We start from the raw sequence: 63,763 nt of genomic DNA on the forward strand, positions 1-63,763 counted from the left end.
GACTTTAAGGCTACGCGTTCGCGACCAGGCCATCGCATTGGCATAGAGTCTATGGTCTTTGGGAGCTTCAGGTAGATAAGCCTACACGTTCGCGAGGGTTGTTACGCGTTCCGGTAGGGTCATCCAGCGTAGGCTTCACGTTCGCGAGTGGGTCCTCGCATTAACAAAGAAGGATTTCTAGGTCAGAGGCAGTTTGTGCTGCGCGAATGCGAGGGAACTACCGCGTTCGTGAAGAGTAAAATCTGGGTAGCAGCGTAAAATATCAAAATCGAGGGTTTGAACCCATTATTCATATTTTGAGTTAGAGACCACGAAATTGGGCGATTTTTGAAGGCAATTTCAGAGAGGTAATTGGGATAAGTGTTCTTCACTTGATTTTGGTTAAATTCCATGACTGTATCTTGATTTTCATCACCTAAATTGGGAATTGGGGTGTAAAATTAGGGGGGGGAATGGAAGAGAACTGGAGAGATGATTTTGGGGATTTGAACGGCTATTTGATGTCGGATTTTGATGAATTTGGTATGAGTAGACTCGTGAGTGAATGGGTATTCTAGTTTTGTAATTTTTGTCGGATTTTGAGACATGGGCCCGGGGGCCGGGTTTGAGTAGATTTTGGGATTTTGGTCTAAATTGATAGTTTTTCGTGTGGAATTCATTCCATTAGCGTATATTGATGGTGTTGTACTGATTGTGAATAGATTCGGAGCATTTGGAGGCCGAGTCGAGGGGAAAGAGCATCGCGGAGTAGGGATTTGAATTGTTTGAGGTAAGTAATGATTATAAATTTAGTCCTGAGAGTATGAAACCCCGAATTTCACATTGTTTTACTACTTTGAGGTGATGCACATGCTAGGTGATGTGCGTGTGGGGGTTCACCATTGGGTATTGTGACTTGGTCCGTCCCATAGCGACTATTAAGTTGCATATTTGATTGAAATTATATGATACTTATGTGTTTTAGAAATAATTTCTATAAATTGGGTTGAATGCCACATTAGGCCTTGTGCCAGAGCTATTTGGACCTTTAGGGGCCTTTTCTTATTATCCTCTCACTGTTTTGGTTGAAAATCTATACTCAGTAACGCTATATTTACTGATTTATAACCCAGTCTTTATCACTCCATTTTTGATGCATATAAAATGTTATTTGGGGCTCAACACCCTGTTTTTACTAATAGCCCGAGTGGATTGAGAGCTTTATGACTGAGTGAGGCCAAGGGCCTGTGTTGTGAGGATATTATGGGATCGGGCTGCATGCCGCAACATGTGATTACTGATTTATGATTTTGTAAGACCAAGGACCTGATTGATTTATGCCACGAGGTGGCTTGATATTGTTATTGATTCATGATTATGTGAGGCTGAGGGCCTAATTGATTATGCCACGAGGTGGCTTGTTATAGCGCTTGGGCTGTAGGAGCCCCTCCGGAGTCTGTACACCCCCAGTGAGAGCGGGTACCCTGAGTGAGTGATATGATGTTTTGCCCGAGGGGCTGTTTACGAGTAATTATGAGATATGCCTGAGGGGCTGTATATGAGTGACAGTGATGGTTGCCCGAGGGGCTGTTTATGATTTATGTTGCCCGAGGGGCTGTTTATGATTTATGTTGCCCGAGGGGCTGTATACGAGTGAGTTTGCCCGAAGGGCCGACTATGTTTTCATCATTTTTACTCACTATTTCATCACTTTGTTTGAAAGCTGCTGAAAGATGTTTTAAATGGTTTTTACACATTTTCAAATGATTTTTACCGAAAACTGGATTTTTAAATGAGATGATTTAATTCATATCCTGATTTAAAAGCATGTTGTATTCTACTGAGATTTCGTGATATAAACTATATATGTTTTATTGCTCGTCACTACTGCTAAGTCTTTATTTACTTTTATTACTTACTGAGTTGGCGTACTCATATTACTCTTTGCACCTTGTGTGTAGATCTAGGGATTGCTAGACGTGTTAATGAGTGTTGTTTTCATCCGTCGCAGATCTACTGGAGTTAGTAAGGTAGCTACACTGCGATCGCAGCCCTGCTCTTCTCCCTCCTGTCTTCATATAGATTGTTATTAGTTATTTTTCAGTCTGTATATGTCTTAGTGTTATCAGACAGTCCTTTGTAGATGCTCATGACTAGTGACACCCCGATGTCGGGCTTTCTTTCCGCACTGTTGTTTTGGTTTGATCACTCTATGAAGGTTTATTGTTAAATAACTTTGATTTTATCTTAAGAATGAAAATATTGATTAGTTTTGTTAGTGTGTTGGCTTGCCTAGTACCACGATAGTCGTCATCACAATATGGTAGATTTGGGTCGTGATAGTTGAAGCCTCAAATCACGCCAAACAGTGTCGAAACTACAAATCACACCTCGAATCAAACTTATGAATTTCCAAACTTTCAAATTCTATATATCGTGCCGAAACATATCAAATCAATCCGAAATGACTTCAAATTTTGCACACAAGTCATAATTGACATTATATACCTACTCCCACTTCTGGAATCAAAAACTGAATCCAATATCAAAAAGCCCACTCCTTGTCAAACTTCTCAAAAACCTTCAAATTTCTAACTTCCGCCAAATGACCACGAAATGACCTACGGACCTCCAAATCCATATCCGTACATGCTCCCAGTATTAGAATCACCATACAGAGCTATTCCCTAACTCGGAATCCTAAACGGATATCGATAACATTGAAATGCACTTCAACCCAAATTTATGAAATTCTTCCAAAATGCTAACTTCCACAATAGGCGCTGAAACGCTCCCAGGTCATCCAAAACCCCATCCGAACATACGCCCAAATCCAGAATCATCATACAAACGTGTTGGAACCTTCAAATCCCAATTTTGAGGTCGTTTACTCAAAACTCCAACCTTAGTCGATTCTTCCAACTTAAAGTTTTCGAACTTAGAATTTTTTTGCCAAATCAACTCTGTACTCCTGAAATTCAATTCCGACCATGCGTACAAGTCATAATACCTGAAGTGAAACTACCCGTAGCCTTAAACGGCCGAACGATGCGCTAGAGCTCAAAATGATCGGCCGAGTCGTTACATCTTCAAACCCCAAATCAACTACTTAGAACATTGTTTTTTTATGTGGAACCCTTCAGAATTTTATAGATTATAGTTAAATAATCGACTGTAATTTGATTTGTATATTTTAGAATTAATTTGTTAAAATATTTACATGTCAATTTGTAAAATAAAGTTATATTCAAAGTTATAACTGTGTGTTTTTATGGTTTGATCAAAGATGTAGGATATTGATTATTTGAAAATTTTAAAAATCATTTAGTGAGGAAAAAATATAGTAATGCATGGGATGGAAAAATTTATTATCTCTAATAAATTAATTTTTCATAAAGAAAAATAAAATAAAATTAAAATCTAGTCATCAAATAAAACATAATAAAAATCTAATTATGGATATTTTAATTATTTATATCTATGAAATTATGAGTTCGTAGCTAAATATTTACTATAACAAAAATCTAATGTAACGACCCGACCGATCGTTTTGCTTTCTAGAATCTCGTTCCCCTAAATAAAACTTTTCGTACTTGATTTTATTGTTTATGACTTGCGGGGATGATTAGTTCAAGATTTGGAAGGGTTCGGGTTGAAATCGGAACACTTGGTTCCTTAAGGTTGGCTTAAAATGCTAAGTTTGACTTCGGTCAAAATGTTGAGTAAACGTCCTCAGAATTGGGATTTGATGATTCCAATAGCTTCGTATGATGATTTCGGACTTGAGCGTATGTTCGGATCGAGTTTTGGACAACCCAGGAGCATTTCGGCGTCTAATAGTGAAAGTTGGCATTTTGAGTGAATTTCATAAGTTTGGGTTGAAGTGAATTTTTACATTCTAGACGTCCGTCTGGGATTCCGAGTCTAGGACTAGCTCCGTATGGTTATTCTAGACTTAGGAGCGCATCCGGAAGTTGATTCGGAGGTCTGTAGGTCGTTTCGGGGTCATTTGGCGAAAGTTAGAAATTTGAAGTTTTTGGAAAGTTTGACCGAGGGTGGACTTTTTGATATCGTGTTCGGATTCTAGTTCTTGAAGTTGGAGTAGGTCCGTAATTTTATTTAAGACTTGCACGCAAAATTTGGCATCATTCCGAGTTGATTTGATAGGAACCGGACGCGCGGAAGTGTTTTTAGAAGTTTTTAGGTTTATGAGTTAATCAATGCGTTTTGGCATCTGATTCGTGGTTTTTGATGTTATTTCAGTGTTACGATCGCATGAGCAAGTTCGTAGGATGTTTTTAGACTTGTTTGGGTGTTTGGTGCAGAGCCCTAAGGGCTCAAGTGGGTTTCGGACGTTCAGGAGGATGAGAAAACTTCAGTTTTTCTGGTGTTTCTTGGAAGCTGTTGCAGGTCTCGCAAATGCAAGAAATTGCTCGCATTTGCGATATAGGCTTCACAATTGAGAAGAAGCCTATCATGGGCAATGCTCGCATTTGCGACAATTTGGTCACATTTGCGACCTCAACAGTGCCCGCATTTGCAACCTCAGCCCCGCATTTGCGACTCCTTGGTTGCATTTGCGACCTTGGCAGCATAGGCCCAGGTTCGGTTTTGTGATGGAATTGTCGCATTTGTGAGCAAGGTGTCGCAAATGCGACATCTGAGACCTGTGCACAACTTATTAAATGCGGGACTTAGACCATTTAGCTAATTTTCTTTCATCTCTTGGGTGAGTTTTGGAGCTTTTGGAAGAGGGTTTTTACCTAGCACTTTGAGTTAAGTAATTTCTACACAACATGAGTTAAATACATAGATTACGGGTAGATTAACATGTAAAAATTGGTGAAATCAAGGGTTTTAGATAAAAACCTAGGTTTCTATAAAAATGAGATTTAACCACAAAATTGGTTATGGAATTTAGTGAAAATCATATATTTGAGTTCATGGGGTTATGGGTAACAACTTTCTTCGAAGGTTTTCGGAATCCGGGCATGTGGGCCTGAGGATGAATTTTAGGGATTCTTCAAATAGGCTTGGGAAATCACTTTGATAGTTAGAATATGCACTTTTTAGCATGTATTATTACTTTATATAATATTTGACTAGTTTTAGGTCGTTTGGCACCAAATTTGGGGGTTTGAGCACAACCTTGGACCGGAGAGTGGGTTTTGAGACGAGGTAAGTCTCTTTTCTAACCTTGTAAGAGGGAACTAACCCCATAGGTGAATTAAATAAATATGTGTACCTATTTTTGGGGGTTACATACGTACAAGGTGACGAGAGTCCGTACGTAGCTACTAATTTCCGGGTAGTCTAGGACCCATATCATGTTGTACCTGCAATGTTTGCCCCTACTTGATAACTTAATGACTTAAGTCATATTGAAAGTTGATAAAAGAATTGTAAAAGGTTAAATTTCACATACTTGAAGTTGTAAATGAGACACTTGACTGTTATTGAAAGTTTGTTTTTGTTTGAAGTATTTTCTATTTGTGGAGCAGGACGAATGCCTCGATAGCAGATAGATGCATCTGTGGTTTATTCTATTCGACCCTCGGCAGTGCACAATTTAAATATTATGTTGGATCGGGTCGTACGATCTCGACATAATTTGCGCATGATAAATTTTTGGAACTATTCATAATTGATATTGCTTAAATGCCTTGAGATACAAATTGTTAAATGATGAAAATAAACTTGGGACATAATATTTGTGAAAGGAGTATTTACTATTTCCTATTATTGAGTTTTCAGTATTATTCATGTAATCCATGCTTAGTATATAATTTTGATATATCATTGTTAGCCCATAGCAAGTGTCAAAGTCGACCAATCATCACTACTTCTTCGAGGTTAGACTGGATACTCACTGGGTACATGTTGTTTATGTATTCACGCTACAATTTTGCACTTAAATGTGCAGGATCTAAGGTAAGTGCATCTGGGTATCAGTCCGGCGCACACGCTTGACTCCTGGTACAAGACTACACGGTGAGCTACCCTTCCGAGTTGTTCTGCAGCAACCGAAGCCTTTCTGTTGTTATTGTTCTGTCTATTTTATTTCAGACAGTAGAGTAATAATCTTTTGTATATTCTACTAGTATCCCATACTCTTGTGACACCGATTCTTGGCACACATACTAGTAGACTCGTGGTTTTGGTTTTTATTTCATGATTATGATTTCACTCAGTTGCTTTCATATTATTTATTTCAAATCTACTATTTCTCAAATCTTTTAAATTTAAGGAAAGTATCACTTGGAAGAATTTATTTAAAAAGAGGAAATCACGTGGCTAGTTCATAGTTGGCTTGCCTAGCGGCAACGTTAAGTGCCATCACGACCTATTATAGAATTGGGTCATGACAACATGGTATCAGAGCATTAGGTTCACGTAGTCTCACAAGTTATGGGCAGACCTAATAGAGTCTTACGGATCGGTGCGGAGACGTCTGTACTTATCTTCGAGAGGCTATAGGGTGTTAGGAAACTACTCTTTATTCATCTCCTATTGTGCAGTTGATGGTGTACTAAGTTTCCTCTCTTATTCACTCACAGATGGTGAGAACATGCACGGTAGACGTTCCGGGACTAGGAGGAGCTGCTCTACCTGTTGCGAAAGGCTGAGGCTGAGGCCGGGGGAGGGCACCGGCCCGAGGTAGGGGATGAGGATGTCCCAGAGTTGCCCTGGTTGTACCAGCAGCGGATCCAGTAGAGGATCCCATTGTTGAGGAGCAAGGCAAGGTACCCGCACCAGAGCCAGCCCTAGTAGATTTCATGTCAACACCGGGCTTTCAGGAGGTCATAGGCCGTATGCTGCGGTTCATGGATACTATAACTCACGCTGGTTTATTTCCAGCGGACCCAACCATATCTCAGGCGGGAGAGGAAGCACATACCCCTACCGTCCAGGCTCCGGGGCATGCACCTGCCATATATCAGACCCTGGGTGACTACCCATGGGTAGAGCCCAATTAGTTACAGCAGTTGCACCTGAGCCAAGACTAGTTGCGGCCGGCGAGCCGTAGAAGCTATTGGATAGATATACTAGGCTACACCCTCCTGTCTTCAGGGGTGAGCGACATGAGGATCCCCAGAACTTCATTGATCGGTGCAGGGACAGACTACACAACATAAGGATATTGGAGGTCCATGGGGTGGATTTCACTACTTTCTAGTTGGAGGGCAGGGCCCATAGGTGGTGGCAATCTTATATTCTCGGTAGGCCAGTGGATTCTCCTCCCATGACATAGTACCAGTTTACATGCCTATTCTTGGAAAAGTAGATTCCACCCTCTCAGAGGGAAGAGTTGCGGTTTCAGTTTGAGCACCTCCAGCAGGGTCATCTGTCTGTGACAGATTTTTAGGCGAGATTCTATGAGTTGTCTTGCTATGCACTTATGATACTTCATACTTAGGCAGAGCGAGTGCGGAGGTTTGTTGCCGGGTTGCACTCAGGTATTCAGGCTACTATGGCCCAGGAGGTTGAGATGGGGACTTTTTATCAACTAGTAGTAGAGATAGCTCGGAGGATTGAGGGTTACTATTAGAGAGGTAGAGAGCAGATGCAGAGGGACAAGCGGGTCCGTTATTCTGGGGAGTTTAGGGGTGCCCCGACTGGGGGATGAGGTCAGTTTAGGATGGGTCAGCCTAGTAGGCACACATATCCAGTAGCACCACCTCCTCGGGGTGCTCCAGTGCGACCCTATTTTAGCGCCATGCCAGAGAGTTCTTACCGCACCAGCCATTCAGGGTTATACTAGTGGGTACTCAGGCCATCAAGATTCTTCCAGTGCCTACTTTAGCGCCAGTCAAGAGAGTTCATACCGCTCACCAGCTATTTAGGGTTCTTCTAGTGGATATTCAGGCCATTAGGGTTAGACTTCAGGGCAGCATATCACCGCACCGAGAGGTTGTTTCGAGTGCGGAGATCTCAGTCATGTGCGGAGATTCTACCCAGGCTTTGGGGCAAGGTAGCGCAACATGTCCAGTAGACTATGATTACAGCACTAGCTATCTGACTGCCCAGAGGCGGAGGACATGCGGGTAAGGGCCGTCCTAGAGTGTGGAGGCCAGGCAGGGGGAGGTTAGCTAGCTACTGTTATGTCAGGCGGAGGCCAGCCAGTCAGCGCTCCAACAAGGTTCTATACTTTTTTAGCCAGACTAGATGCAGTGGCCTTAGATGCCGTGATTACAGGTATTATTTCTATCTACAGTAGGGATGCTTCGGTATTATTTGGTTCAGGGTCTATCTATTCATATGTATCATCTCTATTTGCTCATTTCCTGGATATTCCTCGTGAGTCCTTAGGTACTCCTATTTATGTGTCCACTCCTGTGGGCAATTCTATTGTTGTGGATCGGATCTATTAGTCTTGTGTGGTCACTTCTGTGGTTATGAGACTAGAGCGGATCTTCTGTTGCTGGATATGATTGACTTTGAGATCATCCTGGGCATGGATTGGCTATCCCCATATCACGCCATCCTTGATTGCCATGCAAAGACTGTTACCTTAGCAATGCCAGAGTTGCCTAGATTGGAGTGGAAGGGTTAGTCTATCAGTGCATCCAGTCAGTTTATGTCCTTTCTGAAGTCTTGACATATGGTCAATAAGGGTTGTTTGGCTTATCTAGTTTATGTTCGGGATACTATCGTAGAAAATCCGGCGATTGATTTAGTGCCAATAGTCCGGGAGTTCACCGATGTGTTTCCTTCTGACTTTCCAGGCATGCCACTAGATTGTGATATCGATTTCTATATTGACTTGGCTCCAGGTACCCAGCCATATCTATCCCACCATACCGTATGACTCCAAAAGAGTTGAAGGAGTTAAAGGAGCAGCTTGAGAGTTTCTAGCAAAGGGGTTCATCACACTAAGTGTATCGCCTTGTGGTGCACCAGTGTTATTTGTGAAAAAGAAAGATGGGACTATACGGATGTGCATTGATTACCGCCAGTTGAACAAAGTTGACATTAAGAACAAGAGCCTGTTGCCACGTATTGATGATTTTTTGACCAGTTGCAAGGTGTTAGGGTGTTCTCTAAGATCGACTTGAGATTAGGGTACCATGAGTTGAAGATTCGGGACTCGAATGTTCCGAAGACTACTTTCCGTACTAGATATGGGCATTATGAGTTTCTAGTAATGTCCTTCAGCTTGACTAACGCCCCAATGACATTTATGTATTTGATGAACATGGTGTTCAGGCCTTATATTGATTCATTTGTCATTGTCTTCATTGATGACATTTTGATCTACTCGCGTAGTATGGAGGAGCACGCGCAGCATTTGAGAGTGGTGCTTTAGACCTTGCGTGAACATAAGCTATATGCTAAGTTCTCCAAGTGTGAGTTTTAGCTAAATTCTATGGCATTCTTGAGGCATGTTGTATTAGATGAGGGTATTAAGGTAGATCTCAAGAAGATTGATATAGTTTAGAGTTGGCCTCGTCCTACTTCGGTGATTGAGATCAGGAGTTTCTTGGGGTTAGTAGGTTATTATCACTGGTTTGTGGAGGACTTCTCATCCATTGCATCACCTTTGACCAGATTAACCCAGAAGGGTGCTTCATTCCATTCATTCGACGATTGTGAGGTGAGTTTTCAAAAGCTCAAGTCAGTTTTGACTACCGCACCAGTTCTAGTGTTGCCTTCCGGTTTGGGGTTGTATACGGTGTATTGTGATGCTTCATGTGTTGTCTTGGGTTGTGTACTGATGTAGGAGGGGCGGTTTATTGCATATGTTTCACACCAGCTGAAGATCCATGATAAGAATTACCTTGTGCATGATTTAGAGTTAGCCGCGATTGTTCATGCTCTTAAGATCTGTAGGAACTATCTTTATGGGGTGCCATGTGAGGTTTACACTGATCATCATATCTTGCAGCATTTTTTTAAGCAAAGGGATCTCAATTTGAGGCAGTACAGATGGCTTGAGTTACTGAAGAATTATGACATCACCATTCTTTATCATCCGGGCAAGGCAAATGTAGTCGCGGATGCCTTGAGAAGAAAGATAGAGAGTATGGGTAGCTTGGCATTCATTTCAGTAGAGGAGAGGACATTAGCTTTGGACATTCATTCCTTGGCTAACAAACTTGTGAGATTGGACATTTAAAAGCCCAACCGAGTTCTTGCATGCGTCATTGCCCAGTCTTCACTATTTGACCATATCAAGGCTCGACAGTTTGATGATCCGCATTTGATGGTTCTCAAGGAGACGGTACTATAGAGTGGTACCAAGGAGGTTTCTATCGGCGAGGATGGTGTTCTATGACTCTAGGGTCCTCTATGTGTTCCTAATGTCAATGTCTTGAGGGAGAGGATTCTAGAGGAGGCAAACAGTTCTCGGTATTCCATTCATCCAGGTGCTACGAAGATGTATCGTGACCTGAGACAGCATTAGTGGTGGTGGCAGATAAAGAAAGACATAGTTGAGCATGTAGTTAGGTACTTAAATTTCCAACAGGTTAAGTATGAGCACTAAAAGCCAAGTGGCATACTCCAGCAGATGACTATACCGAAGTGGAAATGGGAGTGCATTACTATGGACTTCGTAGTTGGGTTGCCGTGGACCTTGCGGAAGTTTGATGCAGTCATTGTTGATAGGCTGACCAAGTCAGCATACATCATTCCAGTTGTGACTACATATACTTCGGAGAGGTTGGCCCAGATTTATATTCAGGAGATACTCTAGTTGCATGGTGTTCCTGTTTCCATCATATCAGATAGAGGCCTTCAGTTCACTATGCATTTCTGGAGAGCCGTACAGAGTGAGTTGGGGACCCGTGTAGAGCTCAGCACCGCATTTCATCCATAGACTGGCGGGCAATCGGGGCTGATAGTTTAGATCCTGGAGGACATGCTCAGAGCATATGTGATTTAATTTGGAGGGCAATGGGATCGACTCTTGCCTTTGGCTGAGTTTGCTTACAACAACAATTATCAGTCCATCATCGAGATGGCTCCATTTGAGGCTTTATATGGTCGGCGATGTCCTTCTCCTATCGGGTGGTTTGAGCTCGGCAAGGCTAAGTTATGTGGTACTGATTTGGTGAAGGATGCCTTGGAAAAGGTAAAGTTGATTCAAGAGCGACTTCGCATAGCTCAATCTAGACAGAAGAGTTTCATGGAATAGAAGGCGCGTGATTTATCATTTATGGTGGGCGAGAAGGTTCTTTTGAAAGTCTCGCCGATGAAGGGGATCATGAGATTTGGGAAGAAGGGCAAGTTGAGCCCAAGGTTTATAGGTCCATTTGAGGTATTGAAACGAGTTGGGGAGGTTACTTATGAGCTTGATTTACCTCCCAGCCTATCAGAATTTATCCGATTTTTCACATGTCTATGCTCCGAAGGTATCACGCCGACTTGTTAGATGTGTTAGACTTCATAACTGTTCAGTTAGATGAGAGACTGGGTTATGAGGAGGAGCCACTTGCCATTGTTGCTAGACAGGATCGCTAGTTGATATCCAAGAGGTACGGTAAAGGTTCAGTGGAGGGGACAACCAGTCGAGGAGGCGACCTGGGAGTTTGAGGAGGACACGCGGAGCAGATATCGACACTTATTCAGCACTACAGGTATGATTCTAAACCCGTTCGAGGACGAACATTTGTTTAAGAGGTGGAGAACGTAATGACCCAACCGGTCGTTTTGCTTTCTAGAACCATGTTCCCCTAAATAAGACTTCATGTACGTGCTTTTACTGTTTTATAACTTGCGGGGATGGTTAGTTCGGGATTTGGAAGGGTTCGGGTTGAAATCGGAATACTTGGTTCCTTAAGGTTAGCTTAAAAGGCTAAGTTTGACCTCGGTCAACATTTTGAAATGACCTCAGAATCGGGATTTGATAGTTCCAATAGGTTCGTATGATGATTTCAGACTTGGGCGAATATTCAGATCATGTTTTGGACGATCTAGGAGCATTTTGGCACCTAATAGTAAAAGTTGACATTTTGAGTGAATTTCATAAGTTTGGTTTGAAGTGGATTTTAACATTCTAGACGTCCATTTGGGATTCCGAGCCTGGAAATAACTCTGTATGGTGATTCTGGACTTAGGAGCGCATTCGGAGGTCCGTAGGTCGTTTCAGGTCATTTGGGAAAAGTTAGAAATTTGAAGTTTTTCTAAAGTTTGATCGAGGGTGAACTACTTATTAAATGCATGACTTAGACCATTTAGCTCATTTCCTTTCATCTCTTGGGCGATTTTTGGAGCTTTTGGAAGAGGGTTTTCACCTAGCACTTTGAGATAAGTAATTTCTACACAACATGAGTTAAATACATAGATTACGGGTAGATTAACATGTAAAAATTGGTGAAATCAAGGGTTTAGATAAAAACCTAGGTTTTGGATAAAAATGAGATTTAACCACGAAATTGGTTATGGAAATGAGTGAAAATCATATATTTGAGTTCAAGGGGTTAAAGGTTACAACTTTCTTTGAAAATTTTCGGAATCCGGGCACGTGGGCCTGGTGGTGAATTTTAGGGATTCTTCAAATAGGCTTGGAAAATCACTTTGATAGTTATAATATGCACTTTTGAGCATGCATTGATTACTTTATATAATATTTGACTAGTTTCGAGTCGTTTGGCACCAAATTTGGGGGTTTGAGCACAACCTTGGAACGGAAAGTAGGCTTTTAGACGAGGTAAGTTTCTTTTCTAACCTTGTAAGAGGGAATTAACCCCATATGCGAATTAAATAAATATGTGTACCTATTTGTAGGGGCTACGTACGTACGAGGTGACGAGTGTCTGTATGTAGCTACTAATTATGCTATTGTCCGGGTAGTCTAGGACACATATCATGTTGTACCTGCAATGTTTGCCCCTACTTGATAACTAATTAGTAAGTCATATTGAAAGTTGATAAAATAATTGTAAAAGGTTAAATTTCATATACTTGAAGTTGTAAATGAGACACTTGACTATTATTGAAAATTTGTATTTTTTTGAAGTATTTTCTATTTGTGGAGTGGGTCAAACGCCTTGGTAGCAGATAGATGCATCTATGGTTCGTGTCGTTCGACCCTCGATAATGCACAATTTAAATATTATGTTGGATCGGGCCATACGATCTCCGTGTAATTTGCACATGATAAATCTTTGAAACTATTCATAATTGATATTGCTTAAATGCCTTGAGATACAAACTGTTGAATGATGAAAATAAACTTGAGACTTAATATTTGTGAAAGCAACATTTACTATTTCCTGTTATTGAATTTTCAGTATTATTCATGTAATCTATGCTTAGTATACAATTTAAATATATCATTATTAGCCCATAGTAAGTGTCAAAGTCGACCCTCGTCACTACTTCTTTGAGGTTAGACTGGATACTCACTGGGTACATGTTATTTATGTACTCACACTGCACTTATGTACTTAAATATGCAGGATCTGAGGCAGGTGCATCTGAGTATCAGTCCGGCATGCACGCTTGACTCCTGGTACGAGACTACACAGTGAGCTGCTCTTCCGAGCCATTCTGCAGCAACCGAAGTCTTTCTATTATTATTGTTCTGTCTATTTTATTTTAGACAATAGAGTAGTGATCTTTTGTATATTCTACTAGTAGCCCATACTCTTGTAACACCAAGTCTTGGCACACATACTAGTAGACTCGTGGTTTCGATTTTTATCTCATGATTATGATTTCACTCAATTGCTTTCGTGTTATTTATTTCAAATCTACTATTTCTCAAATCTTTTAAAGTTAAGGAAATTTTAATCACTTGGAAGAATTTATTTAAAAAGAGAAAATCACATGGCTAGTTCACAGTTGGCTTGCCTAGCGACACCTTTAGGCGCCATCACGACCTATTATAGAATTGGGTCGTGACATCTTATATGTGAGCACACCTACATATTTGAATTTTGTGGCTAAATAAATAACATCTTTTGCCACAGTTTATCCCTTTGTGGCTAATGTATATAAGATAGCAACAAAATTGATTTATCGTATCAAAAGAATAAATTTATTATCTATAAATATACATTCTTCGTGGCAACTTTTTTAATTAATATAGCCACATCACAAAAATTCTTATAGCAATAAGTACCAATTCTCAGCCAAGAAATATTAAAGTTTGTAGCTAACTTTTAGTTACGCTACTTCTAGCTACGAATGCTACAAAAAAATTATTGTGGCTAAAGTGTTTAGCCACGGAAATTTTTATGTTTAGCTATATATACATAATATTGTAGTGATTGATCAAAAGTCCATACAACTATTTTGGTCTCAAATTTTTGTACTACCCAAGAAGATCATACAAATGATAGAAGTTGTGCATAGAAGGTTCCTTTGGACGGGGGAGGGGGGGATGAAACGTCACATAAAGCTCTCCTAACTTGGGAGAAGGTCTGCCATCCTCACTCAATGGGTGGATTTAATAATATGGATATCTATATATGGAATAAGGCAGCAGTGAGCAAATGTTAATGGAGCTTGAGCAAAAAGGGCATATTAGGGATATAATGGATTTATTGCTACTATGTTAAAGGGAGACAAGTTTGGGATACATATCCAAACCGATCTTCTTGGATGATTAGAAAGATAACAAAGAGTGTGTTTGGTATAACGGAAAAAGTTTTCCGTGGAATAACTTCTCAAGAGTATTCATAAATAATTTAGATACAATAAACATGAAACCATAAACATTCGAACCAACAACCATCCGAACCCACAAATTTCATAAATTTTCGAACCGCTAAACTTTCAAAACCACCCAACTTTCGAACCCGTAAAATTTATAATTTCTAAACTCGTAAACTTCCAAACACATAAAGCTCTGAACTCATAACTTTGGAACTTGTAAAATTTCGATCCTGTAAACCGAAAGATGAAAAAACTTGTCACGACCTCGGTTCGCCCTCCGTGAACTATCGTGATGGCACCTAGTCTCTGCGACTAGGTAAGCCTAAACTTGCGGAAGATAACCAAAACTTGCGGAAGTAAAACAATTTAAAAACAGAAATAAGGCAATAACAGTGTTAAAGCTATCGTTCGGCGTACACCATATTTATATAGATCTCAAAACCAATATCTAAATCCAAGACCCGAAAACCCACGAATCACAAGCTAAGAAAAAGAAGCACTACATAGCTCTAACTTCGGAATTTGTCTAATAAGAACAGAAAGTACAGAAGGGCTAAATACTAAAAGGCAGGAATAGAAAGGGACTCCTCGGTTTGCGGACGCGGCAGATGTACCTCAAAGTCTCTAAGTAGTCGCCTCCCTCAAGGATGGTAAGCCTGAATAGAAGTACCTGGATCTGTACATGAATAACATGTGTAGAAGGGGCATGAGTACACCACAGCGGTACTCAGTAAGTGCCAAGCCTAACCTCGGTTGGGTAGTGACGAGGAAGGTACTGAGGTTAAATACAATATAAGGGTTAATAGTGTGGAATAAAGCAGTATAAATAAGTGCAACAATAAGAAATAACATAGAATTGACAGAACAACAACAACTAGAATAGAGACAAAACAAGCCACGGAAAGAAATACAGCTCAACATAGAGATAACAGCCAGGGCACCTTCTAGGATACCGTCCTGTAGTCCCAATTACAACTGTCCAGTAGATCTCCCGGGATACCATCTCGTAGTCCATCATATATATGTCTGAAAGATCTCTCGGGATCCCGTCCTGTAGTCCAACTATCAATGCGCGGGGATCTACCGGAATCCTGATCCGTAGTCCCAAATGTAAATACCCAGTACTGGGAGAATCTACCGGGTGCATTCCCGTAGTTCCATATAACTATACAGGGGGATCTATCGAGAACCTAACCCGCAGTCCCAAAGTAAATATGCAGGGGGATCTATCGAGAATCTAACCCGCAGTCCAAAGTAAACAGACAAGGGGGAGCTACCAGAATCCCACATCTGTAGTCCCAATGTAAATACACAGCAGCATCAAGAAGATATACAAAAATGGCAAAATTTCATATTAAGGCAATAAGTGATTCTAGCCTAGCATGCTGCACAGAATTCAAGTAAGGCGGGTTGAATCAAATAAAGCAATTAAGTCACTTAGACATGCTTTCCTAAGCTAACAACAGGCTTGATAGTACAAGTAATAGGAACAGGAAAGGAAACATGCTAGTATTTACTTAAAGAAAACCGGATTTCCAATAATCAGCACAAGTACGCACTCGTCACCGCACGTACAAGGCATTTCAATTACCAAACATACCAATCCTAAGGGGAAGGTCCCCACACAAGGTTAGACAAGCCACTTACCTCGAACAAGCGCAAGTCAACCCGAAACAATGCTTTTGCCACGAGTATCCAACTCCAAATGGTCCAAATCTAGTCAATTCAATTGCATATTGTAAATAACACCTCAAGTAACTGATTCCACAATTAAATTCTAAGCTAATACATGAAATTAGGTAAAATGACCAAAATGCCCCTCGGTCCCACATCTCGGAATCAGGTAAAATTTACATTTTCAGAATCCTCATACCCTCACGAGTCTAACCATACCAAAATTATCCAATTCCGATACCATTTGGTCCTTCAAATCATCATTTTACATTTTTGAAAGATTTCACAAGTTTTCTTCCCAAATTCCATCCCAAATCACGAATTAAATGATCGATTCATGTACTCTAGCCAAATCTGAGTTAGAATCACTTACCCCGATGAATTTCTTGAAAAACCCTTCAAAAAATCACCAAAATCTGAGCTCTCTAGGTCAAAATATGAAATAAAACCCAAAACCTCGTATTTATAGAGCATCCCTAGATTTCCACCACTGCGGACCGCACAAAAACGAGTGTTGTCCACACAAAACCAGTGCGGTCCGCACAAAAACGAGTGTTGTCCGCACAAGTTTTGACTACAGTGATAGACTTTAGTTTTTTGGCCATAACATTCTCTACAGATATCCAAATTGTGATTTCTTTACCTTTCTGGAAACTAGACACAAAGGGCTACAACTTTTGTTTTTAAATCATCCCAAAATTCCTTATAGATCAAACGATATGAGCTTCCGAAGTAGGACCAGTGAAATTTTCCTCACCGCGGACCGCACTGCATTTTGTGCGGCCGTACAGCCCCCACCGCAGATGCACTGGATTTTGTGCGGACCGCACTGGTGGGTTCCAAGGCCTACAACTCTTCTGGACCTGCAACAGCTATGATTTTCGGCCTAAAACATCCCAAAACTCACCCGAGTCCCCGGTACTTCAAACCAATTGTACCAACACATACCATGACATCGTTCAAACTTGTTCAAAACTTCGGAATGCTCACAACAACATCAAATCACCAATTTAACATAGGATTCAAGCCTAAGAACTCCAAGAACTCTTCACTTATGCTTTCGATCAAAATGTCTATCATCTCGTCCGAATGACCTGAAATTTTGCAAGCATGTCACATTCAACACTAGAAGCTACTCAAAATTTCGGAATTCCATTCCGACCCTTAGATGAAAATCTCACTATCGGACCGAAAACTTCAAAAATTCGACTTTCATCATTTCAAGCCTAAATTAGCTACGGACCTCCAAAACACAATCCGATCACGCCCCTAAGCCCGAAATCACCCAATGGAGCTAACAGAACTGTCGGATTTCCATTCCGAGACCGTCTTTACACTGTTCCGACTACGGTCAAATTTCCAACACTTAAGCTCTCATTTAGGGACTAAGTGTCACAAAACTCTCCGAAACTTAAAACCAAACATCCCGACAAATCAAAATAGCAGAAAAAAACTTGGGGAAAGCAGTTAATAGGGGATCAGGGCGTTAATTCTTAAGACGACCGGTTGGGTCGTCGCATGCTCCCACACTTAAACATTCGTTTGTCCTCGAACGAGCATAGAGACATACCTGATGTAGTGAAAAGATGAGGGTAACGGCTGCATAAATCCTGCTCGGTCTCCCAGGTCACCTCCTCGACCGGCTGACCCCGCCACTAAACCTTCACTGATGCAATGTTCTTTGACCTCAGCTTTCTAACCTGTATGTCCAATATTGCCACTGGCTCCTCAATATAAGATAGATCCTTGTCAAACTGGACTGAACTGAAAACCAACACGTGCGACAGATCGCTGTGATACCTCCGGAGCATCGAAACATGAAATATTGGATGAACTCCTACCAAGCTGGGAGGTAAGGCAAACTCATAAGCAACCTCCCCCACACGCCTCAATATCTCAAAAGGGCCAATAAACCTCGGACTCAACTTTTCTTTCTTCCTGAATCTCATAATGCCCTTCATAGGCAAAACCCGAAGCAAAACCCGCTCTCCAACCATATAGGAAATATCACGAACCTTCCGGTCTGCGTAACTCTTCTGTCTAGACTGGGCTATACGGAGTCTATCCTAAATCACCTTAACCTTCTCTAAAGTATCCTGTACCAAGTCTGTGCCCAATAGTCTAGCCTCACCCGGCTCAACCCAACCCACCGGAGATCTACACTGCCTCCTATATAAAGCCTCATATAGTGCCATCTGAATGCTGGACTGATAGCTGTTGTTATAAGCAAACACTGCCAATGGCAAGAACTGATCCTAAGACCCTCCAAACTCAATCACACCACATGGAGAATATCCTCAAGAATCTGAATAGTGCGCTCGGATTGTCCGTCCGTCTGAGGGTGAAATGTTGTACTCAACTCTACCCGAGTACCTAACTCATGCTGAACGGCCCTCCAGAACCGTGATGTGAACTGAGTACCTCTATCTGAAATGATGGAAACCGGAATGCCATGCAGACGAATAATCTCCCGGATATAGATCTCCGCCAACCGCTCTGAGGAATAAGTAGTGCACACAGGAATAAAATGAGCAGACCTGGTCAGCGATCCACAATCACCCAAATAGCATCGAACTTTCTCAAAGTCTGTGGGAACCCAACTACAAAGTCCATGGTGATCCGCTCCTACTTCCACTTCGGAATCTCTATCTGCTGAAGCAACCCACCTGGTATCTGGTACTCATACTTCACATGCTGACAGTTGAGGCACCGAGCTACAAATCCAACTATATCTTTCTTCATCCGCCTCAACCATTAGTGCTGCCTCAAATCCTGATACATCTTCGCGGCACCTGGATGAATGGAATACCGCGAGCTATGGGCCTCCTCTAGAATCAACTCCTGAAGCCCATCAACATTGGGTACACAAATCCGACCATGCATCCTCAATACCCCATCATCACCAATAGTTACATCTCTAGCATCACCGTGTAGAACCTTGTCCTTGAGGACAAGTAAGTGAGGGTCATCATACTGCCGCTTCCTGATACGATCAAATAAGGAAGACCGACAAACCACGCAAACTAGAACTCGACTGGCTCTGAAAGATCCAATCTCACAAACTGACTGGCTAAGGCCTGAACATCCATCGCCATAGGCCTCTCTGATGCTAGTAAATAAGCCAAACTCCCCAAACTCTTTGCCCGGCGACTCAAAGCATCAACCACCACATTGGCCTTGCCTGGGTGGTACAAAATAATGATATCATAGTTCTTTAGCAACTCTAACCACCTCATCTGGCGCAAATTTAGATCCTTTCCTTGAACAAGTGCTGAAGCTCCGATTGCCAGTATAAATCTCACAAGGCACACCGTATAAGTAATGGCACCAAATCTTCAGGGTGTGAACAATAGCAGCTAACTCAAGGTCATGAACAGGGTAGTTCTTCTCATGTATCTTCAACTGTCTAGACGCGTAGGCAATCACCCTACTGTCCTACATTAGCACCGCTCCGAGGCCATCCCTCAAGACATCACAATAGACCGTATAAGACCCCGAACCTATAGGCAGTATCAAAATTGGGGTTGTGGTTAAAGCTGTCTTGAGCTTCTGAAAGCTTGCCTCACACTCCTCTGTCCACTAAAACGGAGCACCCTTCTGGGTCAACCTGGTCATAGGGGCTGCGATCGATGAAACCCCTCCACAAAATGACAATCAAGAATAGCATAATGGGGCGACAACCACTCCATGCCCAATATAGTATCAAAATCAACCACGCTGAGTAATAATAGATCGGCTCTGGTCTCAAAACCACTAAGAGCAACCAAACATGACCGATAAACGTGGTCCACAACAAGAGAATCTCCCACAGGAGTAAAACATAAACAGGAGAACTCATAGAATCCCGAGGTACACCTAAATGCAGAGCAAAATAAGAAGATACATAAGAGTAAGTAGAGCCTGGATCGAATAGAACCGGTGCATCGCTGTAGAAAACCAATATAATACCTGTGATGACAGAATCGGAGGCAACAACCTCGGTACGGGCAGGGAGGGCATAGTATCTAGCTTGGCCTCCCCCTCTAGGGCAACCTCTACCTCCCCAACCTCCACCTCTAGCTGGCTGAGCAGGTGGGGTAGCAACTGGAGCTGTAACCATAGCCTGAGAACTCTGTGGAGCACGCTATGGCTGAGAAGTCTGTGGAGGTGCACCCCTCCTAAGTCTGGGACAATCCCTTACCATATGGCATGTGTGACCACACTCAAAACAAGCTCTGGGAGGACGTGGTGGCTGTGACCAGCTAGGGACAGGTATGCTGGAATAACCTCTGAAAGCACTCAGCGCAGGAGGCGCGCTAGATACCGGTGGTGCATGATAAGGCTCCTGAGGTCTAGGAAGAGCTAGAATACCACTGGCTATTGGAAGAGCTAAATAAACAGGGTAACTCATATAATCCCTACCATCGCGACCTGTATCTGGGGTACGGGTACCAGAATAATGGCCCGACTCTCGAGACTTCTTGGCCTCCCTCTCCTCTCTTTCCCTAGCATGCATACCCTCGATCCTCCTAGCAATGCTCACCACCTGCTGATAAGAAATATCCATCTCCAACTCATGAGCCATGCTAGATCTGATACTGGGGATAAGGCCCTCAAAAAATCGACGAACCCTCTCGCGGACAGTAGTATCCAAGGCCGGCGCATGCCTAGCCAAACTGGTGTAACGGACAACATACCCTGAGACAATCATAGCGCCCTGGCGCAAATGTTCAAACTCTACACGCCATGCGTCCCTGAGGCTTTGAGGAACATACTCTCTTAGGAACAGATCTGAAAACTGAGTCCAAGTCAGTGAAGCAGCCTCATCTGGACTATCTAACTCATAGGTGCGCCACCACTCATAGACAACTCCTCGAAGCTGGAAGGTAATGAAAGAAACCCCGCTCGATCCTGAGATACCCATGGTATGGAGAATGAGGTAACACTCATCAAGAAATCCCAGAGCATCCTCCTATGCTAGACCACTAAATACAGGGGGCTTGTACTTCTTGAGCCTCTCAAGCCTCAACTGCTCATCCTCGGAAGTAGCTGCCCTGTCCTCGGGCTGAACTAGCACTACAGGCGGCACAAGAATAATCTCAGGGACCTGGTCAACATGCACTCGCTGATCAGGAGTGCGAGCAGCGAGCGTCTGTGCTCCTCCCCAGCCTGAGACGTAGCTGCAGTAAGGGAAAGCAACCCCGCTTGAGCCAAGGTGGTGTACATGCTCATGAACTGTGCCAAAGTCTCCTGAAGAGCTGGAGTGGTAGTAGCAGTAGGCGGGTCAGGTGCCTGGACTCCGGCTGGATCTGCTGGTGGTACCTCGGCGGCAACTCGCGCAGGTGCTCATGCTATACCACGTGCGCGTCCTCGGCCTCTACCCCGGCCCCGGCCTCTAATGGCTGCAATAGGGGGTGCGGGTGCCTGATCATCTCGAGTAGCACGTGTCCTCACCATCTATGAGAGAATAGAAGACAGAAGTTTAGAATTGTGATGTCAAAATATCGCACAACAAGGAAATCAAATGATCTGTAGATAAGTACAGACGTCTCCGTACCGATCAGCGAGACTCTAATAAACTGGCTTGTGATCCATGACTCCTATGAACCTAGAGCTCTAATACCAACTTGTCACGACCCTGGTGCGCCCTCCATGAACCATCGTGATGGAACCTAGTCTCTACGACTAGCTAATCCTAAACTTGCAGAAGATAACCAAAACTTACGGAAGTAAAACAATTCAAAAAAGGAAATAAGGCAATAACAGTGTTAAAGGTGTCGCTTGGCATACACCATATTTATATAGATCTCAAAACCAATATCTAAATCCAAGACCCGGAAACCCACAAATCACAAGCTAAGAAAAAGAAGCACTACGTAGCTCTAACTCCGGAATTTGTCTAATAAGAACAGAAAGTACAGAAGGGCTAAATACTAAAAGGCAGGAATAGAAAGGGACTCCTCGGTCTGCGGACGCGGCAGATATACCTCGAAGTCTCTAAGTAGTCGCTTCCCTCAATGATGGTAGGCCTGAGTAGAAGTACCTGGATATGCACATGAAAAACATGCGCAGAAGGGGCATGAGTACATCACAGCGGTACTCAGTAAGTGCCAAGCCTAACCTCGGTTGGGTAGTGACGAGGAAGGGCAGGGCCCTACTGAGGTTAAATACAATATAAGGGTTAACAATGTGGAATAAAATAGTATAAATAAGTGCAACAGTAAGAAATAACATAGAATTGACAGAACAACAACAACTAGAACAGAGACAAAACAAGCCACGAAAAGAAATACAGCTCAATATAGAGATAACAATCGAGGCACCTACTAGGATACCGTCCTGTAGTCCCAATTACAACTGTCCAGTGGATCTCCCGGGATACCAGCCCGTAGTCCATCATATATATGTCCGAAGGATCTCCCGGGATCCCGTCCCGTAGTCCAACTATCAATGCGCGAGGATCTACCGGAATCCCGATCCGTAGTCCCAAATGTAAATACCCAGTACTGGGGAATCTACCGGATGCATTCCCGTAGTTCCATATAACTGTGCAGGGGGATCTATCGAGAATCTTACCCGTAGTCCCAAAGTAAATGTGCAGGGGGATCTATCGGCAATCTAACCTGCAGTCTTAAAGTAAACAGACAAGGGGGAGCTACCGGAATCCCACATCCGTAGTCCCAATGTAAATACACAGCAACAACAAGAAGATATACAGAAATGGCAAAATTTCATATTAAGGCAATAAGTGATTCTAGCCTAGCATGCTGCATAGAATTCAAGTAAGGCAGGTTGAATCAAATAAAGCAATTAAGTCACTTAGACATGCTTTTCTAAGCTAACAACAGGCTTAATAGTGCAAGTAATAGGAACAGGAAAGGAAACATGCTAGTATTTACCTAAAGAAAACCGGATTTCCAACAATCAGCACAAGTACGCATTCGTCACCTCACATACAAGGCATTTCAATTACCAAACATACCAATCCTAAGGGGAAAGGCCCCCATACAAGGTTAGACAATCCACTTACCTCGAACAAGCACAAGTCAACCCGAAACCACACTTTTGCCACGAGTATCCGACTCCAAATGGCCCAAATATAGTCAATTCAATTGTATATTGTAAATAACACCTCAAGTAACTAATTCCACAATTAAATTCTAAGTTAATACACGAAATTAGGTAACATGACCAAAATGGCCCTCAGGCCCACGTCTCGAAATTGGGTAAAATTTACATTTTTAGAATCCTCATACCCTCACGAGTCTAACCATACCAAAATTATTTAATTCCAATACCATTTGTTCCTTCAAATTATCATTTTACATTTTTGAAAGATTTCACAAGTTTTCTTCCCAAATTCCATCCCAAATCATGAATTAATTGATGAATTCAATGATGGATTCATGTACTCTAGCCAAATCTGAGTTAGAATCACTTACCCCGATGAATTTCTTGAAAAACCTTCGAAAAGGCGCCAAAATCCGAGCTCTCTAGGTCAAAATATGAAATAAAACCCAAAACCTTGTATTTATAGAGCACCCCTGGATTTTCATCACTGCAGACCGCACAAAAACGAGTGTTGTCCGCACAAAACCAGTGCGGTCTACACAAAAACAAGTGTTGTCCCCACAGGTTTTGACTGCAGTGACAGGCTTTAGTATTTTGGCCATAACTTTCTCTACAAATGTCCAAATAGTGATTTCTTTATCTTTCTGAAAACTAGACACGATGGGCTACAACTTTCTTTTTTAAATCCTCCCAAATGCCTTGTAGATCAAAAGATATGAACGTCTGAAGTATGACCAGTGAAATTTTCCTCACCGCGGACTGCACTGCATTTTGTGCGGCCGCATAGCCCCCACCACGGACGCACTGGATTTTGTGTGGACCGCACTGGTAGGTTCCGAGGCCTGCAACTCTTCTGGACCTGCAACAACTATGATTTTCGGCCTAAAATATCCCAGAAACTCACCCGAGTCCCCAGGACTTCAAACCAATTGTACCAACACATCCCATGACATCGTTCAAACTTGTTCAAAACTTTGGAACGCTCATAACAACATCAAATCACCAATTTAACATAGGATTCAAGCCTAAGAACTCTTAACTTATGCTTTCGATCAAAGAGTCTATCAAATCTCGTCCGAATGACCTAAAATTTTGCAAGCACGTCACATTGAACACTACGAAGCTACTCCAATTTTTGGAATTCCATTCCGACCCTTAGATCAAAATCTAACTATCAGACCGGAAACTTCAAAAATTCGACTCTCATCATTTCAAGCCTAAATTAGCTACGGACCTCCAATATACAATCCGATCACGCTCCTAAGCCCAAAATCACCCAATGGAGCTAGCGGAATCGTCGGATTTCCATTCCGAGGTCGTCTTTACACTGTTCCGACTACGGTCAACTTTCAAATATTTAGCTCTCATTTAGGGACTAAGTGTCCCAAAACTCTCCGAAACTTAAAACCGAACATCCCAGCAAATCAAAATAGCAGAAATAAACTTGAAAAACGCAGTTAATAGGGGATCGGGGTGTTAATTCTTAAGACAACCGGTCGGGTCGTCACAAAACTAAAACTGAAAATATATATAAAAAAATATTTTTTTTCGAGGGGGGGTAGGGGGTGTGCAGAAAAATAAAAAAACAGAAATTTCAAATTACGGAACAAAAAGTAAAAATAAATTATGCTGGGGGGCAGTGGGGGTGGGGGTGGTGTAGAAAAACGAAAAAATAAAAATTTAAAATTATAAAAAAAAGTAAATTTTTTGTTGCAGGGGGGATGGATAGCAGGTTGGATGGTGACGAAAAAAAAACTGAAATTTAAAAAAAAATACCTTTTTAGGGATAGGAGGTTGGGTGAGTGGGTGTGGGGTGGGGAATGTTGAGAAGGAGTTTTGAAAAATGATTTCCCTTCTCTTGATAAGGAAAATATTTTCCTCCAATTGGAGGAAAATGAGTTCATAAGGAAAATATTTTCCAAAACATTTAAGCCAACCAAGCATGGAAAAATTAGAAAATATTTTCCTTCATACCAAACACACCCAAAGTCTAAAAAGAATTTTATATAAGCACGATACACTTATTCTAATATTCTAGCCATAAATTCCTGTTCCATCAAAAAGTTTAATCAGATTGAGAGGTACTTTCCCAAAGGTCACTTGGAAGAGATTTGTGTGTAACAATATAGGGTATCCTAAATGGGTATTCAATTTGACGTTGATAGCACATAAAAAATTGTAACCAATAGATCGACTAGCCAAGTGGGGTATTGCTAGCATTGCGGTTTGTCCATTGTGTAAACATGATGATGAATCTGTTGATCACTTATTTTTTTAAGTATAATTTCTCTGCAGCTCTACGGAATAAATTACTCAGATGGCAAGGAGTACATAAACAGGTTATGGGATGGGTGCAAGAGCAAGATTGGGCAGTTAAATTTGTAAATAGAAAAAAATGTAAAAGTAGCAATATATAGAATAAAGTTGGCATATATGTAGTGTTTACTTTGTTTAGCAAGAGATAAATCAAAAAATATTTCAAGGAAGAAGAAGAAATGTTGACAATCCTAGCAGGTTAATGGTGCAAGATATACACTGTTGAGGGAGCCACAACAAGAGGATTACGAAGCAACTGGAAACTATGATCCTCTATCATTGGAATTGTCCTACAGGTTAAGAGTACGAAGAATAATAGGATAGTATTGACATTTTTGTAGTAATGAGTGTGATGATTTCCTTAGTATTGAATAGACAGTCTTAGAAGCAAGGACATGATAGTAGATAAGTGTTGTAGCAGGATTTTAAAAGTGGATTGCCGACCATCTCTATTTTTTTGTTTGTTATGATTGTACATATTTTGCCTTGATAATAAAGTATATGATTAGTTATACAGATTATTGTATTGGGAAAATCAAGTTAATATTTGGAATTAATTATGTACTGACATGTCAAGACACGTGGATCAATAAAAGAATGATAGCTAGCAAAGAGTATTCAAAGAGACACGAGCCTTAATAGGTACGGGCGAAGATTCAAGAAAACAGGAAGGAACGGTTATCGGATCTCTTGGTAATTTAAAGAGAAATCGGAGGAATGAACCTAGATAGCAAAAAGTACAGATACGTATTATCCGTAATTAATGAGCATCAATGATGGAAAACGTTACAGAATCTTCACGAAACAGTTATGATTACCAATTATAATGTTGCATTAATGCCATTAAATGCTCATTATGGCTCTATTATAGGAAAGAAACGTAGTACTTAGAAATAACTATAAAAGGAGAGAAATAACATTTGTAAAGGGACACAGATTATTATTGGAATACACGGATTTACTTTGCTTTCTTTTGCTTACTCAGCTATCTTTCAGTTCAATTCTTCTTATTTTATTCTATATTTAATTATCAGTAACCCGAGTTCTTCTAAAATTAAACTTTGACCGAAATTCTTATTTTCTGGTTAAATAAATTGGTTATATTACCGGAAATCTGATAATCTTTTACTTTCCAATTCAACTCTCTTGTCATTACGATCATGTCGAATGTCAACGACAACAACCAACAAGATTTACAACACCAAGAAAATCAGCAACGACAGAAGAATCAACAAGGTGAAGGAACTCCAGTTCCATCGCCATGAAACTCTCCTCGACAATCTCGAGAAGGGACTCCTGACGGATCTGAATCAAATACAAATGATCAGTTCGAAAATAATCAAGATATTGATGAAGCATTGAAAAAATTAATCACCCAAAAGGTCAGTAACGCTCTTCAGGCTTTTGCTAACCAATTGCCAAGTACTGCACCACCAACACCAACTCCAAACAACAACACCGTGGAAAATCCTCGCTCGGGACTCGCTAACTCAGAGAAGAATTCCTAGTGCATCTCGTGATGGAGGCTCAGGTAACCCAGTTAATTTTGATTTACAGAATTTAGTACTAACTTTGCAAAAACAGCTCAAGGAGCAGAGCGATCGCATAGAGCAGATATCTGGAGTGCCACCTGTAATAAAGGGAATAGATATAGATAAATACTCTCAACAACCTTGGAAGCCGAGTGTCACTCCTTTACCAATTCCAAAGAAACTCAAGATGCCCGATATTCCGAAATATGAAGGAACAACTGATCCACGGGATCACGTAACCGCATTTACAACTGGTGGCAATGACTTGACCAAGCAAGAAATTGAATCAGTACTGGTCAAAAAATTCGGCGAAACACTCACGAAGGGAGCATTAACATGATACTCTCTTTTACCCGAAAATTCTATATATTCTTTTGCTGAGCTTGCAGATTCATTTATCAAAGCACATGTCACGACCCAAAATCCACTAAGGGTTATGATGGCGCCGGACGCCGCTGTTAGGCAAGCCAGCCATGAATACGTAATTTGTCACAACCCGGGTTTCCCACCCTCGGGAGTCGTGATGGTGCCTACTAATGTGAGCTAGGCAAGCCAATCCTTAACTGCTTACTTTATTAACCATTACTTCTTTTAACAATTGTCAGTGATAACATGAAAGCAACTGAATTAAATAAATATGCGGAAGACGTAAATTTAAGAGACTGAATAATAATGCGGAAATCAACATATGCCTCTACCCAAGAACTGGTGTCACATTACTCATGACCTTCTAAGAGTACTAAATACAACCGTTTGAAAGAAGAATATAAACTGTTTGTCTCGGAAACATGAGATAACAGACTGAAATAAAAGATAGAGGAGACGTCGGGCCTGCGGACGCCTGCAAGGCTACTTCGGTGTCTCACTGGACTGAAGGCTGACTCTCGCGCTACTGCTGCTATCCAAGACCTGGATCTGTGCAAAAGAACACAGAGTGTAGTATCAGCACAACCGACCCCATGTGCTGGTAAGTGTCCCGCCTAACCTCAGCGAAGTAGTGACGAGGCTAAGACCAGACTCCAAATTAACCTGTGCAGTTCATATATATATATATATATATATACAGCGGAGAAAAGATACATAAATAACCAATAAATGTAGGAAGGGGAAATATGATGTGGGGAGATAACAGTTTCAAATAGAATCCTTAATATAGAAAGAAGCAACAAAGCCAGAATATCAACAAGAATCGCAAGTCAACAATTTGCACGGCATCACCCTTCGTGCTTTACGCTCTTCCTCACCCAAACAACAATCACAAGGAAAATAGGGTAAGGGAATCTATAAACTCAAAGTAAATCAAATACCAACAAGTAATGAAAGAAACAATATGACTCGGATTTCAATAAGGAATCAGAAACCAACATATGCATGGCATCACCCTTCGTGCTTTTACTCTCGTCCTCACCAACGCAATCATATAATAAAAATGTGCACGGCATCACCCTTTGTGCTTTTACTCTCTTTCCTCACCATATAATCAATGAATATTGGTACGGAATGGTACATCGTACGGCACGGCATCACCCTTCGTGCTTTACACTCTTTCCTCACAATAGCAAACAATGCACGACATCACCCTTCGTGCTTTAACACTCTTCCTCACCCAAACAACAATCACAAACAAAGGGGCAAGAGAGTAGACAAATAATGGTAGAAATCCCGGCAAGGGAATACAATTAAACAGCTAAATCCCGGCAAGGGAACAATATCAATATTCTCAGCATCCCGACAAGGGAGATAATCAACAAAGCAATAAACATACCGGCAAGGGAGCAATTTAATAATTCTTTCTCTTTCTTTCACTTTCACTTGTTATCTCACTTTACCACTTGATCCAACGCTCCATAGGGGTTCAATCATCTCGTATCCTTTCACAATTCATATTATAACTCGAGCCAATGCTCCTCGAAGTTTAAGGAACATAATTTCTTTCACGTGCTTGTTACAATATATAGAAATCATCATTAAGGCATGGAAGATACAACAAAATCAGAATATCCGCAATATAAAGACTCACGGTCATGTTAGACACCAATGTATAGATACTCATCACCATGCCTATACATCGTACTCGACAATTAGCACGTAGCAAATAAGACTCAACTCCTAATCCCTCAAGCTAAGGTTAGACCAAACACTTACCTTGAAGCTTTGAACACCACTCAAGCCTCAATTATAGATTTACCACCTTGAGTCCACCATCAATCCGCTCGAATCTAGTCACAAGTTAATTAATTACATCAATAAGTGCTAAATGAATCAACCCCAATGCATGAAGATGAGTTTTCCCAAAGTTTTACTCAAAAAGTCAAAACACCCCCGGGCCCACGTGGTCGAAACCCGAGGTTCAGACCAAAACCCGTTTACCCATTCCCCCACGAATCCAAATGTATAATTTGTTTTGAAATCAGACCCCAAATTGAGGTCCAAATCCCCAATTTTAGAAAAAAAACCTAGGTTCTACCCAAAACACCCATTTTCCCCCATGAAAATCTTTGATTTTAAGTTGAAATCATGTTAAAAGATGTTAATGAGTGAAGAAAATGAGTTAGAAATCACTTACCAATCGTTTTGGAGAAGAAAAGTTGTTTAGAAAATCGCCTCTTACATTTTGGGGTTTTGAAAAGTGTAAAAATAACTGAAATTTACGTGAATTTATACCCCTCTGAAGCCCTCACCGCGGACCGCGCTAAGCCGACCGCGGCCGCACAGCACCCACCACAAACCGTGCAAAGGCGACCGCGGCCGCACAGGATTCCTCGCGGGCCGCGCAAAAGGGTTCAGAGGCCTGCAATATTTTCCTGAACCTGCAACATATGATCTTTTAAGTCTACAGATCCCAGAACCTACTCGGAACTCACCCGAGCCCTCGAAGCTCTAACCCAAGTATGCACACTACCTAAAAAACACTCTACAAACATATTCGTGTGATCAAATCATCAATATAACATCATGAACATCAAATCAAGCCTCAAGATCAATGATTTTTTCTCAGATTTCCTTTTAAACATCAATTTCCCAATTAGGGTCCGGATCGCGTCAAACGACGTCCGTTTTTAACCAAACTTTACAGGAGTGATTCAAAACATATATAAGACTTGTACCGGGCGCCGGAACCAAAATACGGGCCCCATACCATAGTCTTCTAATCAAATTTCATTTCCAATTTCCTTAATTATTTCAAGAAAACAATTTCACTCAAAAATTTCATTTCTTGGGCTTGGGACCTCGGAATCCGATTCCGGGCATACGCCTAAGTCCCATATTTTCCTACGGACCCTCCGAGACTGTCAAATCACAGGTCCGGGTCTGTTTACCCAAAATGTTGACCGAAGTCAAATTTACTCATTTTAATATCAAAACTTAGCATTTTCACAGAATTTCATATTTAAGCTTTCCGACTACGCGCTCGGACTGTGCACGCAAATCGGGGCAACCCTAAATTAGGTTTTCAAGGCCTCGGAGACACGGTATTCGATTAGCAACAGGTGATGACCCCTTTAGGTCGTCACATAATTAAATTCTCGTTTAAATAATTGTGAAAACTATGATCCTTTAATTTGGCTAGTAAAAGATAATCTTTACAAAATAAATAAAAGAATATTTAGAAGTTAATACAAAATACCTCATAATCATCCCAGAACCCAGTGTCACAAGTGCATGAGCCTTTACTAGGGAATGAAATAAAATACAGTAACTGTCCGGAATACAAAGTGGACAGAAATGAAAATACAGTACAATACTCTGAAGGAGACTCTGCTGGCTGCGGAGCATCTCGATAAATGCAGCTCACCTAAGTCTCCGTATCAACCATGCCTCTATGCCACTAAGCCACTAGTCACACATGAACCTGTGCAACAAAAATGCACAGCAAGTGCAGTATGAGTACGAAAACAACATGTTCCCAGCAAGTATCCCGTCTAATCTCTAAGAAGTAGACACGAGAGGTCGACTTCAACACTTACTAGTGGTCCAATAATAATATGCCAATAATATAGTAAATCGTGGATTTTCATAAAGATGACTGTAACTCAATAGCATGAAGCAAGTAAGCAATTCTTTCATTAATAGGAGATTTCCAAATTTATTTTTTTCATCATTTATACATTTATCTCAAGTCTGGTAGGAACAAATATCAACACCTATAAAACTCAAGGCAAGCAATACAAGCATGCGCAAATCATGCCGAGGTTGTACGACGCGATCCAACAAATATTTAAACGGTGAACTGGCAGAGGATCGAATGACGCGAACCATAGATGCATTTATTTAATCTACTGAGGCGTTCGTCCCGTTCCGAAATTAAACACACACACAGAGTCAATCAAGAAGTCAACAGGGAATAATTATCCAAAGAAAAGCCAATTCTCTTTTAATAATTTAAGAACATGAAGTTTAATCTTTTTAGAAATTTATTTACTAATTCGATGTGATTTAAGCAATTCAAGCTGTCAATAAGATTACAAATATTTCAAGTATAACATGCTTTTGGGTCCTAGACTACCCGGACTTAAACATAATTGTAGCTACGTACGGGCTCTCGTTACCTCGTGCGTAGGTAGCCCCCACAAATAGAAGCACAAATCTAATTAATTCACCTATGGAGACAATTCCCTCTTACAAGGTTAGAAAGGAGACTCACCTTGCTCCGAAGCCTATTTTCCAATTCAAGAACGCGCTCAAACCTCCACATCGGAGCCGAACATTCCATAACTATTCAAATGTGGTAAGAACTAATCAATACATGCTCAAAAGTTCATATTCTAATTATTAAACCAATTTCCCAACCCTAAATGCAAGGATTCCTAAAATTCATCCATGAGCCCACGTGCCCGGATTCCAGAAATTCTTGAAGAAAGTTGTTACCCATAACCTAAGGATCAAGAATATATGATTTCTAATAAATTCTATAACAAATTTCGTGGTTAAATCTTGTTTTTATTACAACCCTAGGTTTTTCATCTAAATCCTTGATTTTTCCTAATTTTCACATGTTAATCTACCCATAATCTATGTATTCAACTCATGTTGTGTAGAAATTACTTACTTCAAAGTGCTAGGTGAGAGCCCTCTTCCAAAAGCTCCAAAATCGCCCAAGAGATGAAAGGAAATGAGCTAAAAGGACTAAGTCTCGAAATTAATAGTTGTGCACAGGCCTCAGATGTCGCATTTGCGACATCTGGTTTGCAAATGTGACGGTTGCAAATGCGACAAAACTATCACAAATGCGAACATGGGCCTCCCCCGCCAAGGTCGCTAATGCAGACTCTGCTGAGGTCGCAAATGCAACCAAAACATCGCAAATGTGAACTCTGCCTCAGGCCAGGCTCCAATGCAAATGGGAAGCCTCACTCGCAAATGCGAGGTTCGCAAATGCGAACAATTTCTAGCATTTGCGAGACCTGCAACTGCTGCCAAGAACACCAGAAAATCTGGTGTGTTTTCAACCCCTCCCGCACGTCCGAAACTCACCTGAGGCCTTCGGGACCTTAACCAATAATACCAACATGTCCCAAAACATAATACGAACTCGCTCGAGGCCTCAAATCTCATCAAACAATGTCAAAATCATGAATTTCACTCCAATTCAAGCTTAATGAACTTTAAAATTTCAAACTTCTACTTTTGTTGCTTAAACCTATAAAATCACGTCCGATTGACCTCAAATTTTGTGCACAAGTCATATTTGACATTACGGACCAATTCCAACTTCCGGAATCGAAATCCGACCCCGATATCAAAAAATCCACTTCCGGTCAAACTTCTCAAAAACCTTCAAATTTTTATCTTTAGCCAAATGACCCACGGACCTCCGAATGCACTTCTGATCTCGCTCCCAACACCAGAATCACCATACGGAGCTATTCCCAGACTCAGAATCCCAAACAGATAACGATAACACTGAAATGCACTTCAACCCAAACTTATGAAATTCTTCCAAAAATGCTAACTTCCACAATATGTGCTGAAATGCTCCCGGGCCATCCAAAACCCGATCCGAACATATGCCCAAATCCGAGATCATCATACAAACCTGTCGGAACCTTCAAATCACAATTCTGAGGTCGTTTATTCAAAAATTCAATCTTAGTTAGTTCTTCCAACTTAAAGCTTTCGAAATGAGAATTCTCTTTCCAAATCGACTCTAAACTTCCCGAAATTTAATTCCGACCACACATACAAGTCATAATACCTGAAGTGAAGCTACTCATGACCTCAAACTGCTGAACGATGCGCTAGAACTCAAAAAGTTGAAAAAAGAATGAAGGACATTTTCAAAATAAAACAAGGAGATACGGAGCTGCTCAGGGAATTCATAGATAGATTCCAGCGTGAGAGGATGATGTTGCCACGTGTACCTAATAACTAGGCGGCTATGACTTTTGCCAGTAATCTAAATGAAAAAAGCTCAGAAGCCACGAGGAGACTCAAGGAAAGTTTATGAGAATTTCCAGCAACAACTTGGAATGATGTTTATAACAGATACATCACGAAGTTGCGGATAGAAGAAGATACTATCATTCAATCTCGAAAAGATGAAAGGGTGGGTTCAAGACGAGCTGAAACTGAAAAAAGGTCCGGCAAAAATAGGTATGAGCCTTACATGGGACCAGCAGGAAGAGACTCGCGTTCAAAATAGGATAACCTAAGGTACGATCATAGATCAAGAGATAGAGAGTCAGGTTCATCTTCAAGGTTTGAAAAAGAATGAAACTCACGAGAGACGCGAGATGATAATAGAAGCTCGAAGACAAAGATCGGCAGTTACAGTTTTAATGTTAGCACATCCGAGTTGGTGGTTGTTTTAAGAAGCATGGGAGACAAGGTACGATGGCCAAAGGAAATGAGATCAAACCCAAACAATCAAAATCTTGATTTTTTGTGCGAATTTCACAACGATCACAGTCACAAAATGACAGATTGTAGATTGCTGCAAGGTGAAGTAGAACATTTATTAAAACAAGGATATTTAATTGAATTATTTAGTGAAAAGAGAAAGAAAACATATATGAAGAATAGGCAGGAGCCACCAAAACCTCCTTCACCAAAAAGGACGGTTAATGTTATTACTGGGGGAGAAGAGATCAATGGCGTAACATATATTACAGCAAAGAAAGTGTAAAAAATTATAGTTACACACGGGAAGCAAGTTTGACAGGTTTTGGAAGAAGATAGCATTACATTTGACGATGCAGATGCATATGGTATGCTAACCCCGCACAATGATGCACTAGTAATATCTTTACTTGTATATGACACTAATGTAAAACGAGTTTTGATTGATCCATGTAGTTCCGTGAATATCATTTTGTTAAGAGTGTTAAACGAGATGCAAGCCGATGATAAGTTGATACCCAAGGCACACACCTTGTCTGGTTTTGACAACTCCAGCATTGTAACAAAGGGGGAGATAATACTCACCACATTCGCAGAAGGAGTAGTCAAAGATACGAAATTTCAGGTAGTAGAAATGGATATGGCTTACAATATGATTCTCGGCAGACCATGGATTCACGAAATTGGCGTTGTTACATCTACCTTATATCAAGTTATCAAGTTTCTATCACAATGGGGAATACGACAAATCCGTGGTGACCAACAAGCTTCACGAAGCATTAATTCCGTGGCAGATTCAAACACAAAAAGTGACGAAAAATAGCAATCACAAAATTCAGTTGAGGATGCAGCAACACGAACCTTAACTAAAGATGGGCAAATAGATGTAGACTCGAGGTTCGATACTATTCAAGAACCAGAAGAAAATAAAAATATCAAAACAACTATCGAGGAACTGGAAGATGTGGTGCTATTTGTACATTGGCCAGACAGAAAAGTCTACATTGGAACCAACCTCAGCCCAGAAATAAAACGTAAGTTGATTGAATTTTTAAAGGCCAATGCAGATTGTTTTGCTTGGTCCCATTCAGATATTATAGGTAATGACCCACAAATTAAATGAAGATCCATCATACCTACCTGTCAAACAAAAGAAAAGGAAGCAAGGCTCCTTCAAGAACCAGGTGATTCAAGATGAGGTGCAAAATTTTTTAAAAATTGGGTCCATCCGCGAGGTAAAGTAACCAGATTGGTGGCTAATACTGTTGTAGTACCTAAAAAGAATGGTAAGTGGCGAGTTTGTGTAGATTATACTGATCTGAATAAAGCTTTCCCTAAAGATTCTTTTTCATTACCGCAAATAGATCAACTAATTGATGCTACTGCAGGTCATGAATTGTTAAGTTTTTTAGATCCCTATTCAGGATATAATCAGATTAAAGTGGATCCTCTAGATGAAGAAAAAACTTCCTTCATCACAGACAGGGGGATTTATTGTTACAAAGTCATGCCGTTCGGTTTAAAGAATGTTGGGGCCACATACCAAAGTCTAGCGACCAAAATGTTCCAAGAACACCTAAGAAAAACCATGGAAGTGTATATAGATGATATGTTGATCAAGTCACAGCAAACAAGGGACCATATTCAACACTTGACAGATACATTTCAGATTCTTCGCAAATTTTACATGAAGTTAAATCTCAAGAAATGTGCATTTGGCGTCTCATCGGGTAAGTTCTTGGGATTTCTTGTTTCTAACCGTGGCGTTGAAGTAAATTCTGCATAGATTAAAGCTATTGAAAAAATTCTGGATATACTCACGAGCAAAAAAGAAGTACAAAGGCTAACATGAAGAATAACAGCCTTAGGCAGGTTTATTTCCAAGTCATCATAAAAGTGCTTCAAATTCTTTTTAGTTTTAAAAAAGCAAAACCAATTTGAATGGTTTGAAGAATGTCAACAAGCGCTTAAAAATTTAAAGGCATACCTGTCAAATCCACCATTGTTAGCTAAACCGAAAGATGGGGAGAAATTGCTTATCTGCCTCGCAGTTTCCGAAGAAGCGGTAAGTGCTATACTAGTGCGAGAAGACCAAGGTAAACAATCACCGATTTATTATGTTAGCAAATCTTTGCTAGATGTTGAGACTCGATATCCTCATTTAGAGAAACCTGCATTAGCCTTAATTATGACATCTAAAAAATTGAGACTTTACTTCCAATATCATCCTATCTCTGTAGTAACTGCCTACCCCTTATGTAATATATTGCATAAACAAGAGTTATCGGGTAGATTAGCCAGGTGGGCTATAGAACTAAGTAAAATATGACATTACATATCAACCTAGAACTGCAATAAAGTCACAAGTTTTAGCAGATTTCGTGGTAGATTTTAGCCAGGGGATACAGTTGGAGGTAGAAAAAGAACTGCATGTATTTAACGGATCTAATCCAGGTATCTGGACCTTATTTACTGACGGTTCATCAAATGTAAAAGGAGCAAGCCTAGGCATTATCCTGGTACAACCTACGAGTGAAACCATACGGCAAGCAATAAAATGTCATCCAATCACTAATAATGAGGCAGAATATGAAGTTGCCATTGCAGGTTTAGAATTGGCACAAGAGCTCGAAATAAAGCACGTCATAATTAGAATTGGCACACAGCTTGTAGTTAACCAAATGCAGGGGACTTATACAACCAGAGAGGCAAGGATGCAGCAATACCTGGAAAAGGCACGAGATTTGGTCAGGCAATTTCAAACTTGGAAAGTCATGCAGATACCAAAGGAAGAAAATGTCGAGGCAGACGCTCTAGCTAATCTTGCATCTACTGCGGAAGTAACAAATGAAGAAAATGCTTTCGTGATTCATTTGTTTCATTTTGTACTTGATCAAGACAAAAATAAGGTAAATTACAATAATCTAACTTGGGATTGGAGAAACGAGATTGTCAATTTCTTTGCAGTATGGAATACTACCTGAAGATAAGAAAAAGGCTCAAGCACTTCACCCAAAAGCTGCTTGTTACTATTTAAGTCAAGACAATCTATATCGAAAAATGTTCGGTGGACCTCTAGCAAGATGTCTCGGGCCTTCTCAAACGGAATACGTGATGAGAGAAATACACGAGGGACATTGTGGAAATCATGCTAGAGGAAGATCTTTGGTAAAAACCATAATTAGAGCTGGCTATTATTGGCCAAAAATGGAAGAAGACGCATAAAATTTTGTGGTGAAATGTGACAAGTGCCAAAGATATGGTAATAATATGCATCAACCAGCTGAATTATTACATCCAGTCATTGCACCATGGCCTTTTATGAAGTAGGGGATGGATATTGTGGGTCTACTACCACAATCCAAAGGCAAGGTAAGGTTTTTGTTAGTACTCACTGACTATTTTACTAAGTGGGTAGAAGCGGGAGCTTTCAAATAGGTGTGAGAAAAAGAGGCCAGAGACTTCATTTGGCGAAACATTATATGCCGATTCGGGGTACCAAAGGAAATCGTATGTGATAACGGCCCGCAATTTATAGGTGCACAAATCACAAAATTTTTTCAAAGTTGGCGACTTAAAAGGATTACCTCAACACCTTACCATCTGGTGGGTAATGGACAAGCTGAATCAACGAATAAAGTCATTATCAACAACTTGAAGAAAAGACTGGAAGAATCTAAAGGCAATTGGCCAGAGGTACTACCTGGAGTCTTGTGGGCTTACCGAACAACAGCAAAAACAAGTATGGGAGAAACACCGTTTTCACTTGTATACGGGGTTGAAGCCTTAATTCCAGTCGAGATAGGGGAACCAAGTATGAGATATACTCATGGTACTGAATAATCAAACGAAGAAGAGATGCGGATAAACCTAGATTTACTTGAAGAACGGAGGGAAACTGCATTAATAAGGATGGCGGCGCAAAAACATATTATTGAGAGGTATTACAATCAGAAAGCTCGTCTCAGATACTTCAAGATTGGGGACTACATACTCAAGAAAGTTTTCCATTCGTCGAGGGCAGCCAATGCAGGAAAATTAAGTCCAAATTGGGAAGGGCCTTACAGGATTCATGGTATCGCAGGAAAATGTGCATACGAGCTTGAAACATTGGATGGCAAGATTCTACTTTCAAATTGGAATGTTGTTCATACTACTTCTAAGGGAAGGAAATATCAACAGTCAGGTATCCCCGTTCATGATTTTTATTTTTAATTGTTAAAATTTTACTAACAATTGTAGATGATAGCCAAAAAGCTAACCCACAATAAATGATGAATTACGACCTGAAAGACACGCGGAAGGAACATAATTCCCGGTCTAGGGTTACAACCATTCTGATAGAAATATAATGGGTTAAGCACTCTTCATCTAAAATTGTACCTCCGAGTCCCGTATATTTTTCCTTTTCAGGAAAAGGACCGCATGGAAGGAATAATCAAGTGCTCGAGATTTCATACTTCAAAGCTCAGATACTTGGGAGACTATATAATATGCATATGGTATATGCATAAGGAAGGCAAAGAAGGCAGAAATAATTAAATTTCAAGTCAAGCCTAAAGTCTACTCAAATATCAAGTTTAGAGCAAAGTCACGAGCCAAAAAATACAAGCCAAGCCTGATCCAAAATTTTTTGATGAATACACTCGTGGATACAAATTTTAAACTCCTACGTATGTTCAGGTTAAAGGCATTATTTAGCCATGGGTCATAAGAGTTATAAAGAAAACAATTACAGAAGAGTTATAGAAGATATTTAATACATGTAAGATGTAATTTAAACTTGACAAAGTTCGAATGAAAATTTAATCAAAGTTATTCCAAGAAACATGTGTGTTCCTATTTCTCCTTTCGTATGTTTACACCATTATGAAGTTGAGACGTCTTCTTCATTAAGTGTCGTATATAAAAGGGCCCTCTTTTATAATTCATGTTTGATTCAAAAATCTATGAAGTTAATTAAGCATTTCTAAAAATGCAAAAATCCAAAAGGGTAAGACAAAAATCCACATATTAAAAAAACAAGACCTTGGACTTATAAAAAAGCAACGCAAATTAATAAAGAGTATAACAGAAACTCGAAAGAATTACGTTAAAACGAAAACTTTATAATATTGAGTTAAAACTAAGTATGAACTTAGTCTTAAACTGATTGTCATTTTAAAAGACCCGAAAAGGCCTGGGGACATGCTGTTACCAAAAACATAACCCCCAAATGGGACCAGGGGTAATACCACCACACATTCCACCAAAAAGGAAAAAAAGGAGTCAAACTTCACAAATAAACTTTCACTCTGGAGAAGGTTCAGAAGAAGAGTTCAAGACATCATCAGCAACAGAAGGCTCGATTTGGTCTGAAGGAGCTAGGACATCCACCGCACCAGGATCAACTTCAACACTTTCGGGAGTATCAACCATATATGAAGAAAAGCTTTGGCTTTGCTGAGTTTTTTCTATTGTTTCCTTCATCTTGGCTAACTCAACATCCAAGTTAAAACCTTCCTTACTTCCATAAGAGTATCATGGCGCGTGTTCAAAATAGCCCAACTTACTTCAACAACAGCCTTGTCCTCAAGAGCCTCGTAGTCTATTTCCCAATGGTCAATTTCACTCTTGAGCTCCTCCCTCTCAGCCAAAACAGCATCATAAGAAGACTGTAAAGGGGTAAGTGAACTCTCCAAAAACTTAACCTTGTTAGAAAACACTCGGAGATCTTCTTGGGTCTGCGTGAGCATTTGAACAAGCTCACCACTATAAACCTCTTTCTCATTTAGCAAAGCCTTACGGCCTCTGATCTCTTCAGTAGCTTTGGAGAGTTGTTCAGCAAAAGAAGACTCGAGGAGGTTCTTATCCTTTCCCGCCTAGTTGGAAGAAGCTTTTTCAACTGCTAATTCCGATGCAATAGCTATCTGCTACTACTCTAAGGTACATTTGTTTTCTTCTAAAACTTCCACCTCAAGCTGAAGACTTTCATACTATTCTTTCCAATTGTCTGCCTCAATTTGGTAATCATGCATCAATTGCTCTACATGGGAAACCCTTTTCATCATCTCCGTACCGATGATATTGATCTACACAAAAAAAGGGAGTAAGAATCTCAGCAAAAGGAGAATGGAATAGAGCATGAAAAAAAATTAATACCTTTAGTGATGATTGCACGATATCATTCATCCAAGTCAAAGAACTATGGCTTTCTAGCTTGGACTTTTCAACTGGACCAATCAAGGGTTTCAACCATACGTCAGCTCGACCTAACTTCTTCAGAAGACTACCATCGACAAGAACTTCAATGGTGATTTGCTTCATCACTCTACTTCCACTTGAAGAACCAACTTCAGTTCGAGAAATAGTAGCAGTGGGGACTGTAGAGGAAGTTATGATGGCTTGAGGCAGAGTAGAAACAACAGTAGTAAGAACATGCAAAGAGTGTTCCACTGAAATAGATACGGGGAAAAAGGCAAGAGGTGCTTCCTCAGACACTAAGTCAAAACCTTCATTATCAAACCCACGTGAAAAAAGTTGTTCATTAGAGTCACGAGCTGCCATGGGAGTTTCTTCATCAGAACTCACTAAAGTGGCTTCAACAGGCTCGGTCATAGGTACAGAACGAGGAGGAGTAACTTCGTTATCCGAAATGACGCGTCTTCTAGCCCGCGGCCTTCTAACCAAAGAACTTCCATCTCGTTCCTCTTCCTCCTCAGAATCCTGGGGCGTGTTAGCTTTCCTTTTCGATGAAGAACTCAAGATTATCTCCTGAGCTCTTGCCAAAGAAAGTCTAGAAGTTGCGATTGAATCGGCACTTACACCACGAATAGGAAACCCTAATAAAAAGAAGCGCCAAATACATTCTAAAGAAAGAGTGAATAAAAATAGAAGGAAAAGAATAAAGTTTTTACCATGAGTCTTAACCTTCCAACCAAACCTGTTTGAAAGGTATTTCCAAGATCTAACTTCCATCGGAGTAATGGTCAACAATTTCTCTACCCAACTACAGAAATTGGGAATCTCTTCAACAATCCCCATGGCTGCTGAAAAAAGAAAAGTGAAACAGTCACAGGAAAAACAAACCCTTTCTAAAAAAAGAATGTGGAAAAAGAGAAGAAAGAAAGTTGTAAAGAAAACTTACGTGCAAAATTCCACTTTTCAGGGAATGGTATATTTTCTTCACCTACTAACCCTACTGTAGGAGCAGCAACAAATATGGCGTACCAACCACGGTCCTTGTCATTCCTAGGGCTGACTAAAACCCTCTTACTCCTCGCCACCAAAGTAAAGATCTCATGTCGGAACAACTTAGGGGAGTAGAGATGGATCAGATGAAAAAAGGTGAAAGGAAGTTGAGCCAAATTAGTCAAGTACCTTAAACATGCAACAAGCTTCCACACAATAGGGCCAATTTGTCCTAAACAAACATTGAAAAAATGACAGAACTCGATAATAACATGATCAATGGGGGGTCTAAAATTCAGTGTAAAGGGATACGTATACTCGAAAGAAAAGTCAGCCTTGAAGGATGTGATCTTTTGATTTGCATTAGGAATTACAATTGGGAAGTCAAATTTCCAATGGCAATCTCTATAGACAACAGAGATCAAACCTTCAATAATCTAAGAAGAGTAAACATCAACACGATCAAGAGGGGACATAGAAGAAACCTGATTCCTAATCGATTCTCTATCAGTATAAAAAGAAAGTTCAGAAGGGGATAATTTCATCTACTATGGGTTCACGGACTGGTTCATTAGAGTCCCTACTTCTGGCAGAAGATCTATGTGGAAGAGAACCCCTAATTCTAGAAGAAGAAAGAGAAGTAGAACTAGGTAGAGACAAAGAAGCACCTCGAATGGATGTTGATCCTAAACTACGTAACTTACCTCCTCTCCTGCTCCTAGTTGGAGCAAGAGGAATGTTACGCCCCAAACATGGGGAGGCATGGCTGGCACCCGGTGACGTAGTGGCCCGAGCGAACCACTCTATAACTCATTTATTCCTTTTGTAATTATCATGGGTCAACATGGCCACAACTCATAATGTACAATTGCAAGTGGAAAATACTGTATCACTGAATTATTTTTCTTAAAATATGAATACACGTTGGCCGTCAAGGCCTCTGACATACTGTACAAACTGAACCTCTGTCTATAAAGCCTCTAAGATTAGCTGACATCAAATGGTATAGGGTACCGGCCTACCCATAAGTCTGTAGCAAAACTCTGATACAATGACTCATAGACTCGGCTGCACTCCGAATGAGGTGGAGTCTTACCGATCCTTCGCTGAATGCTAATATCGTCTACTATGAGGGCTCGTCAAACTGATTATCTATACTTGTAAATCTGGATAGCTCTGTAAATCATGAAATATTTATAATGTCATGAACATGCGTATAAATGTCATATGATGCATAGGTCTGTACGTAGATAATATCATCAAGCCTCTAAGGGCATCTCATCATATCATCTCGGCTTCTGTGGGCAAATCATCAACGTATACTAGTTGATCAGGTGGTTATGCGTATATAACGCCGTAACCTTTTTCCCATATCCCATATACATATGTTTACATATATACACGTATATAACATCATCTGGTGTCACTGTGGGCAAAATCATTAACGTACACCAGCTAATCAGGTGGTGGTGCGTATATAACGCTATAACCTTTCCCATATCCCATATACATATATATACATATATATACGCATATATAATGCCGTCTGAGTTGTGTTGCACATGTATAAATGAATGCAATGCATAATGAAGTAAATCAATATGATCTCTTGGAATATTATGAGACCCATGAATAGACAATATGGTAGTAGGACATATGGGTAATTAGGAACATAGGCAACCATAGTACTTTTAAGAATAGAATCATTTCTGAAATTTACGTGTTTGCTTGTTTCGTTTATATCATATGGATCGAGCCAAAAAGGAAAGAAGGGATAATCTTAACCTGAGCTCAGAATTCATCTTTACCTAATCCTTTTGCAGCCAATAGAAAGAGCTTCTGTTTGGTAGCCACTATTAGAAACACATTAATTTGTGACTGAAATTTCTGATTGAAAATAAAGTAGTCGCTAATGGGACTACTTTTGCGACTGTTGTAGTCGGAAACAGATCTGAATTTTTATTACCTTTTCTAAAAAGGAAATTAGACTATTATTCCGACGAAAGCAGTGTGAAAATAGCGGGCCAATTTTCCGCCTTCACTTTTGCGATCGATTCGATCAGAGAATAAAAAGTCAAAAATATTAGTTGACCAAAAAAGCTACTGCGTCGGTGGCTAACTTAAAATTAAAATGGTAAAAGAATATTTAAGTGGATTTGCGACCACGATAGTCACAAATCTAAATATAATATTTTAGGCCAAAACCCTATTTCCCCAATTTGTGCGCGCCCTATTTCCCCAATTTCCCTCCTCTCTCTCTCTTTCGATATCTTTCATTCCATCTCAGCGGCTGACAGAGGCAAACGGGCGGACGAGGCAAAGGCTGACAGTGGCAAACCTAGAAAAAGCAAAGCTTCCACCATACCTGTGCTTGAAATTCTTTTCAACCGAGCAAAAGAGTATAGCATGTGCCTTTTAATTTCATCACCCATATTTTGTATGAAGTTTTCTTCCTTATTTAAGGTGAACTTTTGAAGCATTATTTCTCTGTTTTCTCTTCAACATTAACATACATAATTAGTGGAATAAATGTGTGAATTTGATTTTGCTTCTTTCAACCGGCTCTGTACTCGGATTTTCTCTGAATTTCCAGAAAATTCACAGTATCTGTGAGTTAAAAACTTAAAGCGTTTGATCTTATCTGTTGCAAATTCACAGTATGAAATGCGCTATTTTCTCTGAATTACCAAATCATTCTGTAATTGCAAAACCTTCACAATTTGAACTTCTGAACTTCAATATCTTGTATAGCGTTGAATCTTAAATCTCAAGATTCAACCCTAGACCTTACAATGAGTTTAACTGTTTAAGTTGACACAAAATTCTGAAACTTATTCAAAACATTAAGTATAAGATTGTAAGACACTTTGACTGGAAAAAGAAAAAACTAAATTAGAGAGAGCCAGAATATTATTGTTCAAGTGTACATTTAACCATCGAAACTAATTATTTCAACTATAATTAAACTGGAGTTGTATCTAATCTCTCACGGGTAACTGGGAAAGCTTCTCTTTGCAACTGACTGTTGAGAGGAAAGCAAATATTTCCGAGCTTCCAACAAAGTTTTTAAATACAGTGGTGGAAAAGAAAATATGATACGCTTTCTTTAGAATCGTTTCATACTTCATAGTAGTAAATACTAGTGATGATAATGACAGGCTTAGCTTATTACATGTCTAAAATAATTAAAATATTATACATATAAACATACAAACCTACTTCAAACGTTTCTTATTAAAGTTTGAACTCGACTTTACAGATTATCATTTCAGAAAGATAAAAGAACAAACAAAAGATTTAATATGCGTCCTCCATTTTATAATGAGAGTAGCTTGTATAGGTTCTTTTTTAACCAAAGCAATGAATTGCTTGATAAGATATCTTTAGATTCTGACATAAGGACTAGAAAATTAAATAGATAAAAATCAAGGTCCTACTATTTGCAGATAATATTGTGTTAACTGACAAAACTGCACGGGGGTCAACCAAAAGTAACTATGGAGAAACACTATACAGAGCAAGAATTTTTTTGTACAAGTACAAGTAAAACAAAATATATGCACAAGTTTAACCCCCATAAGAAGAATTACGCTGAAGTGAGATAAAATGAAACTATGGGTGATTTCTCGTGTTGCATGTATCTTCTAATACTGTTCATCAAATGTTGTTACTTACTGCAAAAATCTCACCAAGGAATAGAATCCAGGTTTGAGGACCATGAATTATCATACAACTAATTTCTTTTTCTTTTTTTTTCTTTCTCTTTCATTTGAATAGCTTCCGTGCACTCTTGAATGCACATGATAGTATACAATAGTCTTTTTTTTAAAAAAAAACTGATAGTATACAATGGTGACTGCATCCTAGAACAAAGAAAAGAAAGGACATATTAAGTAATTCATTCATGTTCCAGAACAGTAAATTCGATATTGTAATGTTAACCCATACTCATGTTACAAGTACTATTGTTGTTTTATCCGGCAAGATTATTTACCAAAGCTCTTACGTCTATTACTTGCTAGATTGCTACTCTATCTCTTTGTTTACAGTCACAATTTAACAGTGAAGTTCATACATAACTTTTTTTTTCTTTTTTTCTGTTTGACATGCTGATTATTGAAAAAAATAATCTAATTATAAGGACCATTGCTTTTAAAGCTGCCACAAGACCAGCTTATCAAAAGAAAAAAGAAAAACCATGAAATGAAAGTCTTTTTAGGTTACTGGAATATCATAGCCAAGTCTTAGGAAGCCAATCAACCAAATTAGATAAAATAGTTTAATAGGCATAAGAGATCATAGTTTAATTATGGCACCTCCCTTAGTGATACTAGCCTTGTGTCGAATGTTCTTGTATTCCAGAAAAACAATAACTTATGATGGAATATAACATCCTATACAAGGAAGTAGAGAATTATGTTAACCAAGGGGAATACTATCAGCAACGACAAAGAAAAGAGAATAATGGAGTTGCTTCACCGTTTGCTTCAGAATGAGCGAACAATAGATCGTTAACCTCCTCCGAAGATGGTATCTATTTATCATGTTACCTAGAGCCTTGTGCATACAAGAACAATTAAACATTTACATATTCATCTGAAGACCCCTAATGAGATAGATATACACTTTAACATATTTTATGTTGCCACCTATACTAATGAATTAAAGAGTCATTCAATTGAAAGGGAGGGTCTGACACGTGGGGTGGGATGAGGAAAGTTTAATTTTTATCCACTTATTAGGTAATTAGGTAATGTCATGTTACCCGATAATTAATCAATTACCCACATAATTAAGAATTATTTCAAATTACTTAAAATTCTATTTATTTTTAATACACTTTATATATCCTACTATTATGGTCATATGGTACCACATAAAATAAATACATACACTATTATTTTTGTAATGACCCGATTGGTCGTTTTGCTTTTTAGAACCCCGTCCCCTTAAATAAAACTTCTCGCGCTTGCTTTACCTAATTTACGACCTGCGAGAATGGTTGGTTCGGGATTTGAAAGAGTTTGGGTTGAAATATGCTCATTTGATTCCTTAAGATTTTCTTAAAAGGCTAAATTTGACTTTGGTCAACATTTTTAGCAAACGGACCCGGATTCGTGTTTTGACGGTCCGGAGGGTCCGTGGGTGTCATGACCCCAAACCGGACCCGATCGTGATGGCACCTCTCGTGAAGACAAGGCCAGCCAACACAATTACCAAATTCATTTTCAATAATTTTAATAAGTCTGTTTAAGTCATTTATAAGAAATTAATCCCAAAGAAAAGGTGAATAATACCATTTGCGGGATAGACATAGCCCGACATCGAAGTGTCACAAGTCACGAGCATTTACTAAGGTCTAAATACAACTGAAAACCTGAAATGTACGAAATATAGTCTAATGAAATCAAGATGGAGGAAAGCAGTGCTGCGAATGTCGGGCAGCCACCTTGTTAAACTCTGATGACTCTGCCTCTGAGCAACCAATACCTGCTACCGAATCAAGGAATGTGAGTACTCTGACTCAGCGAGTAATAATAATAAATGAAAGCTGAGCAGTAAGAAAACAGGTAAACCACGTCATAATGCTACAACAAATGCAGTACATTTCCAAAACAGTACAGAAATCATTTACTTCGTAAATCAAGCTTAGTTTCAGTAAAAACTTATAAAAACAGCTTTCAATAGTTTCAAACGAGTGATAAAACAGTGAGCAAAATGACATAAATATAAATAGCCTCTCGGGCAAAAACATGTAATATAAACCGCCCCTCGGGCTACCTCACAACCACTCGCAATTAGCCACTCGGGCATAACATAAATCAAGAACCACCCCTCGGGCAAACATGGATCAAGAACAACCCCTCGGGCAATATCACATATCACACTAGGTACCCTCGCTCACTGGGGGTGTACAAACTCCTGGAGGGGGCCCTTACGGCCCAAACGCAATATCAAGCCACCTCGTGGCATCATCACTATGCCATCGGCCTCATATCAATCAAGCCACCTCGTGGCGTACATTTCTCAGGCCCTCGACCTCATAATCATAATCGGTGTTTCAATCTCAGGTCCTCGGCCTCATAATCATAATCAGTGTTTCCTCACAACATAGCCGTCTGCCTTACTCAGTCAGAATCACAAAAGCCACTCTGGCAACAATAAAACATGATGTTCAGCCCAAAATATCATTTAAAACTCATTTAAGTATTAAAACAGAGTAAACATGGCTGAGTTTAGAAAACAATATAATATAGCATGACTGAGTACATATATAAAATAAAGTGAGACAGTAAGGAAATACCAGTAAAAACAAATCCCCGAAGGGTTCAAATTGTTGGTACAAGGCCCAAATATGGCATTCAGCCCAAATCATGATGATAGCAAATAGATTTCAGTCAAATACTCAGTAAAATAGTCATTTGAGACGGACTAAGTCATAATCCCCAATAGTGCACGACCCCACGCTCGTCATCAAGCGTGTGCATTACCTCAATATAGCACAACGATGTGAAATCCGGGGTTTCATACCCTCAGGACAACATTTACAATCATTACTCACCTCGAACTAGCCCGAAAAGCTACTCTACAACACGCTTGCCTTTCGACCCAACTTCTGAGTACTCTAAATCTACCAAGTTCAGATTTTTATCATCAAATTATTCTAAATGAATGAATTCCAATTGAAAAATATCGATTTTAAACACAAACTCGAAATCAGTCAAAACCTAACCCCCGGGCCCGCATCCTGGAACTGGACAATCTTTATACCAAAATGTTCTTCATCATCTCACGAGTCCGTACATATAAAGAACTCGAAAATTGGAGTTCGTTTGACCCCTCAAATCATCCCTAGAAGGTCTCATAATCTCAAGCCCTAACTCCACATTTTTCTACTAATTTTCATGTCTAAATACATGTAAGATCACATATTTAACTCAAAAATAAGAAGAAATCACTTACCTAGTGTTGCTTGGTGAAAATCCCTCCTTGAGCTCTCCAAAATCGTCAAAGCCAAATGAAAGGAATGAAAGAAATGGGCTAAAACTCGTGTTTAAAACAATCTGCACTGGCTTCATCGAGTTGTACCTTGCGCTGTGCAGGTTGTACATCCTCTCACCATTCTCCCCTGTTGTACACCTTCTGTTAAAACGCCCATAACCCCTTGTGGAAATATCCAAATGACAAAATATTTGAATATTTAAAAACTAGACTCGAAGATCTTTCATTTGATAGGTTGTACACCATATAACTCTTTATATATTCAGAGATATGAGCTTCTAAAGTGCATCAGAAATCTATCAAAATTGCTCCACTAGCCATCTTCGATCCATCATAACATTCTGATGGAATGTCCAAATCATGAATGGTTTATATTTGTGAAAACTAGAATGCAAGAGCTACAACTTTCATGTTTTGCAATTTTTCTGATTCTTTATAGATTGCAATATATGAGCTTCCAAACTGGACTCCTCGCACCAGAAACTTTCTGGTGCACAGCTGAAGCTAAAAGAAATCTGCAACTTTTCCAAAGATGAAATAGTCCGTTTAACCACTCAAAACTCACCCGAGGCCAGTGGGACCTCAACCAAACATGCCAACATATCCCATAATATCATTCAAACTTGTTCCAACCTTCGGAACGCTCAAAATAACATCACAATACCAAATTCACATCGGATTCAAGCCTAAGAATTTTAAAATCTTCTAAATTACTCTTTTGATAAAAAAACTCAACCAAACCACGTCCGAATGAAATGAAATTTTGCACACTACATCCCAAATGACACAACGGAACTACTGCAACTCTCGGAATTCCTTTCCGACCCCTATATCAAAATCTCACCTATCAAACGGAAATCGCCAAAAATATAAACTTCGCCAATTCAAGCCTAAATCTACTACGAACTTCCAAAACTCCTTCCGATCACACTCCTAAGTCATAAATCACCTTCCGAAGCTAAACGAACCATCGGAACTCACATCCGAGCCCTCTAACACATAAGTCAATATCCGGTTGACTTTTCCAACATAAGCTTCCTTAAAAGAGACTAAGTGTCTCAAACCTTTCCAAAATTATTCCGGAATGACTTCAAATTTTGCACACAAGTCACATTCGATATTAGGGACCTACTCCAACTTCCGTAATCGGAATCCGACCCCGATATCAAAAAGTCAACTCTCGGTCAAACTTTTCAAAAACCTTCAAATTTCTAACTTTAGCCAAATGACTCCAAAATGACCCACAGACCTCTGTATTCACTTCCGTTCGCGCTCCCAATACCAGAATCACCATACGGAGCTATTCCCAGACTTGGAATCCCAAACGAACATCGATAACACTGATATACACTTCAACCCAAACTTATGAAATTCTTTCAAAAATGCCAACTTCCACAATAGGTGCCGAAACGTTCTCTGGTCTTCCAAAATCTGATCCGAACATATGCGCAAGTCCGAAATCATCATACGAACCTGCTGGAACCTTAGAATCCTGATTCCGAGGTCGTTCACTCAAAAATTCAATCTTAGTCAATTATTTCAACTTAAAGTTTCCGAAATGAGAATTCTTTCTTTAAATCAACTCCGAATTTTCCGGAATTCAATTCCAACCACGTGTACAAGTCATAATACCTGAAGTGAAGCTGCTCATGGCCTCAAACTATTGAACAACGCGCTAGAGCTCAAAACGACCGGTCGGTCGTTACATTCTCTCCCACTTAAATATACGTTCGTCCTCGAACGTGCTAAGAACTGCTCTAGAGTTATCTGAAATCACTGTTTAATACCTCGTGCACCCGCCCGCGCTACCACAACCCAGTTGAGTACACTTGCTCGAACAATTCTGAAGATATCCTCTTTTATTTAGGAAGATGGGCCTTAGAACCAGGTTTTCAACATCTGATATCCTCTTTTATTTAGGAAGATGGGCCTTAGAACCAGGTTTTCAACATCCGATATCCTCTGCCAGGCATGTTTCCAATATATAAACACCTTATCAACTACCACACGATGTGCCAAAACATGACTGCATACATTTGCTGAATTAGGACCATGCACCGCATAATTCATCATCTAACCACAATGACACTCCCTAATCTTTAATAGCCAAAATTCCACGAATTTGATGCTCTCAATACACCTTATGATATATATATATATATATATATATATATATATATATATATATATATCCTACTATAATGCTGGCGATACCACCACAACGGAGGAGATGTGTAGAAATTTCTAACCAACTACAGAGCTAACCAAACATTGAATCTTCCTCTTGACTAAAATCATTATCTCATTACGAACCAAATAATGGTAATTGTCCTGTAATATACTTATACATAGTCTTATCGCACCGATCCCTAATACCATAATTTCGTCTCGCCCAGTATGAACTGCTCAGGCAATAAGTCACCCCAGGCATGACCAACAGTCTCACATGATGCCACAACGCGCCAATAGGCCTCAACTCAAACATGATGCATAAGGAAATGACTCAGGAAGGCACTACTCAACTCACTCAACTAACATGGATTTTCTTAGAAAATAGGAAGCAAAACACAAGAAAAATAAATATAGGAGCCTTACTCAACATCAACCTGTTGTGGCGTGCAACCCAATACAAATAACATACCCGTGGTGGCGTGCCACCCAATCCCATCATAAAATTCACATAAGGAGATATACACAGAGCTAAATTTCTCACCATTACAATTTACCAAATATCGGTCACAAGCACGCTAAGCGCATAATACCATCCTGGGGAGACCAATAAAGCCATACGCTACAAAACTCAAGCACAACTGAGGTGCGATATATATACTCTGAATCTCAAGAGCTCTCCTTCTCACATAACATCATCACTACACAGAGACTCAACACATAGGGATCTATTGAGCCGTTTCACAACTCACACAGCACAATCATAATATACATAAATTTGACGACGACAGAACAACATCTGATATTCCAATACCCCTCCTTGAAGAGCGCTATACTGAAATGAACACATCTGACTCACATGGGGCTTATAAGTCTGTTTAAATCCTTTCACACACTTCAAGCCGATTCCGCTCACACTGAACTAGGCTAATAGCTTTACCTGGGTCCATAATAACCCACTTCCTCTTATAACATACAAGGATAACTATCCTAGCCGGTACAAACACATAAGAACTTCATATCCCTTCCGAGCCACAAGTAACTATATACTCAACTAACCAGGAACTTTCCATTGATCCCATCTAGAAGAAAATCACTACACATCTCATGCTCCTCACGCTCGTATAAAACACGTATCTCTAACCGTGGCAGAGACCATCAAGAACTCTCCAAACTCTATTTGCACAAACTAAACTGTCAGGACTGAATCCTTCTAACTCAACCAAGCTACGCATGTTACTAAAACTCAAGATTATTGTCACGAAACACCTGTAGAAACTCTTTACCTCATAAGCACCCAAAGAACTCATCACATCATTTCACATGCCGAGCCGACCTACTATAAAGCTACCTCATCTATACAAGTTCCTCTGAAGTTACCTTCGACTTGATACTTATTCCTGCTATCACATCACAATCCTCGACCCGCACTCACTACACGAGACCCAAGCATAAAGCCACACCATCTAAGGCTCATAAGTCGATGAATACTTCCTTAAATGTTCCCAAAAGCACCACGTTCAAAATACTTATCCCGACGAGACTTCTTGCAAAACCGGAACCATTACCTTCCTAACCCTGATATATATAGAATCCCATAATTGATATAGAAATGACACAAGTCTTGACACCCTCCAATGCAACCCTCAATTTCTAGCTGAATCATACACTTGAAAATTTCCAATTTTTACATGTACAATCTCGAACACATTCGAACCATTCTCGAGAGTCATTCACTCTACTCAAACTGCAATTAGCCTGATCAAACGAACCGAACAACCTGCCTCATTAGCACTCCTACACCGCAGAGTGTAGCCTCACCTTAATGCAATCAGGCAACTTCCTGTCCTATGCACCGAGCATCCTTTACCAACAACATCTCAAGACATTCCGTGATTCTCACACCTATGAAGCATACTATAACCTTTGTCCAAAAAATTTCCTTTACTCGAGCCACCCTCGGTCTCATTCTCCGTAGGCCATAACTGATTCTCCTGTACGCCTCAAACTGGAACCAACATAGCACATAACCGTGCAATCAACTAAGCAATAGTAGACTCCCCCACTTGGCTCAAGGCCATAGACCAAAACATACCATAACTCATAATGCATATACTCTATTACTGCCATAATACCATAGTGAAATTAAACTCAGTCCTTCATACGCACATGAAACACAGACCATTTAGTACTTTAAATCTTCTGCAAATCTCGCATTCATCCACGTAACAGACATGCCTACTCTCTTAAGCAATTCAGACTCAATTGTAACACATATCTTCCACTGGTAATAGAGATCTCCCAAATAAATGACATAAGGATCACACAAACTTCAGAACAATCCGCAGGAGATAACCCACCTGCTTCGCCTCAAACTGGTATCTTTCTTTACCCTTCCATAATCATAACTATTACACAATCACTTAGTCTTCCTGGGTCTGAACCCATATCACAACATGAAATCTACTTCACTTCCCAACCATAAAATAAGAAAAGATTCTTCACACTCCCATAACTCGAGGCTATACATCAAATCAAGATGGAAATCAAGCACCTAATAGTTCTTTCTACCCTTAAGTAACTCTTTTTGCCACATTCGAACAATCTGAACACATCTCGCAGTCACATCATACTCATCACGTATCTATCCAGTCATCACTTCCCTTGATAGGGACACTATCGAACATATAAATCCAGATACACGTGCTCACACGATCAGCACCTCGGTGCTCAAGGTGCAAGCAAAATCCGGCCTCAAGTCCTCTAGACTGGCCCAACCTCAACGCACAAAAAATCACATCTCGCCCTCGATTAGAGAATAACAAGCCATCGATGCACATCTGATACTGAGCCCTCATGTGCGCATACGAACACGTGAAAGGAATTTCAAGAGTTACATTTCAAGCTGAATCACTGAAACACGATAAGAATTCAAGAATGTGGAAGTTTTCCTAAAGGTTTCGCAGCCTCTCGAAGATAAGTACGGACGTCTCCATACCGATCCACAAGACTCTACTAAACATGCTCATGACTCGTGAGACCTATGTAACCTAGGCTCTGATACCAACTTGTCACGACCCCAAACCGGACCCGGTCGTGATGGCGCCTCTCGTGAAGACAAGTCCAGCCGACACAATTACCAAATTCATTTTCGACAATTTTAATAAGTCCGTTTAAGTCATTTATAAGAAATTAATCCCAAAGAAAAGGTGAATAATATCATTTGCGGAATAGACATAGCCCAACATCAAAGTGTCACAAGTCACGAGCATCTACTAAGGTCTAAATACAACTAAAAACCTGAAATATATGAAATATAGTCTAATGAAATCAAGAGGGAGGAAAGCAGTGCTGCGAACGTCGGGCAACCACCTTGCTAAACTCCGATGACTCAGCCTTTGAGCAACCAATACCCGCTACGGGGTTCAGAAATACCTGAATCTGCACACAAGGTGCATGGAGTAATGTGAGTACTCCGACTCAGCGAGTAATAATAATAAATGAAAGCTGAGCAGTAAGAAAACACGTAAACCACGTCATAATGCTACAGCAAATGCAGTACATTTCCAAAACAGTACAGAAATTATTTACTTCTTAAGTCAAGCCCAGTTTCAGTAAAACCTTATAAAAACAGCTTTCAATAGTTTCAAACGAGTGATAAAAGAGTGAGCAAAATGACAGAAATGTAATAGCCTCTCGGGCAAAAACATGTACTATAAACCGCCCCTCGAGCATAATATCAATAGAACCAGCCCCTCGGGCTACCTTACAATCACCCGCAATCAGCCCCACGGACAAAACATAAATCAAGAACCTCCCCTCGGGAAAACATGGATCAAGAACAACCCATCGGGCAATATCACATATCACACTAGGTACCCTCGCTCACTAGGGGTGTACAGACTCCTGGAGGGGCCCCTTACGGCCCAAACGCAATATCAAGCCACCTCGTGGTATTATCACTAGGCCCTCGGCCTCATATCAATCAACCCACCTCGTGGCGTACATATTTCAGGCCCTTAGCCTCATAATCATAATCGGTGTTTCAATCTCAGGCCCTCGGCCTCATAATCATAATCAGTGTTTCCTCACAACATAGCCCTCGGCCTTACTCAGTCACAATCACATAAACCATTCGGGCAACAATAAAATATGATGCTCAGCCCAAAATATCATTTAAAACTCATTTAAGTATTAAACCAGAGTAAACATGGCTGAGTTTAGAAAACGGTATAATATAGTATGACTGAGTTCAAATATAAAATAAATCGAGACATTGAGAAAATACCAAAAAAACAAATCCCTAAAGGGTTCAAATTGTTGGCACAAGGCCCAAATATGGCATTCAGCCCAAATTGTGATGATAGCAAATAGATTTTCGTCAAATACTCGGTAAATAGTCATTCGAGACGAACTAAGTCATAATATCCAACAGTGCACGACCTCACACTCGTCATCAAGCATGTGTGTAATCTCAATATAGCACAACGATGTGAAATCCGAGGTTTCATATCCTCAGGACAACATTTACAATCATTACTCACCTCGAACTAGCCCAAAAAGCTACTCTGCAACACGCTTGCCTCTCGACCCAACTTCCGAGTGATCCAAATCTACCAATTTCAGATTTTTATCATCAAATTATTCTAAATGAATAAATTCCAATTGAAAATATCGATTTTAAACACAAAATCCGAAACCAGTCAAAACCCGACCCCCGGGCCCGTGTCCCGGAACTGGACAAACTTTATACCAAAATGTTCTTCATCATCTCACGAGTCCGTACATATGAAGAACTCAAAAGTCGGAGTTCATTTGACCCCTCAAATCATCCCTAGAAGGTCTCATAATCTCAAGCCCTAACTCCACCTTTTTCTACTGATTTTCATGTCTAAATCCATGAAAGATCACATATTTAACTCAAAAATAGGAAGAAATCACTTACCTAGTGTTTCTTGGTGAAAATCCCTCTTTGATCTCTCCTAAATCGTCCAAATCAAATGAAAGAAATGAAAGAAATGCGCTAAACAATCTGCCCAGGCTTCATCGAGTTGTACCTTGCGCTGTGCAGGTTGTACATCCTCTTACCATTTTCCCCTGTTCTACACCTTCTGTTAAAACACCCATAACCCCTTGTGGAAATTTCCAAATGACAAACGGCTTGAAGATTTAGAAACTAGACTTGAAGATCTTCCATTTGATAGGTTGTACACTATATAACTCTTTATATATTCAGAGATATGAGCTTCTAAAGTGCATTAGAAAATTCTGTCGAAATTGCTCCACCAGCCATCTTCGATCCATCATAACTTTCTGATGGAATATCCAAATCATGAATGGTTTATTCTGGAAACTAGAATGCAAGGGGTACAACTTTCATGTTTTGCAATTTTTCAGATTCCTTATAGATTGCAAGAATGAGCTTCCAAATTGGACTCCTCGCACTAGAAATTTTCTGGTGCACAGCTGAAGCTAAAAAAATCTGCAACTTTTCCAAAGATGAAATAGTCCGTTTAACTACCCAAAACTCACCGAGGCCAGTGGGACCTCAACCAAACATGCCAACATATCCCATAGCATCATTCAAACTTGTTCCAACCTTCGGAACGCTCAAAACAACATCACAACACCAAATTCGCATCAGATTCAAGCCTAAGAATTTCAAAATCTTCTAAATTATTCTTTTGATCAAAAACCCAACCAAACCAGCCCGAATGACATGAAATTTTTCACACACATCCCAAATGATACAACGATTCTATTGCAACTCTCGGAATTTCATTCCGACCCTTATATCAAAATCTCACCTATCAACCGGAAAACGCCAAAAATATCAACTTCGCCAATTCAAGCCTAAATCTACTACGAACCTCCAAAATTCCTTCCGATCACGCTCCTAAGTCATAAATCACCTCCCGAAGCTAACCAAACCATCGGAACTCACATCCGATCCCTCAAACACATAAGTCAACATCCAGTTGACTTTTCCAATTTAAGCTTCCTTAAAAGAGACTAAGTGTTTCAAACCTTATCAAAATCATTCTGGAATGACTTCAAATTTTGCACACAAGTCACATTCGATATTATGCACCAACTCCAACTTCCGGAATCAAAATCTGACCCCGATATCAAAAAGTCAACACTCGGTCAAATTTCTCAAAAACCTTCAAATTTCTAACTTTAGCCGAATGATTCCAAAATGACCCATGGACCTCCGAATTCACTTCCGTTCACGCTCCCAATACCAGAATCACCATACGGAGCTATTCCCAAACTCGGAATACCAAACGGATATCGATAATACTGATATGCACTTCAACCCAAACTTATGAAATTCTTTCAAAAATGTCAACTTCCACAATAGGTGCCGAAACGTTCCCAAGTCTTCCAAAATCCGATCCGGACATATGGCCAAGTCCGAAATTATCATACAAACCTGCTGGAATCTTCGAATTCCAATTCCGAGGTCGTTCTCTCAAAAATGCAATCTTAGTCAATTCTTTCAACTTAAAGATTCTGAAATGAGAATTCTTTCTCCAAATCAACTCTGAATTTCCCGGAATTCAATTCCAACCATGCGTACAAGTCATATTACTTGAAGTGAAGCTGCTCATGGCCTCAAACTATTTAACGACGCGTTAGAGCTCAAAACGACCGGTTGGGTCGTTACATTGGGAAAATATGGGACCTAGGCGTATACCCGGAATCGAATTTCGAGGTCCCTAGCCCGAGTAATGAATTTTTATTAGAAATAATTAAATTGAAATTCTAAGGATTTAATGAAAAGGAATAATGCTTAATCATGTTGGTATCGGGCCCATATGTTGGTTTCGGAGCCCGGTACAGGTCTAGTATAATATTTTAGTCATGTTTGTAAAATTTGGTGAGAAACGGGACTAAGTTTACGTGATTCGGGCGTTCGGTTGTAAGGATAGGAATTTCGATATTCTTAAGGATTTCATGCGTTTTGGTGTTAAATCCATGGTTTTAAGTATTATTTTGGCTATTTGATCGCTCGAGCAAGTTTGTACAATGTTGTTGGACTTGTGTGAGTGTTCGAAGTGGATCAGGCCGTACGACCTCGGCATTATTTGTGCATGCTTTACTCGTTATTTTTCTTCTATGACTTGAGTTTATTATTTGTCCTTTAATGGGAGTTGTCAGCTGTGACATTATCTAGGAGAGGACATATTAGTCCTTGCTATACCCTACTAATTAATTGTTTTATCCATGTTCATTATAATTTCTCTCTCCTATTGTTTGACCCTAGTAAGTGTCAAGTCGACTTCTCGTCTCTACTTCTTCGAGATTAGACATGATACTTACTGGGTACATATTGTTTATGTACTCATACTACACTTCTGTACTTAATTGTATATGATCTAAGGCAGGTACATCTGGCTATCAAACTGGTGCGCATCCTTGAGCATAGTTTGAGACTTCCACGGTGAGCTGCCCCTTCTTGTGCCGATCAGCAGGTTGATGGAGTCTCTCTTTATTTATTTTTGCTGTCTATTCTATTTCGGACAGTAGGATGGATTTATTCTTTTGACTAGTTGCCCACAACTTGTGACACCAGGTCTTGGCATACACATTAGTAGACATTTCTTTTGGGTTGTATAATTATTATAGGATGTTGCATATTATCGCCTATTTTTAATTGCAAATTAAGAAAATGTTGTAACTCTTTGGGGTGAGTAAAATAAGAATTTACTAATACTTCCGCGTTGGCTTGCCTGACAACGGTGTTGGGAGCTATCTAGACCTATTATGGAAATGGGTCGTGACAATATGGTATCAGAGCACTAGGTTTGCGTAGGTTTCACAAGTCATGGGCAAACCCAATAGAGTCTTGCGGATCGGTACAGAGACGTTTGTATTTATCTTCGAGAGGCTATAGGGTGTTAGGAAAACTACTCTTTATTCATTTTCTATCGTGCAGTGGTTGGTATACTAAATTTCCCTCTTCTATTCTCTCACAGATTGTGAGGACATGCACAGCTGATGTTCCAGACCCGGGAGGAGCTGCTCCCCCCGTTGCTAGAGGCCAAGGCAGAGGCCGGGGGAGGGCACCAGCCCAAGGTAAGGGACGAGGGCGTCCCAGTGTTATCTCAGTAGTACCACAAGCAGATCCTGCGGGAGATCCTATCATTGAGGAGCAGGGTGAGGTGCCCGCAGCTGAGCCTAGCCCGACAGACTTTATGACAGCAGCGGGCTTCCAAGAGGTCATGGGTCGTATGCTACGGTTCATGGATTCCATGACTCAGGCTGGTTTATTTCCAGCGTATCCAGCTACCTCACAGGTAGAAGGGGGAGCACAGACACATACTACTCAGGCTCTTGGACATGTAGCTGTAGTGTATCAGACTCCGCGTGCACTACCCGCGGATGAGGCCTAGCCAGCAGCTATAGTGGTGCCCCATCCCAGACCAGTTGCCGATGCCGACCAGTAAAAGTTGTTGGATAGATAGACCAGACCCTCATGTCTTCGAGGGTGAGCATCATGAGGATGCCCAGGACTTCATAGATAGGTGCAGGGATAGACTGCACAACATGAGGATATTGGAGTCGCATGGGGTTGACTTTACTACTTTTCAGCTCGAGGACAGGGCCCGTAGATGGTGGTGGTCCTATGTTCATGGCAGGCCAGCAGGTTCTCCTCCCCTCACTTGGGGTTAGTTCACACAGTTATTCTTGGATAAGTATAGTCCACCCTCTGAGAGGGAAGAGCTGCGGTATCAGTTTGAGCATCTTGAGCAGGGTCAAATGTCTGTGACCGATTATGAGGCAAGGTTTTCTAAGTTGTCTCGCCATGCACTCATGATACTTCCCACAGATGCAGAGAGAGTGCGGAGATTTGTTGCGGGGTTGCACCCCACTATTCGAGCTAGCATGGCTCGAGAGGTGGAGATGGGTACTAAGTATCAGCTAGTGGTAGAGATTGCTCGCAGGATTGAGGGATATCACCAGAGGGGTAGAGAGCAGATTCAGCAGGACAAGAGGGCCTGGTTTTCGGGGGAGTTCAGAGGTGCCCCAACTAGGGTTAGAGGTCACTTCGGGAGGGGTCAGCCCAACAGACCTCCGTATTCAGCACCACTACCACCTCCCCGAGGTGCTCCAATGAGACCTTATTTCAGTGCGATGCCGAAGAGTTTTTACCGGCCACCAGCTATTCAGGGGTCCGCCGGCAGGTATTCTGGTTATTAGGGTTCTTCCAATGCTCATTTTAGTGCTATGCCAGAGAGTTCATATCGCCCACCAACCATTCAAGGCTCTTCTAGTGGGTATTCGGGTCAGCAGGCTCAGACTTCGGGGCAACAGGCTATGGTACCGAGAGGGTGCTACGAGTGTGAAGATCTGGGTCACATGAAAAGGACCTACCCCAGACTTCGGGGCAAGGCAGTACAGTAGGGTTAGCAGCTCATGATTCCAGCATCGGTTGCCCAGCCTCCAAAAGGCGGGGGACAGATAGGTAGAGGCCGTCTTAGATATGGAGGCCAGGCAGGGAGAGGTCAGTCAGCTACTGCTCAGTCAGGTGGAGGCCAGCCAGTCGGCACTCCATCCAGATTCTATGCCCTTCCGGCTAGGCCAGATGCATTGGCCTCAGATACCGTCATCACAGGTATTATTTCCGTCGGCGGTAGAGATGCTTTGGTATTATTTGATCCAGGGTCTACTTATTCATATGTATCATCTCTATTTTCTCGTTTCTTGGTTGTTTCTCCTGAGCCTTTGGGCACTCCTGTTCATGTGTCCATTCTTGTGGGCAATTTTGTGGTTATGGATCGGATCTACGGGTCATGTGTAGTCACATTCTGTGCTTTTGAGACTAGAACAGACCTCTTGTTGCTCGATATGATCGATTTTGAGGTCATCCTGGGCATGGATTGGTTATCTCCATATCACGCCGTCCTAGATTGCTATGCCAAGAATGTTTCATTAGCAATGCCAGGGTTACCGAGGTTGGAGTGGAAGGGTTCCACAGTTGATACATCTAGTCGGGTTATTTCTTTCCTGAAGGCTCGCTATATGGTCGAGAAGGAGTGTTTGGCTTATCTAGCTTATGTTCGGGACACCACCGCAGAGTCTCTGGCGATTGATTCGGTCTCAGTAGTTCGGGAGTTCGCCAATGTATTTCCTTTCGATCTTCCGGGCATGCCATTGGATCGTGATATTGATTTCTGTATTGACTTGGCTCCAAGCACCCAGCCTATATCTATCCCACCGTACCAAATGGCTCCAAAGGAGTTGAAGGAGTAGCTTGAGGAGTTGTTAGCAAAGGGGTTTGTTAGATCCAGTGTATCGCCTTGGGGTACACCAGTGTTATTTGTGAAGAAGAATGATGGGACTATGCGGATGTGTATTAATTACCGCCAGTTGAACAAAGTCACCATCAAGAACAAGTATCCATTTCCTCGTATCGATGACTTGTTTGACCGGTTGTAGGGTGCGGGTGTTTTCTAAGATCGACTTGAGGTCAGGGTATCATCAGCTGAAGATTTGGAACTCGGATGTTCTAAAGACTGCATTTCGGACTAGATATGGCCATTATGAGTTTTTGGTGATGTCATTTGGCTTGACTAATGCCCCAGCAACATTTATGGACTTGATGAGCAGGGTATTCAGGCCTTATATTGATTCATTTGTCATCGTCTTCATTGATGACATCTTGATATACTCCCGTAGCCTGGGGGAGCACAAACAGCATTTGAGAGTAGTGCTTCAGACCTTACGAGAGCAGAAGCTATATGCTAAGTTCTCCAAGTGTGAGTTTTGGCTAGAGTCAGTGGCATTCTTGGGGTATATTGTGTCAGGAGAGGGTATTAAGGTGGATCCCAAGAAGATTGAGGTAGTTCAGAGTTGGCCATGTCCTACCTCAGTGACCAAGATCAGAAGTTTCCTGGGGTTAGCAGGTTATTACAGACGATTCGTGCAGGGATTTTCATCTATTGCATCACCTCTAACTAGATTGACCCAGAAGGGTGCTCCTTTCCATTGGTCCGATGATTGTGAGGCGAGCTTTCAGAAGCTCAAGACAGCCTTGACTACAGCACCGGTTCTTGTGTTGCCTTCCGATTCAAGGATGTATACGGTATATTGCGATGCTTCGCACATTGGATTAGGATGTGTATTGATGCAAGAGGGGCGAGTTATTGCGTATTCTTCGCGTCAGCTGAAGATCCATGAGAAGCATTATCCTATGCACAATTTGGAGTTGGCTGCGATTGTTCATGCTCTCAAGATATAGAGGCATTATCTGTACTGGGAATCATGTGAGGTTTATACCGATCAACGCAGCTTACAACACTTGTTCAAGTAGAGGGATCTCAATTTGAGGTAGCGTAGATGGCTTGAGTTGCTGAAGGATTATGACATCACCATTATTTATCATCTGGGCAAGGCAAATGTTGTCGCAGATGCCTTAAGCAGGAAAACAGAGAGTATGGGTAGCTTGGCATTCATTCCAGCAGAGGAGAGGCCACTAGCTTTGGACATTCAGTCCTTAGCTAACAGACTTGTGAGGTTGGATATTTTAGAGCCTAGCCGAGTTCTTGCATGTGTTGTTGCTCAATCTTCATTATTGGGGCAGATCAAGGCCCGGTAGTTCGATGATCCACATTTGGCGCCCGGACCTTGCAGAAGTTTGATGTAGTATAGGTCATCGTGGATAGGTTGACCAAGTTGGCACACTTTATACCGGTTGTGACTACTTACACTTCAGAGAGGCTGGCTCAAATTTACATTCGGGAGATAGTCCGATTGCACGGTGTGCCTATTTCTATCATATCAGATAGAGGCTCGCAGTTTACTTCTCATTTCTGGAGAGTTGTTCAGGGTGAGTTGGGGACTTGCATGGAGCTTAGCAAAGCATTTCATCCACAGACAAACGGGAGTCGGAGCAGACAATTCAGATCTTGGAGGACATGCTTAGAGCAAGTGTGATTGACTTTGGAGGATAGTGGGATCAGTTCTTGCCTTTGGCAGAGTTTGCTTACAACAACAGCTATCAGTCCAGCATTGAGATGGCTCCATCTGAGGCCTTATACGGTCGGTAGTGTCGTTCTCTTATCGGATGGTTTGAACCTGGTGAGGCTAAGTTATATGGTACAAATTTGGTGCAAAATGTCTTGGACAAGGTAAAGTTGATTCAGGAGAGGCTTCGCACAACTCAGTCCAGACAGAAGAGTTACGCAGATCAGAAGGCGCGCGATGTATCATTCATGGTTGGTGAAAAGGTCCTCTTCAAAGTCTCTCCAATGAAGGGTGTTATAAGTTCGGGAAGAAGGGCAAGATGAGCCCAAGGTTTATTAGCTCATTTGAGGTGTTGAGACAAGTTGGGGAGGTTGCTTACGAGCTTGCCTTACCCCCCAGTTTATCGGGTGTTCACCCAGTCTTTCACGTGTCCATGCTTCGGAGGTATCATGCCGACTTGTCCCATGTGTTGGACTTCAGTACTATTCAGTTGGATGAGAGCCTGAGTTACGAGGAGGAGCCAGTTGCCATTATTGATAGACAGGATCGCCAGTTAAGATCCAAGAGGATTTCAGCGGTAAAGGTCCAGTGGAGGGGCCAACCAGTCGAGGAGGTGACCTGGGAGTCCGAGAGGACATGCGGAGCAGATATCCACATTTATTCAATAGCTCAGGTACTTTTCTATATCTGTTCGAGGACGAACGTTTGTTTAAGAGGTGGAGGATGTAACGACTCGACTAGTCGTTTTGCTTTTTAGAACCCCATCCCCATAAATTAAACTTTCCGCACTTGCTTTAACTAATTTATGACCTGTGGAGATGGTTGTTTCGGGATTTGGAAGAGTTTGGGTTGAAATGTGCTCATTTGATTCCATAAGATTTTCTTAAAAGGCTAAATTTGACTTTGGTCAATATTTTTAGCAAACGGACTCAGATTCGTGTTTGACGGTCCTGGAGGGTCCGGGGGAAAATATGGGACCTGGGCGTATTCCCGGAACCGAATTCCGAGGTCCCTAGCCCGAGTAATGAATTTTTATTAGAAATTGTTAAATTAAAATTCTAAGGATTTAATGAAAAGGAATAATGCTTAATCATGTTGGTATCGGGCTCGTATGTTAGTTTCGGAGTCCGGTACAAGTCTAATATAATATTTTAGTCTTGTCTGTGAAATTTGGTGAGAAACAGGACTGAGTTGACGTGATTCGGACGTCCGGTTGTAAGGATAGGAATTTGGATATTCTTTAGGATTTCATGCGTTTTGGTGTTAAATCCATGATTTTAGGTGTTATTTTGGCGATTTGATCACTCGAGCAAGTTTGTACAATGTTGTTGGACTTGTATGAGTGTTCGGAGTAGATCCCCGAGGGCTCGGGTGAGTTTCGGGCATGGGTTGGGGGTAGAAAAGCACACCAGTTTTCTGGTGTTTTTACTGCTGCTGCAGATCTCGCAATTGCG

At 40.7% G+C, this 63,763-nt stretch overlaps 3 protein-coding genes across 3 annotated transcripts; all 3 read left to right on the forward strand.

Moving 5' to 3' along the window:
- Positions 1–34,071: 34,071 nt before the first annotated feature.
- LOC138873969 (uncharacterized) lies at positions 34,072–34,818 on the forward strand. The gene is made up of 2 exons (XM_070152466.1): positions 34,072–34,251; positions 34,318–34,818. Exons 1-2 carry the CDS (start codon positions 34,072–34,074, stop codon positions 34,816–34,818), a joined length of 681 nt encoding a protein of 226 aa, XP_070008567.1.
- A 765-nt stretch (positions 34,819–35,583) lies between these two features.
- LOC138873974 (uncharacterized) lies at positions 35,584–37,220 on the forward strand. The gene is made up of 4 exons (XM_070152470.1): positions 35,584–35,725; positions 35,912–36,060; positions 36,683–36,904; positions 36,963–37,220. Exons 1-4 carry the CDS (start codon positions 35,584–35,586, stop codon positions 37,218–37,220), a joined length of 771 nt encoding a protein of 256 aa, XP_070008571.1.
- A 22,539-nt stretch (positions 37,221–59,759) lies between these two features.
- LOC138873978 (uncharacterized) lies at positions 59,760–60,596 on the forward strand. Its single transcript, XM_070152477.1, has one exon. The coding sequence runs from the start codon at positions 59,760–59,762 to the stop codon at positions 60,594–60,596; it is 837 nt and encodes a 278-aa protein (XP_070008578.1).
- The last annotated feature ends 3,167 nt before the right edge of the window (positions 60,597–63,763 follow it).

This window comes from Nicotiana sylvestris, chromosome 1 (genome assembly GCF_000393655.2).
Source record: "Nicotiana sylvestris chromosome 1, ASM39365v2, whole genome shotgun sequence".
NCBI lineage: Eukaryota > Viridiplantae > Streptophyta > Magnoliopsida > Solanales > Solanaceae > Nicotiana > Nicotiana sylvestris.

Coding starts and splice junctions, on each gene's coding strand:
- LOC138873969 (XM_070152466.1), top strand. CDS start 34,072: ATGACAGATTGTAGATTGCTGCAAGGTGAAGTAGAACATTTATTAAAA. Junction 34,252..34,317: donor GGGGAGAAGAGATCAATGGC/GTAACATATATT, acceptor CAAGTTTGACAG/GTTTTGGAAGAAGATAGCAT.
- LOC138873974 (XM_070152470.1), top strand. CDS start 35,584: ATGGAAGTGTATATAGATGATATGTTGATCAAGTCACAGCAAACAAGG. Junction 35,726..35,911: donor TGCATTTGGCGTCTCATCGG/GTAAGTTCTTGG, acceptor AATTCTTTTTAG/TTTTAAAAAAGCAAAACCAA. Junction 36,905..36,962: donor TTGATCAAGACAAAAATAAG/GTAAATTACAAT, acceptor ATTTCTTTGCAG/TATGGAATACTACCTGAAGA.
- LOC138873978 (XM_070152477.1), top strand. CDS start 59,760: ATGATTCCAGCATCGGTTGCCCAGCCTCCAAAAGGCGGGGGACAGATA.